Source organism: Bombina bombina, chromosome 2 (assembly GCF_027579735.1).
Source record: "Bombina bombina isolate aBomBom1 chromosome 2, aBomBom1.pri, whole genome shotgun sequence".
NCBI classification, from domain to species: Eukaryota; Metazoa; Chordata; class Amphibia; order Anura; family Bombinatoridae; genus Bombina; species Bombina bombina.
This window is the reverse complement of record NC_069500.1, coordinates 124,895,055-124,967,143: the sequence shown is the minus strand read 5'-3', so window position 1 is coordinate 124,967,143 and position 72,089 is coordinate 124,895,055. Positions and strand designations below refer to the sequence as shown.

Genomic DNA, 72,089 nt, shown 5'->3' with positions numbered 1-72,089 from the left:
GTTTTTTGACCACGCTCAGAGGAAGCTACACCACAGTTCATCTACCACATAATAGTGAGTACTGGTGCTGGATATACAGCCACTTGTGACTTTAAAAGTATGCCGCAATCTGTTTAAACCACAGCCACCCTGTCATTATAATCCCTGTCTTGCATCCATCAGTAAGAAGGTATTTGCTGGGATTTCTTACGGTGTGTATAGACTTTACATCAATGCTGGGATCACTACTTTGTACTACCATCCATATACAAGAGACCTAATTGATATGAATCCACATTTTTATGTTCTTATGCTTTTGGAAGTAAGCTTAAAGGACAATATTCTGAATATAGCCTATGAAGTTGAATGTTATAATTATATTTGGATGTACCAAAAACACCCCACACATCATATATATACAATATATATATATATATATATATATATATATATATATATATATATATATATATATATATATATATAAAAGGAAGGCAATAGGTCCAGCACTAGTCAATAATTCATAATGAGTAATAAAGTGCACGTCCGCCTGAGGGTCCTGCTCACCTCAAATATATAAATCCAAAAGGAAAAGAACAAATGGCGCCAGCATTGTTTCTTAAAAGTAGAAAAACCTTTATTGGGGTGTCATCATGAAGGAACAGCAACGTTTCGGGTAACAAAACCCTTAATCATGCTATGGATTACTATGCAGCACAGCTCTAAATAGGCTAAATACCTTAATTACAAACATATTAACTCCATGGGTGCTAAACATTATTACACAAATCACAAAAGTTTCTACTGCCATCTACAGGCTAAATTTATACATGACTCATAGGAGTCATTTAGGCAGTATTAGATATCTAACATAAAATGTATTAAGCACATAGGTAAAGTTAAACACATGAGCAATGGTGCATATTAAGATCTTGAGATCCAAAAATTAAAAAATAATTACATAGACATGTATATATACAAGGAATGTGAAAAAAATAGAATTTATAAAAACAAATGGAGATCATAATCTCTTTTCAGGCCTATAGGATGCAGAGTTTTAAGATGCTGGATCCACCATACCTCTCTCTTTTTCAATTCTAGTTCCCTATTGCCTCCTCTCCTAAGTTTCGGAATATGATCAATTATTTGGAACCTAAGTTGGCTGACAGTGTGACACATTTCTAAAAAATGGGAAGAAACTGGAAGTGTTTTGTCTTGGCATCTAATGGAAGATTTGTGACCACTAATCCTATCCCTAATAGGGCGTGCTGTCTCCCCTATATAGCCCCTCCCACAAGGATATTTTAATAGATAAATTACAAAATCTGTGTCACAAGTGGAATAACCATTGATTTCTCGAATTTTTCTATCATTCACTTGTGCTATGTGTTTTCCTTTTATCATGGCGCTACATTGTGCACAATGAAGACAGGGGTATGAACCTTTTTTAGGGGTTGTTAAATAGGTAAATCTATTAGTGTTTGTGCCACCTATGTCAGCCTTAACTAAAGTGTCCCTGATGTTCTTAACCCTTCTATAGGAATGCATAGGGGGAATTTTAAATTCAGGTATATGAGGATTGTACTTACTTAAAAGATACCAGTGTTTTTTTATAATCTTAGCAATATGATCACTGTGTGTATTTAACTCAGAAGAAAAAATGACACGTTTAGTGTCTTTCTTTGTTTTTACCTTTGTGTCATGCAAAGCTTCATCTTTACACCTAGTAATCATAGATGGGGGATATCCTCTTAACCTGAACTTGTCAGCCATTTCCTCAAGTCTAGTGCCTTGTATATCCTTATCCTGAACATTTCTAATGGTTCTAATGAATTGGCTTTTTGGAATCGAAGAAAAAACTTTTTTGGGGTGATAGCTATTATACTGAAGTAACACGCTACTTCAGTAAAATAGCTATCACCCCAAAAAAGTTTTTAAACTAATTACACCTACTCTAATCCCCCTAACAAAATAAAAAAGCCCCCAAAATAAAAAAGCCCTACCCTACACTAAATTACAAATAGCCCTTAAATGGGCCTTTTGCGGGGCATTGCCCCAAAGTCATCAGCTCTTTTACCTGAAAAAAAAGTACAATACCCCCCCCAACATTAAAAACCACCACCCACACAACCAACCCTACTCTAAAACACACCCAATCCCCCCTTAAAAAAAAAACTAACACTAACCCCTTGAAGATCACCTTACCGGGAAACATCTTCACCCAACCGGGCAGAAGTGGTCCTCCAGACGGGCAGAAGTCTTCATCCAACCGGGCAGAAGTAGTCCTCCAGACGGGCAGAAGTCTTCATCCAGACGGCATCTTCTATCTTCATTCATCCGGCGCGGAGCGGGTCCATCTTCAAGACGACTGAATGAAGGTTCCTTTAAATGACGCCATCCAAGATGGCGTCCCTTCAATTCCGATTGGCTGATAGAATTCTATCAGTCAATCGGAATTAAGGTAGAAAAAATCCTATTGGCTGATGCAATCAGCCAATAGGATTAAAGTTCAATCCTATTGGCTGATCCAATCAGCCAATAGGATTGAGCTGGCATTCTATTGGCTGTTCCAATCAGCCAACAGAATGCCAGTTCAATCCTATTGGCTGATTGCATCAGCAAATAGGATTTTTTCTATCTTAATTCCGATTGGCTGATAGAATTCTATCAGCCAATCGGAATTGAAGGGACGCCATCTTGGATGACGTCATTTAAAGTAACCTTCATTCAGTCGTCGGCAGAACAAAGAAGAGGATGCTCCGCATCGGATGTCTTGAAGATGGACCCACTCCACGCCAGATGGATTTAGATAGAAGATGCTGTCTGGATGAAGACTTCTGCCCGTCTGGATGACCACTTCTGCCCGGTTGGATGAAGACTTCTGCCCGTCTGGAGGACCACTTCTGCCCGGTTGGGTGAAGACGTCTCCCGGTAAGGTGATCTTCAAGGGGTTCAGGGTCGGCTCCAGAACAAATGAAATGGGGGGGGGCATTTTTTTTCACGAGGGGGCACGCATTTAAAAAGCATGTATGAGAGTCAAAATAAGAGCAGACCTACTGTGGCAGTCCAGGGGTTACATTTATCAGATCTCTGGCTGTACAGGAGTTAGATTTGTTTTTATTTCTGGAAGTGAAGCGGTTACATGAGTCATATCTCAAGGAGTATAGGGGTTACATTTATAAGATGTCTGGCAGTGCCGCAGCAGTTACATTTACCAGATTTATGGCAGTGCAGGGGTTACATTTGTCATATCTCAGGAATGTCTCCCACATATGACACAGCCAGTGGACACTGTTTGCATGTGTAGCTGTACCAATGACCCTACTAATGATCAAATAAGCTTCTATGTGACAATAAATTTGAGTGCCAAGCAGTACATTACTTGTACAGATATTATTATTATTTACCAGCACACATTATATATATATATATATATATATAGACACACACACATACATATACACACACACATATATATATATATATACACACACATACATACAGTATATATGTATATACATAAATATATATATATATATATGTATATACACACACAAATAATATATAAATATACACACAGTGTGTGTATGTATGTGTATATGTATATGTGTATATAATATATATATATATATATATATATATATATATATATATATATATATATATATATATATATATATATATATATATATAAAATAAAACAACCTTGGGGACAAATAGATGTTTTGAAACATGTAAATAATAAACATAAGGCTATTTCACTCATTCTCCCACAGCTACATTTGAAGTGTGTGTATTTGAGCACCTATAATCTGACACACATTTTACACTGATCACTACAGATAAAGCACGCACAATGAACACTTTTTTTGTGTGACCTGCAGTGGGGAAACCAAGGAATTACCAATTTGCTTATTTATCTGTGGCTGCCAGGATACAAAGCACAATAGGGAAGGGATACTACTCTCACACACACACATTGGTTATACGGCTGTGTTTTCACAAAATTACTTCTGCCTTCCCTCTCACTGACTGTTAGCTTCTCCCAGCACTTCCTGCAGAGGTCTTATTATGTCATCATCTCACTTCAGCTCCTTGGGCTAACAGGAGGAGGGGCAGTCCAAGTCTTATGTTAACTGTGAGAGCACCAGCAGGGAAATGCAACTTTATTTGTTATCTGGTTGTAAATAGAGGAGAGTAAAGAGATTAGCTGGGCCCTCCTAAGTGGCGGATCTCCAGGGTCCAGTGGCTGCGAATGGTTTATGCGACATTTGGGACCCTGGACATTCCATCACTTTTAAAATGTTAAAAAAAAAAAAAATTATCACTTTTTTTGCCTTGGGGGGCACAGCATTCCATTTGGGTGGGCATTGCCCCCCATTGCCCCCCCTTAGAGCCGACCCTGAAGGGGTTAGTGTTAGTTTTTTTTTTAAGGGGGGATTGGGTGGGTTTTAGAGTAGGGTTGGTTGTGTGGGTGGTGGGTTTTAATGTTGCGGGGGTATTTGTACTTTTTTTTTCAGGTAAAAGAGCTGATTACTTTAGGGCAATGTCCCTTTTGTAATTTAGTGTAGGGTAGGGCTTTTTTATTTTTTTTTTATTTTTTTTTATTTTGTTAGGGGGATTAGATTAGGTGTAATTAGTTTAAAAATCTTGTAATTTGTTTATTATGTTCTGTAATTTAGTGGGGGGTTTTTTTGTACTTTTTATTTTTTTTTATTTAATTGTAATTATTTGTATTTAATTTAGGTAATTTATTTAATTGTAGTGTAGTGTAATTGTAACTTAGGTTAGGTTTTATTTTACAGGTACTTTTGTATTTATTTTAGCTAGGTAGTTATTAAATAGTTAATAACTATTTAATAACTATTGTACCTAGTTAAAATAAATACAAAGTTGCCTGTAAAATAAAAATAAACCCTAATCTAGAATTCTTGAAGCTCTAACACCCCGCGACTTACACACTCCTTGCATGCGCAGGTGTGAGCAAGTTGCAGCTTAGAGACCCAACAGCAATCGAGCTGACACCCAAGACTGGACAGGAAGGAGGTTCCAGCCGACAGAGCAAATTCTGGCCTTCAGGAGACTTCTATGGCATTACCTCAGTGTCTAAACTCCACCCTGCTAAACAGGCAGCTTCCCCAGGAGCAACGACAGGGCAAACGCTTTGTGGTTGCGATGGAACGCTGCGCCTCTCTAGGTGCACAATCCGGTGTGCACGTACGCCAACTCCACCCAAAAGGAAGTCTCAGTCGGAATATAACCTTAAATATAAAACTACTTTGAATTTGTCTCTTTTTAGAGGTATCCAATCTGAGAGAAAGATCCGGAAAAGATTTATTAAGGGAAAAATAAGATAATTTATGATAGCATCTGATAATGCTCTGTTCAAATACAAAACATACACCCTTAGGACTATATGTATATTAACTTAAACTCTGTTAATTTTCTGAACAAGAAACATGAAAAGGAAAAGAGAGCATGTCCCTGGGTCTCTACATTAAATATACATAGAATAACTTAAATAAAATGATCAATCCCATAAGTAACAGCTCACTGACTCTCGCCACCTATATGAAAGATATATATATATATATATATATATATACATGGCTCAAAAGTTCAAGTCCTAAGCTACTAGCCAGGACAAAATGTTACTCGCCACTTCTAATCCCACCCACTACTTCACCCCCTCTTATGTTTAGCCATTGTGAAACATTTTGTAATATTGTTTTAATTTTTTACCATAACAAATTAAATAATGCTACATACAGTAATACATTAACAAAAATAATTATAGCAGTAAGAAACATCAACTAGAGGTTCTGGAGAAGACAACTGCAGTGCTGGATAGAAAAAGAAAGGTGTTGAACATAAAGAGTGCTGACAGTTATGGAAGGTCATGGCAGACCTGGAGATAATTTTGTAATAATTATCAACTCTCCCTTCTCGCTCTTAACTATCTTTATCGAATCCCTCCTCTCTTCAATCTCTCTTTTTACCCTCTCCCTTCTCTCTCAGATCATATTGTCTCTTTCCACTCTTTCCGCTCTCTCATATCTCTTCACTCTTTTATTCTCCAACATTTTTCTCCAATTTCACTTTTTCTCTACAGTCTCTCTCTGCTCCGTTTACCCTCTCAGAAGTAACAGTCTAAGCAATAATGGTGCCCCAACAGCCCTAGAGGAATAACATATCCTTGCACTTTCAAAGATATATACTATCCCTTTAGATAATAGTTTTAGCACATAACCCAAATTGTATGTTTGCCATAGCTGCAATATGAATGTACATTCTGCAAATACAATGTGCCAACGTTGCTACTTACAACGTGCCACCAGACTTCAGACTTAACATTCACTAACTTTCACTCGCCACCGTTAAATTTCAACTCGCCAATGACTAGTGGGCTAGTGGAAATGTAGAGCCCTGTATATATATATATATATATATATATATATATATATATATATATATATGTGTGTGTGTGTGTGTGTGTGTGCGTGTGTTTGTAAAATTTCTATTCATATATTCTTATATTATATATTTGTATTGCTCTAAAAAATAATCAGAATTTTGTTTTCACCTCAGCACTTATTCCCCCAAAGGGCTTGCCCGTCTTGGATGGCAAATATTTTGTACAGCCTTTTAATGTAAATGACTACAGAGTGAGGGCCAAGTATTCATTCCATTTTAGACTATCTGATAGCTCTTTGAGTAAAGGAGGGAGGAATTTGTAAACCTCCTTGCTATAACCAACCTAGAACCACCTTTCAAGAAGGATAGTAGCCAGGTTACAAAATATAGGCAAACAAAAAGTGTATCTGTCATTGTGATTCCTTGAAGGAAAGGCAAGACAGCTAACCCCCTTCATGACAGTACACAGCTACTGTATGTCTAGAGAATTTACTATCTTCTAGATTTAGAGTTTTGTCGGTAAAGACCCGCGGTGCTAACAAGGCTTTTTTTTCCAGCGCACCCTTAAGACAACGCTGGTATTATGAGTTGTCTGAATGGCTGCGTTAGCCTCAGAAAAGGGAGCATTGAGCATAATTTAGCTCCACTTCAACCCTCAATACCAGCGTTGCCTAGGGTAGCGGTAAGCTGGAAAAACGTGCTCGTGCACGATATCCTCATAGGAAACAATGGGGCTGAGCTGGCTGAAAAAAAACCCTAACACCTGCAAAAAAGCAGCTTTTAGCTCCTAACACAGCCCCATTGTTTCCTATGGGGAAATAAAAGTTATGTCTGCACCTAACACCCTAACATGAACCCTGAGTCTAAACACCCCTAACCTTACATTTATTAACCCCTAATCTGCCGCCCCCGCTATCGCTGACACCTACATTATATTATTAACCCCTAATCTGCCGCTCCGGACACCGCCGCTACCTACATTATCCCTATGAACCCCTAATCTGCTGTCCCTAACATCGCCGACATCTACATTATATTTATTACCCCCTAATCTGCCCCCCCCCCCAACGTCGCCGCCACCTACCTACACTTATTAACCCCTAATCTGTCGACCGGACATCGCCGCCACTATAATAAATGTATTAACCCTAAACCGCCGCACTCCCGCCTTGCAAACACTATAATAAATTTTATTAACCCCTAATCTGCCCTCCCTAACATCGTCGCCACCTACCTACAATTATTGACCCCTAATCTGCCGCCCCCAACGTCGCCGCTACTATAATAAAGGCATTAACCCCTAAACCTAAGTCTAACCCTAAGCCTAACACCCCCTAACTTAAATATAATTTAAATTAAACTAACTAAATTTGCTATAATTAAATAAATTAATCCTATTTGAAACTAAATACTTACCTATAAAATAAAGCCTAATATAGCTACAATATAACTAATAGTTACATTGTAGCTATTTTAGGATTTATATTTATTGGGACCGCTCTATACGTCAAGGTATCCTAAACCAGGAAATTGTGAATGGGCGGAGAAACGGAAAGGAAGCTTAAGAAAAATAGAGATAAAATTACATAAATCAATAATGTTTTTTCAAAAATAAAGCTAGCGACTTGATTTAAGTTACTAAAAGGGTTGTAAATAGGATTGATGGGTACAAAAACTTTACCTTCACTTTAAATAAACTAAACTATAATACAAAAAAAACAAACACTAAATTACAGATAATAAAAAAAAATTACAATAAGTTTAAACTAATTACACCTAATCTAAGCCCCCTAATAAAATAAAAAAGCTCCCCCAAAATAATAAAATACCCTACCCTATCCTAAATTACAAAGTAATCAGCTCTTTTACCAGCCCTTAAAAGGGCTTTTTGCGGGGCATTGTCCCAAAGTAATCAGCTCTTTTACCTGTAAATAAAAATACAATACCCCCTCCAACATTACAACCCACCGCCCATATACCCCTACTCTAAAACCCACCCGATCCCCCCTTAAAAAAACCTAACACTACCCCCCCTGAAGATCACTCTACCGGGAGCCGTGTTCACCCAGCCGGGCACCGATGGGCCAGAAGTGGACATCCGGAGCGGCAGAAGTCTTCATCCGATCGGGGCAGAAGAGGTCCTCCAAGCGGCAGATGTCTTCATCCAAGCGGCATCTTCAATCTTCAATCAACTGGAGCGTAGCGGAGCCATCTTGAATCCATCCGATGCGGAGCCATCCTCTTCTTACGATGTCCTAAGGCCGAATGAAGGTTCCTTTAAATGACATCATCCAAGATGGTGTCCTTCGAATTCCGATTGGCTGATAGGATTCTATCAGCCAATCGGAATTAAGGTAGGAAAAATCTGATTGGCTGATTCAATCAGCCAATCAGATTGAAGTTCAATCCGATTGGCTGATCCAATCAGCCAATCGGATTGACCTTGCATTCTATTGGCTGTTCCGATCAGCCAATAGAATGTGAGGTCAATCCGATTGGCTGATTGGATCAACCAATCGGATTGAACTTCAATCTGATTGGCTGATTGCATCAGCCAATCAGATTTTTCCTACCTTAATTCCAATTGGCTGATAGAATCCTATCAACCAATCGGAATTCGAGGGACGCCATCTTGGATGACGTCATTTAAAGGAACCTTCATTCGGCCTTAGGACATCGTAAGAAGAGGATGGCTCTGCGTCGGATGGAATCAAGATGGCTCCGCTCCGGTCGATTGAAGATGCCGCTTGGATGAAGACATCTGCCGCTTGGAGGACCTCTTCTGCCCCGATCGGATGAAGACTTCTGCCGCTCCGGATGTCCACTTCTGGCCCATCGGTGCCCGGCTGGGTGAACACGGCTCCAGGTAGGATAATCTTCGGGGGGTAGTGTTAGGTTTTTTAAGGGGGGATCGGGTGGGTTTTAGAGTAGGGGTATGTGGGTGGTGGGTTGTAATGTTGGAGGGGGGGTATTGTATTTTTATTTACAGGTAAAAGAGCTGATTACTTTGGGGCAATGCCCCGCAAAAAGCCCTTTTAAGGGTTGGTAAAAGAGCTGACTACTTTGTAATTTAGGATAGGGTAGAGCATTTTATTATTTTGGGGGGCTTTTTTATTTTATTAGGGGGCTTAGATTAGGTGTAATTAGTTTAAACTTATTGTAATTTTTTTTATTTTCTGTAATTTAGTGTTTGTTTCTTTTTGTATTATAGTTTAGTTTATTTAATTGTATTTTAGTTTACATAATTGTAGGTAATTTATTTAATTAGTTTAATGATAGTGTAGTGTTAGGTGTATTTGTAACTTAGGTTAGGATTTATTTTACAGGTAATTTTGTAATTATTTTAACTAGGTAGCTATTAAATAGTTATTAACTATTTAATAGCTATTGTACCTAGTTAAAATAAATACAAAGTTGCCTGTAAAATAAATATAAATCCTAAAATAGCTACAATGTACCTATTAGTTATATTGTAGCTATATTAGGGTTTATTTTATAGGTAAGTAGTTTTAAATAGGATTAATTTATTTAATGATAGTAAATTTAGTTTGTTTAGTTTAAATTATATTTAAATTAGGGGGGTGTTAGGGTTAGACTTAGGTTTAGGGGTTAATAACTTTATTATAGTAGCGGCGACGTTGGGGGCGGCAGATTAGGGGTTAATAATTGTAGGTAGGTGGCGGCGATGTTAGGGAGGGCAGATTAGGGGTTAATAAAATTTATTATAGTGTTTGCAAGGCCGGAGTGCGGCGGTTTAGGGGTTAATACATTTATTATAGTGGTGGCGATGTCCGGTTTGCAGATTAGGGGTTAATAAGTGTAGGTAGGTGGCGGCGACGTGGGGGGGGGGCAGATTAGGGGTTCATAGCTATAATGTAGGTTGCGGCGGTGTCCGGAGCGGCTGATTAGGGGTTAAAAAAATATTATAGGGTTTGCAATGTGGGGGGGCCTCGGTTTAGGGGTTCATAGGTAGATTATGGGTGTTAGTGTACCTTATAGCACAGTAGTTAAGTGCTTTATGTTCCCGTGTTAGCCCATAAAACTCTTAACTACTGACTATTTTTTGCGGTTGGAGTCTTGTCGGTAGAGGCTCTACCGCTCACTTCTTCCAAGACTCGTAATACCGGCGTTAGGCAAATCCCATAGAAAAGATAGGATACGCAATTGACGTAAGGGGATCTGCGGTAGCCTCGAGTCGCGGAAAGAAAGTGAGAGGTAGACCCTTTCCTGCCTGACTCTAAATACCAGCTGGCGTTAAAAAGCAGCGTTAGGACCCCTTAACGCTGCTTTTTAACCCTAACGCAGAACTCTAAATCTAGGCGTAAGAGTTTTATTTGAATCTAGGCTATTGTCACTCAGACTACTGTCACTTGAAGGCACTGGATGAGTACCTGACCTGTATTGTCTCTAGTGTCTGTGTGTATGTGAGAGTTTTTGTGTGTCTTTGTATGAGAGAGAGTTTCTTTATGTGTTTGTGTATGCATGTGTAAGACTGAGAGTTTGTGTGTTTGTATGTGTGTGTGTGTCTTTGTGTGAGAGAGTTTCTTTGTGTGTTTGTGTATGCATGTGTAAGACTGAGAGTTTGTGTGTTTGTTCGTTTGTATGTATGTGTGTCTTTGTGTGAGAGAGTTTCTTTGTGTAAGACTGAGAGTTTGTGTGTGTGTCTTTGTGTAAGAGAGTTTCTTTGTGTTTGTGTATGCGTGTGTAAGACTGAGAGTGTGTGTGTTTGTATGTGTTTGTGTCTTTGTGTGAGAGAGTTTCTGTGTGTGTTTGTGTATGAGTGTGTAAGACAGAGTTTGTGTGTGTTTTATATGTGTTTCTGTGTGCATTCGAGAGTTTCTGTGCATTTCTGTGTTTGTACATGTTTGTGTGTTATATGTGTGTTTGTGTGAGAGTTTCTGTGTGTGTGTTTGTGTATGTGCATGTGTGAGAGTTTCTGTGTTTCTCTTTGTGTATGAGTTTGTGTTTGTGTGAGAGTTTCTGTGTCTGTTTATGTTAGTTTCTGTGTCTGTTTATGTTAGAGTTTCTGTGCGTTTCTGCGTGTGGGTACTTATGTGCTTCAGTGTATGTGTCAGTGTTTGTGTGTATGTGTATATATATATATATATATATTTATATTTATTATATGTGTGTGTGTGTTGTTCGGGTGTATCATATAGCCAGTGCCTAATCAGCCTCTGACCTCACAGCACGTCACTGCCAGAATGGACAACATTTTTAAAATGACAATTAAGTGTTCAATCGTTCATATAAAACCAGCAATTAATATATTTTGGATTTTTAAATGTATCAACAAATTAATACTGACACTAAGAGGAGGAAATACATGTTTATGTGCAACTCATCCCAAACAAAGCACATATTTTAGATGTAAAGTCAGGACAACAATAAAAGTCCTAATAGTTTTCGTTTCTCACTTATGCTACACAATTAAAGGGATAGTAAACACCAAAAATGTTATTCTTTAAAAAGAAAGATAATCCCTTTATTTACTATTCCCCAGTTTTGCATAACCAACACTGTTATAGAAATATACTTTTTACCTCTGTATCTCAGCTTCTACTGACTGCCTCCTTATCTCAGATCTTTTGACAGACTTGCATTTTAGCCAATCAGTGCTGACTCTTAAATACCTTCACATGCATGAGCACAGTGTTATCTATATGAAACACATGAACTAACGCCCCCTAGCTGTAAACAACTGTCAAATGCATTCAGCTGAGAGGCGGCCAAGGGCTTAGAAATTAGCATATGAGCCTACCAAAGTTTAGCTTTCAACTAAGAATAGCAAGAGAACAAAGCAAATTTGATGACAAAAGTAAATTATAAAGTTGTTTAAAATGACATGCCCTATCTCAATCATGAAAATTTAATTTGGACTTTACTATCAATTTAATTTAGACTTAGGTTTATTAGCATAGCAGACTGCTGGTAGCCTGTGGAAGAGAAACGCTTGAAAAAAAAAAACATGATCCAAATAACAAATCGACAGAACAATGTATACTATTATACAACTTAAATAAAAATTATACATTTACTAACTAGAAAAAGTTCTACTAAAAAACAGCAACAATTTAAATGGCATTGTTTAGACCATTTTAATTACTCATCAACGCACTTTCTATAATACAAATTTTCATTTATTTTCAAGTATTCAAGTTGCAACAAGAAACTCAAGATTCATCATCTCGTTGCCGAGCAACAACCTCACTGAGCTCACTCCTCCATTCGAGGGGGAAGCAGCTCTTGCATATACCTCGCCAGGAGTCGGACGCGTGTTTCTATTGGTCGGCTATTCCACGGCACTGCTTCTATTGGTTACCACTCTCTGGCCACCTAACGTCACTTTCTCACACCATTCCACTGCCTGCTACTAGCAGCCGCTAGGATTGGTTGCTGCAGGGTGCCTGTGGGCGAGACTAAAAACCCTTGCGTCTCTCGCTTCGCTTTTCTATTGGTCAGGAACTAAAGTCTGTCAGGCGGGTACCGGGTGGTGGCGCGGCTGGGCAGTACCGGGAATGATGCGGTTATAAGTCCTATACGGCATCTTGAGTGCATAGTGAAGCATTGGGGAGGTTAATAGTACTTCATATCCAGGACTATCATCATCACGCACAGGTAAGACCCGGGTGTCATGTGTACACCTGTATAATAATGGCACATGTGTGTGTAACTATGTAATGTATAGTGTAGGGGTAATGTATAGGTATTGTATAGTGTAGGGGTATTGTATAGTAGTGTAGGTGTAATGTATAGGTATTGTATAGGCTATTGTATAGTAGTGTAGGTGTAATGTAGGGGTATTGTATAGGCTATTGTATAGTAGTGTAGGTGTAATGTAGGGGTATTGTATAGTAGTGTAGGGGTATTGTATAGTGTAGGGTAATGTGTGTGTGTGTATATATATATATATATTGTATAATGTAGGGGTAATGTATAGGTATTGTATAGGGTATTGTATAGTAGTGTAGGTGTAATGTAGAGGTATTGTATAGTAGTGTAGGGGTAATGTATAGGTATTGTATAGTGTAGGGTAATGTGTATATATATTGTATAGTGTAGGGGTAATGTATAGGTATTGTATAGTGTAGGGTAATGTGTATATATATTGTATAGTGTAGGGGTAATGTATAGGTATTGTATAGTGTAGGGTAATGTGTGTGTGTGTGTGTGTGTGTGTGTATATATATATATATATATATATATATATATATATATATATATATATATATATATATATATATATATATTGTATAGTGTAGGGGTAATGTATAGGTATTGTATAGTGTAGGGTTAATGTATAGGTATTGTATAGTGTAGGGGTAATGTATAGTGTAGGGGTAATGTATAGGTATTGTATAGTGTAGGGTAATGTATAGGTATTGTATAGTGTAGGGTTAATGTATAGGTATTGTATAGTGTAGGGGTAATGTATAGTGTAGGGGTAATGTATAGGTATTGTATAGTGTAGGGGTAATGTATAGTGTAGGGGTAATGTATAGGTATTGTATAGTGTAGGGGTAATGTATAGTGTAGGGGTAATGTATAGGTATTGTATAGTGTAGGGGTAATGTATAGTGTAGGGGTAATGTATAGGTAATGTATAGTGTAGGGGTATTGTGTAGTGATAATGTATACTGTAGGGGTAATGGAAGCAGATTCTTTACCTGCAGCTGGTTTTACACTGAGGTGCATTACATTTGAATGTGATCTGGTCTTGCTGATTAGCGTCTAGCTTGTGACAAGGTTATACTTCACTCTTTTCATTTTAATATAACTGTATTACATTATTGGGATGAAATAAGCCTAGAAAATGAGTCAAATGTGTAAAAAATGCAAACTGTCAACAGATGGGGCATTTCTATCGATATAATGGTACATCGCATTACAGTTGTATAACAAATGGTATTAATAATAATATTATTCGTATTCTCTGATGGAGCTTTTTGCTGTTACTATTTCCTGCTATGTTTACAACCAGAATGGGATTTAGTCGCAGGTGCTGCTGTTGTATCCTCAGGATGCAGAGAGTTGGAGATTTGTCATATTGTGTGGTTCTCCTTTAGATGGACACATTGTCATATTAACCTGTACTTGTATTTGTGCAATTAGGAGGATCATTTGTTAGTGTTAGCGTTGATGTTCATAGTAAAATATTGGGCGGGATGCATTATGTTGATTCACATGCTGTGAGGTTACCTCAAATATAGAGACTATTTTTCTTCTCATAATAAATTATAATGTGAGTTTAAGATATAATTCCCAGGACCCAATATTATTTAATCAATTTACCAAGTTTATCTTGCTTGCCAACATCCAGTCGCCACTCAGCACCCCCCCCCCCGTCCCCTCCCCCTGTTAGCTGGGCCTATGGGTATAAGCATCCTACCTACATCAGGGGTTTGCACCATAATTGCCCAGCGTGGCTGAAAGGGTATGGACCAGACCTGAGTGGGAGTATGCAATATTTACAATTAAGAATAAACGTGTCTTTAATGATCATTTGTATTATAGGACTTTGATGAATCATATAAAAAGTGGAAATGGGTTAAAAGCTCACAGTATGAGATTGCCATCATATACCATTGACTCTATGGCTGCAAGACATATGTAGACATAAGCTGAAACTGCTTTGTGAAATGTGCAACAAGATCAGGGTTTGACAAATGTGTATGAAACATGGTTACCACCCAGACTACTGAGGAGCCAACTGTACATTATTTAGGCGCTAGAACATGGCTTCCTTACTTGTCAAGACCTGCACCAGATATCAATTCCAGATGACAAATGTTTAAAACTAAAACTAGGTTCATTTATAGATTGTTCCTATGTCCCCTGGGTAGTATTTATTGGTATCAGTTTTAGTTTGGCACCATAATGTAAGAATACAGATATGATTTAGTTCATGCTTTAATGTGTGTGTGAAAAAATTAAAAAGTAGAAGATTTGTATCAGTTCAAATAAACCTTGAAGTGCCAGATGTCATCTGTGCTGTTTCTGTTTTATGGAAATAAGAGCATCTGAATGAAGCATTACCATATGGGAGTACAGTATAATCTTTCTTGATACATTGTAAGGCTCCATATGTTACTGAATCAAAACCATTAGGATATTACTGCAATTACCTTCACTGTAAAATAAATAATAAAAAAAAGCTTGTTCCTGAGGTGGTGCTTGGTAGTTTTTTTATATTATATCCGTATTATTCAGGTTTGGAGTCACTCTTTAATGCTGATGATGCACAATGTGTGCCACAGGTCTACATCAGACATCTTTCTTACTGCACATGATGTTTGTCGCTATTATTTTTGCCACCATTGCCTCAGAAAAACGATGGACACCCATGAATAAATTAATCAATTGCATCAGTTTTCCGCTTCTGTAAGAGCGCGTCAGCGGAGCAGTACTATGTTTATTTTTCCGCTTAGTTGGCACTCATGCTTTCACTTTTGTTCCTTCGCTACATACTCGCCAGTAAGTCAGCGTAACTCTGACAGTATTCGTGCCTGTGTTGCTAGGCTACCCATTTATGGTTGGAAGCGCACGCGTAGTATGAATGTAGTCTGACTTTAAAATAGAGCGAGGGCTTATAAACTGTATAAATAATTGCCACTCACAATATGGCGGCGTAGTGGTACTTATGTTTTTATTTTATTTTTTAAGTGCGTATTTCAAATTTATAAGCACAAATATATAAACTGTTTTGGCCCGAGCTTTCTGGTCCCATTTTGTACCCATATCAAATATGGGTGCCGTGCAGCTAGTGCCGCATTGTGCACAGTGCGCATGCGTGATCGCGTTTCTGCTTGTAGAGTGCATCACTGTCAGGCGGAGGTATAGTCATCACACAGGGAGCAGGCTAAGGCATGTGTCCGTGACCTCTTAGCAAAGTGACTGCTAGGGACAGGAGACCTGGCTGTGTATCATCTACGGTAAGCCGATATTCTGGAAACTCCAAGCAATACAGTGTCTAATTTTGCTGGGGTTTTTTTGTTTTTTTTACATTTGGAAGATTATTTTTCTTCTGTTCATACGAAATGGATCTTGAAAGGTTGAATCAGATTGTCAGACATAAAGATTTTTGCAGCATGTGATTTTAGCCAACTATGCAAGCATCTCTGAAGGGCACGTTACAGTAAAGATTTGTAATGCGCACATATCAGAGTACAATTTTTTTGCTTAGTTTCTGCTTTTAGGGTGCAGTTCACACGGAGCTTAAATTATTTTAGGTGTTATATATCCTAAGCCTCAGTTCGATTTTAAAACAGAAAATTAAACCATGCAGAATAACATTTTTATTTTATGTAAAATCTTTATTGGCAGTCTGTAGAGCATGTAGCCTTTTTATTTGTAAGTGATCATCCAGGACAGCTGACAACCCCAGAATATTTATACATTTAGTTTCACTTTATAAATTCTTATCAACTGTTCATAATGCCTCCTCTCCAATACAGATATATAAGAAATTAATATTAAAAATAAACTTTCGTGGGGGGCGTGTCCGAGCAGCGTACCTGACAGGACGCATCTACTGAGAGCTCTGAAAGATACCTCAACAATCCGCCGATTAAAGAGCACCTAACAGCTTGATCAAGTTTATAATTAAGCGCATAACAGCCGCAGAGAATACAATAGCTATATTACAAAGCTTGATTCCTGTTTTAATGACATCAGGGCTACAGTTCGGCAAATCAAGACCTAAGGCGGCGGCCTATTCATAGGTAACGACCCCCCCCCCCGGTTATACCGGGTTTACAGTGCTGGCAGCTGTTTTCTGCCTTACTGACTTTCACAACATACCACAAGGCTTCTACACCCATAAAGGGAAAGATTTACAGTCACAATTCTAGTGCCTACGCATCCAGTTGACATCTAAAATGGCGGACATGGCGGGAGAATATTTCATGCAACACCCTGACCCATGCCTAGAAAGGTTTGAACACCTTATGCAAAAGCTGATGGCCAAAGCCCCTTATGATTATCTGATACTAAGGGTGCTTCCTACCTCGACTGAACAAACAGATGCAGTGTGTTCCGACAGCATAACGCCCCCGCTCCACTCAATGGCTGGTCAGACACAGAGAGGTCCGCAAGCAGTAAGGAGAGCCGACATGACACCTCGCATAAAAAAAGAGAAGGGATCTCTGTGTAAAAAATATTCCAAAGAGACCGCCTTACAGAGAGGACCTTCATCAGGAGAACTGGCCCCATGGCTAATGGAAGGAAGGATGTTGCAGCTCACGGCAAGGAGGAGACCGGACTTAGTTAAGAAGGAGCCGTACTCACTGGGTCTGGAAAACTTCATGACTCGCGGCGCATCGGCGACACCATGGAGGATGGTGGAGCGATCCCCTACGTTTAATCCGCCATACAAGCCTCATTATCGCATATGCTCAATCACGACAGATGGGACCTATTTTTATGTGCCCTACGATGGTTGCATCTTTAGATCTGGGGTAGGGTAGTCTGCAGATGCCCTCCCTAGAAGGAACGCTTCCTTCAATTAGAAACTATTTACAACCATGGGGCAAATGTATTATAGCTAACTCAAAGTTAGATTCCCACGCAACTTGTGGCATGAACCGTTTACCAGTTATTCCTAAAGCTATATTCTCAAGGTACCTTAATACTAAGAGCATTGTTTTTGACTGATTTACAAGTTTTATTGTTTGGCTGCATTTCAAAATGTTTATGAGAAAGTCTATTCTATATTGTCATTATGTTAGTCTTTCGCTAGATAATTTTTCTTTTATAGTATAGCATATTCTGTTCCATTTGTCTGTATGAACACGTTTAACAGCCTAAAGTCGTACTACAATATTAGTCATCATGCAGTGTTACTCTCCATTTATTTATATCATGGTATTGAATGTAGAGTCTGCCTTTTACTGCTATATTTCTGACACCACCTGTGGTGGAGACACTAAGGTTATTATTACTATGAATATGTGTGCATACTAGTACACAGTAAGATAAGGTTTTATCATCCCTTTTTCAAAGTAAGACCTATTGCCAACTTCTCCCCAGTGGTTAACGGCCGAGGCCATGGGGGCGATGCTAATAAGAACCACTTTGCTCACAGTAAGAAGAAGTAGGTCTAGGATAATGTTTAAAATACTATTATGAGAAAATATATTAATATAGCAGAAACTATCTTCATACACAATCTTATCCTGTGGAATAGCCAGTCACACTAACACTATTTGGGCTTGGTCATCTGTAACAAACGGCTCCAGGATTTATTTTACTATAACCTCCTCAGCATAGTATATGTCATGTATTCCTTCATCCAACACTAATATATAGAGTCTCAACCCTGTAAAGTACTGGATGACTTAGCTAAGGCTTCCAATTATTAAAAATCCCTTTATCCTTATATTATAACATTTCTTGGGATCCGGTGTGACCCACAATTTCAAAGCCTGGGACAAAGATGAGGAATATTAGTAAGATATACAATTATGTTTTATGTTATAAACTCGTATGATTGCTGTTAAATGTATATTCTTATGATGATTTCATTTTTGTACAGCGCAACTCCTCAATTAATCTTTTATTTATGTCATTTACTGAATATTAACCCCTTTGGTTTTAAACAAGCACCAAAACAGGTCCAAGAGAGATCTGTATTACTGTTTATGGGGACTGAAAATGGAGGACTTTCAATATTAGAGTACAATTAGTCAGCTACGATATGTTTATTTGCTGTATTGCGTTTATGATATAAAATGTCTGTATCACTTCTCAATAAAAATCCAAAAAAAAAAAACTTTCGTAATTCAGATAGAGCATACAGTTTTAATCAACTTTCCAATTTACATCTGCTTTCTAATTTGCTTCGCTTTATTGGTAGCCTTTGTTGAAAAGCAAATCTAGGTAGGTGCAGTAGCTGCAGTGCACTACTGGGAGCTTGCTGCTGATTCATGACTGCACATATGTCTCTTGTCATTGGCCTACTTAATTATTCAGCTAGCATCCAGTAGTGTATATCTGCTTCTTAATGGATACTAAGAGAATGCAGCAAATTTGAAGACATAAGTCAATTGGGAAGTTGTTTAAGATTGTATGCTTTAACTGAATCATGTGTCTCAAAATTATTCAGACTGCATGCCATTTAAAACATTTTTTTTATCAAGTTCTCTTGGTATCCTTTGTTCAAAAGTAAACCTATATGAGCTAGGAATGTTTCCATGCTTTTATCACTCTGTGGCAGCAGTGTTTCTAACAATGTTTGTAGCAGTGTTGTACATTGTTGCAAATGTTTCTGTCATAGAGTACTAAAGATGCATGTGAGCCTATCTAGTTACCTAGTTTTACTTTTCAATAAAGTATACCAAGATAACAAAGCAAGTTTGATACTATAAGAAGATTTTAAAAAGTTCATTAAATTGCATGTTTGGTTTGAATTATTACAGTTACATTTTGACTTTGCTCTCCCTATTAGCCCAGATAAGATAATTACATCTAAAGCATGGTTGTAAACTCTTACCATAAATCCTTTAAAGTGAAGGTCAATTTGGATGAATTAGTGCCCAGTTTTTAATAAACCTATTAAAAACAAGGGCACTTTAATTCATCAAAATTTACATTTCACTCCTTTTCTTAAAAAACTTACCTTTTAATCCTGAATGCCGCTGCAGCGCTTCCTCCGCTCGTCACAAGCCCTTTTTGTGGGTCCAAAATGACAAATCCGGCTTCCTCCAATCACGGTGTTGCATGAGGCCATGATTCCCCCCTGGGGGGGGGAGCCGTGATTGGAGGAAGCTGTATTTGTCATTTCTGCCGTAAGAAAAGGATTCCAGAGGAATCGCTGGAGTGGCATTCAGGATTGAAAGGTAAGTTTTTTTTTTAAGAAAAGGAGTGAAATGTCAATTTTGATGAATTAAAGTGCCCTTGTTTTTTATAGGTTTATTAAAAACCGGGCACTAATTTATCCAAATTGACCTTCACTTTAAACGGACATTAAACACCAAATAAATGCTAAATAGAATGATGCATTCAAAGAAAAGATTAGTTTGAGAATAACGTAGATGTATTTTTTAAAGTTTCATTAGTTGTTTAAATATTGACAAAATACATGTAAATGTTTAGTGTCTATAAAGCAATGGGTTTGCTACCATGTTGTAACTTAAAGGGCCACTAAACCCAAAATCTTTCTTTCATGATTCAGATAGAGAATATAAATTTAAACAACATTACAATTTACATCTATTATTTATTTTGCTTCCTTTTTTATATATCCTTAGTTGAAGAAAAAGCAAAGTACATGGTGAGCCAATCACACGAGGCTTCTATGTGCAGCAACCAATCAGCAGCTACTGAGCATATCTAGATATGCTTTTCAGCAAAGAATATCAAGAGAATAAAACAAATTAGATAATATAAGTAAATTAGAAAGATGTTTAAAATTGCATTCTCTTTCTAAATCATGAAAGAAAAAATGTGGGTGTCATGTCCCTTTAAGTTACCTTCTCTGCTGTGGCCAGTTAGAGACAGTTATAAATAGTTCACTAGACTGAGTGTGCAGCCAATGACTGTGTGGAATATAACAGTGTTCTGCACTTACATTTGTAACAGGAACATAAAATCTCACAATTTCAGAATGGAATTACAGGAAAAGGGAACAAAATAAATAATGAAAGTATACTGCAGAATTTTTTAATGCGTTTAATGTCCCTTTTAAATGTAACTTCTGGGGATCCTTTTTTCCAGTGATACAATTCTGTTTTCAATTGAAGGGTTAAATCAATTTAAATAGTCTTACTGTTGTCTCAGTCCATTCTGCATTTTTTTTTCTTTGTCATCAATATTCTGCTTTAAAATTAGCAAAAACCATGCTATCAGGGCTTATTAGATCTGTCTACTCTATTAGAATGTTTTAAACCCATTGTATAATAATATGCAGTTTATTTTACACAAAGGGTGTTGATTTTTGCTTATTTTTTTTCATTACCTAAACCTAATCATTTTTTGTTTGTTTTAAAATGGTTTAAATATAAAATAATGTGTGCAAATAACTATTTACTGTAGGTATGACTTGCACGAGGTCACAATGGATACTGTGTTGTAGATGACAAGCTGATTTAATGAGTCTAGCTAGGGGCTGTATTTGTAAAATAGAAGTAAGATATAGATCATCACAGCCTTTGTAGATAAGGCTGCAATTTTTTTAATTAATCGTAATCTTTTATGTTTCTATTGATTCCAAAGCTATATTATGTTTTTGTTTAGTCACAAAGTTTTATATCAAACAGATCACATTAACCCTTTCATTACAGGCCTAATTTGTCTACATCAGAACAATGTTCAGATGTAAACAAATTGAAATCACGTTCTATGCTGTCCTAACGGTGCTAAAGCCCAGGGCAGTTAGGATGGCATGGAACATCCTAACGCCAGTAAGGGGTTAAAATAACTAAAAAAAAAACTTGTTTACAGTCAGGTAAAATGTAGATTCAGTATTGAAATGCCCACCATTTTAATACATTTAAAAAGCATAATAGTAATTCTAACAACTTTTTGTTTAGTTATTCCTTGTCACATATTATTTGTTGTATGTTTGCTAATTGTATTCCTCCTGATATCAGATTATATCTGGTGTTTATTCACATTACATTGACATCTTACATGACTTAAGTTGTAAAACAGGAATGCAGAAGTCTTTCATCACTAACTGTTAACATCAAGGACTATATAGCTTCTTATTACTTTTCTGGTACCCAATGCATTTAAACAGTCAACTGAAAGAAGTAATCCAAGAAGTATCATTAGTTTTAAGTTATTATTTCAGCTAAGCATGTGATATCTCTCATTATTATTTTTTTTTTTTAGGTTGGCCAACATGCCTGGATCTCTTCCAGCCACCGCTCAAGCCACTTGGCCTAATGATGTGGGGATAATTGCCCTTGAGATCTACTTCCCATCCCAATATGTTGACCAGACTGAGCTGGAAAAATTTGATGGGGTTAGTGCTGGGAAATATACCATAGGTCTTGGCCAGTCCAAGATGGGCTTCTGTTCAGATAGAGAAGATATCAACTCTCTATGTCTGACAGTTGTGCAGAGACTGATGGAGAGGAATAATCTCTCCTACGATTGCATTGGAAGACTAGAGGTGGGAACAGAAACAATCATTGACAAATCCAAATCTGTAAAGACTGTTTTGATGCAGCTTTTTGAAGATTCTGGAAATACAGATGTGGAAGGTATCGACACTACAAATGCATGTTATGGTGGAACTGCAGCCCTCTTCAATGCAGTTAACTGGGTGGAATCAAGCTCATGGGATGGTAAGTTTAATATGGGATGTTTAATTTTATCATCTGCATGGGATAATCTCAGACATATTTTGGGAAACCGTACACCTGTCCGCACAACCTTGTGGTTTTAATTACCTTTAGGTGTGCCAGTTATAACTTTTAACTGGATATGAAATTCTCTGGTTTTCTTTCAGGACGCTACGCCTTGGTGGTCGCTGGAGACATAGCTGTGTATGCCACAGGAAGTGCCAGACCAACTGGTGGAGCAGGAGCTGTTGCCATGCTTGTGGGACCTAATGCCACTTTGATTCTGGAAAGAGGTCAGTCACCCATATAATGGGAAAAATAGGAAAATCAGGCTAAAGATTACAGACTTGTATTTATAATGTGTCTATTTGAAGAAAAGCAAGTATAAAGAAAAAACATTTAGAACATGAATATCTAATGATGCCACTAGTCCAGTATAAGCTCTAGGGGAGACATGTTGTGTCTGTAGCTACATATAGCTTTAGAAATAGACTGATAGATGCAGAATGATCCAAAATGTTACATGGCTAGAAGGGTAGCAGTTCAACATTTGAAGGCTAAATAATTACCTGTCTTTTATTTTATATAATCTAATTTGTAAATTAATAAAAATTGTACACAGCTAATCAACTAAAGGATAAAGGTCTAGAGGTTTATGCACAAATAACCCAATATGCTGCTACAATTAAAAGTAAAGTTGACATACTACGTTCAATAACAAGATTTTAAAGCTATGTACTCAGAAGACATCCCTGAAGAAAACTAAAACATCTAGATTTTCAGTTTCAGGAAATAACTTGAAAATTAACTTTGACTTTTTAATAGATGGTAACTTACACCAATGTGGTTATAAGTTCAATATCTTCATGCAAATTGACTTGAAGAGGTCCTTGGTTACAAGGAAATATAAAACACTTATTGCGTCCTTTCCAAAATTAAGTAAATATTGGTATGATGCATCCTATTTGATTTTTAAAATTACAGGGTGTCACATACTATCTATAGATCCTGTTGGCAGCAGATAGGGATCATAAAGCTGTTGAGTTTGCCCACATTTAAGACAACCTTATACACATCCCAAGCAATTCCCTTGCAGTATTTGTCCTTGTACTGCACATTCATTTTGGTTCCACGTCATTATATACCTGAACACTTTTAAGAAAACAATTATTCAGAATTATTTAAACCTAGTGAGAAATTATCTAAATTAAATCATTTAATTGTTTTTTTTATTTAACCCCCTTTTTTGTCATCAGATAGGGACACAGTGGTGGAAAGAGCCCTAAAAAGTTGTGAATTTCTAATGAAATTGTTGAATTTATTGACCTTGTATAGTTTGCAATGGGCCCTTCAGGTTTTATATTTTTTGGTCTGTTTCTTAGGTTTACGGGGAACCCATATGCAACATGCATATGACTTCTACAAACCTGATATGGTGTCTGAATATCCAGTTGTTGATGGAAGACTGTCCATAGAATGCTACCTAAGTGCACTGGATCGCTGTTACTCTACCTTCCGAAATAAAATTCATGCTCAGTGGCAGAAGGGTAAGGCTTATTTTCCCCTTCTCTTAACCTACATTCCATATGGCTTTTCCCTGTTAGATCAAAATTCATACGTGTCCTATTTAATGCACCCACAAAACTTCAGTTCATTGCAAATAATTGAGATTCAGCTGAAGTTTTTTACCTTTACGATTTTTAATATTTAAACAACATAATTCCAATAGGTACACAAATGCATTGTATCTTTGCATTTCATTTCTATTTGTGCAGTTTGGCCAAAGTATTATTTGCAAATCCTAGGATAAACCACAGTTAAACTAATCCAGAATCTAATCTGTTATATGTGCTAACAAACATATGCTGTATGTCTGTTAATATGAGTAAAGGTCATCTGATTTTGAGTTTTCTTTTTTTTTTTTTTTTTTTTTTTTTTCTTGTCTATTAACTTTTTGTGTTGTTAATATTTCACCACACCACCATGTTTTGCTAACTTTGATCTTATTTATGTTAATCTTTTTCATATAACAATGAAACTGTTTTTTTATAATGTTGTTTTTTGGTATTATACATAACTCGATTTAGAATTTAAGAAGTTACATTGCTGAAACCACTGGGCATTAAGTTTTGTTTTTTTCTGTGTATTAACGAAATGGAAGAAAAAGAGTTATATGCATACTTATTTTAAATAAATACATTAATGAAAACGGATATTAAAACATATTTTTCTTATTGGTGAGGTAATTAGTGTATCCTTTTTTTGTTTTCAGAGGGGAATGATGAACCTTTTAATCTGAATGACTTTGGCTACATGATCTTCCACTCTCCATATTGCAAACTTGTCCAGAAATCTCTTGCACGTTTGTTACTAAATGATTTTATAAATGATCCCAACCCAAACACAGAGAGCGGCGTCTATGAGGGCCTGGACTCTTTCCGGTTAGTTTATGTAAATTGTTCTTTATGCAAAAATACCAATGTACAGCAGTGTAATTTGCTGCATAATTATTACATATTTATTTCTGTAGTAAGTTGCTTATTTATTCTACTTAATGTGGAATTAAGCTATCATGCATGTTAAAAATATTTGTGTGCATGATAAAAGGTTAAAGTGATTTTATTTTTAAACTAACATCTTATATATATTGAAGCTTTTTGGTTTTTGAAAAACAAAATGTTCATGTGCTGGGGGGAAAAAAATTAATAGCGCATACTCAAGTAAGTTGTATTTTTTAATTTTTTTTTTTTTTAATGCCCTCTTGTCAAAACAAATCAAAATTCCTTAATAAGGAAAACAAATCCACCTTACAATTGTTACTTCTTCAGAAACTTATTTGTAAGATATTTTGGTTTTATTTTCTTTGTTTCAGGGATGTAAAATTAGAAAACACATACTTTGACAGAGATGTGGAAAAGGCATTTCTGAATGCGAGCTCTGAGCTATTCAATGAGAAGACAAAAGCATCTTTGTTGGTGTCCCGGGAAAATGGCAATATGTACACACCTTCTGTATACGGGTGTCTTGCCTCTGTGCTTGCACAGTAAGTTTTTCCATATAAACTGGAATGGGATTTATTAATTGGCAGAATAGTAATAGGTGAGAAAATAGTTTAATTCATTTATAATTATTATGAGCTAGTTATAGTTTTACCTTTAATCACAAATTAAAGAGACAGTTAGATCAAAATTCATGTGTCCTCTTATCTCAGTGCATTTTGACAGTTTTTCACAGCTATACAGCAATAGTTCATGTGTGCCATATAAATAACATTGTGTTCACTCTGTGGAGTTATTTATGAGTCAGTACTGATTGGCTCAATGCAAGTCTGTTAAAAGGGAAATAAGGCGGCAGTAGTCAGTGGCTTAGATACAAGGTAATTGCAGAGGTAAAAAGTATATTAATATAACTGTGTTGGTTATGCAAAACTGTGGAATGGGTAATAGAGGGATGATATATCTTTTTAATCCCTTGACTCAATATGACGCATATATATATACTTCATATAGTACAAAGCTCCACGTATTACTTAACGTATATATAGGTCGGAGCTGCAGGAAGCTCCAGCAGTCTCGGCTGTAAAGTTACAGCCAAGAGCTGGAGTTCCTGAGCTTCAGACATCTGTCTGCATATCGAACCGGAGCTTGATCGGTGTTCCAGTTACACATGGAGGCAGATGCCAGATCGCTACAGACAGTGACACTCTATGTGTCACCGTCTGTAACGATCATCTGCTGGCGCTAGTGGTAATGGGATGGGCCCTAGAGTGCAGGAAAAAAATAGAGGGGGGCCCCTAACTAACGATCGCCAGAGAGACCACTACACTACTGAAAAATAAAATACAAAATATGTATATATTAGGTTCTGGCAGAAAGCTAACAATAGTGGGAGGGTGAGGGTCAGAAAGCTATTTGGGGGGGGGGGGATCGGATCCGTGAGGTGGGAGTGTTGAGGAGGACCACTACACTGCAGAGAGAAAAAAAAATAATATATAAAAAAAAATAAATGATAATAATAAAAATTTTAAAAATGTAATTTACAAGCCACCTGATTAACCCCATTCACTGCCGGTAATAATATAAGTGTGGTGGGCAGCTGCAATTGGTGGCATTCTAATTACAAAAAAACAATGACAAAGCCAATGTCTGCTATTTCTTGAAAAAGAGGATCCCAGAGAAGTTTTTTTCAATCATTTGTGTTATGATTGCACAAGCGGGATTGCATTTGGAGGGGAAATGGTGGCATGAAATATACCAAAATGGGCCTAGATCAATACCTTGGGTTGTCTACTTAAAAATATATATAGTTTTGATGGGTAAATAGAAATAGAGCCTTGTTTTTTTTTTTTTAATGGAGTGATAGAAAAAAATGCTAAAAATTCTTTGTTATTTTGGGCAAGTTCTTCTCTGAAATTCCTGGTAGCGAAGGGGTTAAACAAAAAAAACTTCTGAAATAGACTGTCCATTTAAGAGGTGGCAGCTTGTCTTTTAGAAAGTATGGACTTATTGGCACTTGCATTATCTCTGTCTTCTGGCCACCTTATAACATCAGTGTGTTTGTTCTCCAGGTACTCTCCACAGCAGCTGGCAGGACAGAGAATTGGCGTGTTCTCCTACGGATCTGGATTTGCTGCTACTTTGTATTCTATAAAAGTTACACAAGATGCTACACCTGGTGAGTTTTGATACATATGAGGTATTTTATATTGACAGCACCTTACTGGCAATGTGCTTTTTCCATACTTTTTTAAAACTCCCAAGTTTTATATCTTTCAAAAAGCTGGCATTTTCACGGATAGAAGCATTATTGTACAGCATAACATTAAAGGGACAGTCAACACCAAAATTGTTATTGTTTAACCCCTTAATAACCACAGCACTTTTCCATTTTCTGTCCGTTTGGGACCAAGGCTATTTTTACATTTTTGCGGTGTTTGTGTTTAGCTGTAATTTTCCTCTTACTCTTTTACTGTACCCACACATATTATATACCGTTTTTTCTCACCATTAAAGATACCATTATTTCTTTTACAAGATATGACGAGTCCACGGATTTCATCCTTACTTATGAGATTACGCCTCCTGGTCAGCAGGAGGAGGCAAAGAGCACCACAGCAGAGCTGTATATATATAGCTCCTCCCTTCCCTCCCACTCCAGTCATTCTCTTTGCCTGTGTTAGTGATAGGAAGAGGTAAAGTGAGGTGTTAGTTTAGATTTTTCAATCAAGAGTTTATTATTTTTTTCTGTAGTGCCTAAGTGTGCTACTTTGTTAGGGTGTAGCCTAGACCAGACCAGTCTCTTCAGTTAACAAAATAGAAGCATCTGGTGGCTTCAAAGCATTGGGAACTGGAGGGATCTATTCTCACTGTGCCTCCCATGATGTGTGCTGCCCTTCAGATAATGGTCTTAGCATGTGTTAACTAAGGCCCTGTATGTCTCCACAGCTCTACAGGAGGGAACTGCAGGACCTCTTGGTTGTGGGACTAATTAAGCTGTCGCCCAGCTTCCAGGTACGTGCAGCTGTTTTGTCTCTGGGGAAGGATTCTTTTTCTCAGAGGGTGGGCTGTAATTGGTACTCCTATTTATCAAACTGAACTCTGGAGTAACTGGGAGTTTGCAGTTTGTTGGTACAAGGTTGCATAGTGGGGCTACGAAACTGGTACAGGCTCCTGTTAATGTGATCTTTGGTGGCTGTTTTATAATGACGCTGGGGGTTACATGGTATTACTAGACTGTGTTTTGCAAATACATATCTTTATTGCTGGGTGTGTGTTTCGGTTACTTGCGCACTATCGATCAAACGATCGTTGTTAGGGAATTTTTGGATGCGCGGCCATTCTATTATGTGCGGCGGGCTTTTCCTCTGCCGCCTACAAGGGGCGGGGCTTCCTTTGCGCGCTTCAGACCGGATGTGTCTGGAAGCCGCGCACTTGTCTGTCACGGAGTCGACTGAGGACGTTGGCTCTAGGCACTTGTCTGGACCGTATGGTTGTAACTTGAAGCAGGCGGTTGGCAGTGTCAGGGAGTTTGTTCCATATCTGTGTCAGTAGCGTGGGGGCAGGTAGGCACCGCAGTAGCGCTGTTATAGGGTGCACTGTTGGCTAATGTTTTTTTTTTTTTCATTCATCAAATTTGTCACAGGGTACTGTGTGTTTACTGTGCAATATACAATAGGACCAATACATTGTTTAATTCTATAAGGGTTATATATATTGAGATTAAGGGTGAGCAAGCTGCACTTTGTTTAGAAAAGTATACTATACTTATAGTACCATAATCGTCCAGGGATAAATAAGATTATGGATATTGAAAGTGTCACATGTTCATTATGTTTAAATGCAAATGTGGAGCCTCCTGTTACTTTTTGTCCTTCTTGTACAGAAAGGACTTTACAGTTCAGGGATCACATTTTCTTTAATAAAAGTTTGTCTATAGCGGATGCTGCTCAGGATTCTGCTGAAGAGGTTCAGAATATGCCGCAGCTGTCCCCCCAAGCGTCACAGCCATTACCACTCACTCGGGCAACGCCTTGTTCTTCAACGGCGTCTGCTTCTTCACTCTACAGGATGTGGCTGCAGTCATGTCATCCACTCTTACAGAAGTTTTATCTAAGTTGCCAGTGTTTCAAGGCAAACGCAGCAGGACTCATGTAGTTCTTGCGACTTCTGATGCTTTGATGGCTATCTCCGATGTACCTTCCCAGGGCTCTGATTTGGGGGGTAGGGAGACCCTGTCTGAGGGGGAACTGTCTGATCCAGGTAGTGCATTGCCCCCGACAGAATCGGACGTCATGTCTTTTAGATTTAAGATTGAACACCTCCGCCTTTTACTGCGAGAGGTTTTATTGACTCTGGACGACTGTGACTCTATTGTGGTCCCACCAGAGAAATGAAGTAAAATGGACAGTTACCTTCTTATTCAGATGTTTTTCCGGTTCCTAAGAGAGTTTCAGAAATTGTTACTCGGGAATGGGAAAGACCGAGTATCCCATTCTCCCCTTCCCCTATTTTTAAGAAGATGTACCCTATAGCTGACACCGTTCGGGACTCTTGGCAGACAATCCCTAAGGTGGAGGGAGCTATCTCTACCCTGGCTAAGCATACGACTATACCTATAGAGGACAGTTGCGCTTTCAAAGACCCTATGGATAAAAAATTGGAGGGTCTTCTAAAAAACTATATGTTCATCAAGGATTTCTATTACAACCAACGGCCTGCATTGTAACAGTCACAACTGCAGCTGCCTTTTGGTTTTACGCCCTAGAAGAGTCTCTGAAGACTGAGACTCCTTTAGAGGAAATAATGGATAGAATTAAGGCCCTTAAGCTGGCAAATTCTTTTATTACGGATGCCGCCTTTCAGATCGCCAAATTGGCGGCTAAGAATTCAGGATTTTCCATTTTAGCGCGCAGAGTCTTATGGTTAAAATCTTGGTCTGCGGATGTGTCCTCTAAATCGAAACTTTTGACTATTCCCTTTAAGGGAAAGACCCTATTCGGGCCTGATTTGAAAAAAATCATTTCTGATATTACGGGAGGTAAGGGTCATCTCCTCCCTCAAGACAAAGCATCTAAGCAAAAGAGGACGACAGAGTAATTTTTGTTCCTTTCGTAATTTCAAAGGAGTCCCTCCTTCCTCTGCTGCTAAGCAGGAAGGGAACTTCTCTCAATCCAAAGCTGTCTGGAGACCCAACCAGGCTTGGAACAAGGGTAAACAGCCCAAGAAGCCCGTTGCTGCTCCCAAGACAGCATGAAGGGGCGGCCCCCGATCCGGGACTGGATCTAGTAGGGGGCAGGCTTTCTCTCTTCGTCCAGGCTTGGATAAGAGATGTTCAGGATCCCTTGACACTGGAAATAGTGTCTCAGGGTTATCAGAGTTAAACAATTCCTCCACAAGGGGAAGGTTCCTTCTTTCACTATTGTCTGTAGACCAGACAAAAAGAGAGGCGTTCTTACGTTGTGTAAAAGAACTCTCCACTATGGGAGTAATTTGTTCAGTTCCAATACAGGAACAGGGGCAGGGGTTTTACTCAAATCTTTTTGTGGTTCCCAAAAAAGAGGGAACTTTCCGACCCATTTTAGATCTCAAGAGTCTAAACAAGTTTCTCAGAGTCCCATCCTTCAAGATGGAGACTATTCGGACAATTCTTCCATTGATCCAGGAGGGTCAATGTATGACTACCGTGGATTTAAAGGATGCATATCTTCATATTCCTATCCACAGAGATCATCACCAGTTCCTGAGGTTTGCCTTTCTGGACAAACCTTTTCAGTTCGTGGCCCTTCCTTTCGGGTTGGCCACGGCACCCAGGATCTTCACGAAGGTTCTAGGGTCTCTGCTGGCGGTTCTCAGACCGCGGGGCATTGCAGTGGCGCCTTATCTAGATGATATTCTGATCCAGGCATCGTCTTATCAGCTGACAAAGTCACATACTGACATTGTCCTCTCGGACTCACGGGTGGAAGGTGAATCTAGGAAAGAGTTAATTAAGTCCACAGACAAGAGTTCCTTTCCTAATAGACTCTGTATCCATGAAAAACTTTTTGACAGAGGTCAGAAAGTGAAAGATTCTGAATACATGCCGAACCCTTCAGTCCAATCCTCGGCCATCAGTGGCTCAGTGCATGGAGGTAATTGGATTGATGGTGGCGGCCATGGACATCATTCCGTTTGCTCGTTTTCATCTCAGACCTCTACAACTGAGCATGCTCAGGCAGTGGAATGGAGATTATGCAAAATTGTCTCCTCAGATAGATCTGGATCAGGAGACAAGAGACTCTCTTCTTTGGTGGTTGTCGCCGGATCATCTGTCCCAAGGGACGTGTTTCCGCAGACCCTCATGGGTGATAGTGACAACAGACGCCAGTCTACTAGGTTGGGGTGCAGTCTGGAATTCCCTGAAGGCTCAGGGTGTGTGGACTCGGTCAGAGTCTCTACTCTCAATCAATATTCTGGAATTGAGAGCAATATTCAATGCGCTTCAGGCTTGGCCTCAGTTGGCTTCGGCCAAATTCATCCGGTTTCAGTCGGATAACATCACGACTGTGGCTTACATCAATCATCAGGGAGGAACAAGGAGTTCCTTAGCGATGACATAAGTATCCAAAATAATTCGGTGGGCGGAGACTCACTCTTGTTATCTGTCAGCAATCTACATCCCAGGAGTGGACAACTGGGAAGCGGATTTTTTGAGCAGACGTTTCATCCGGGAGAATAGGAACTCCATCCGGAGGTCTTTGCCACCCTAATTCTCAGATGGGGCAGACCGGAGATGGACCTTATGGCATCTCGTCAGAATGCCAAGCTCCCGAGATACGGATCCAGGTCCAGGGATCCTCAGGCCAAACTGATAGATGCCCTGGTAGTGCCTTGGTCGTTCAACCTAGCTTATGTGTTTCCACCGTTTGCTCTCCTTCCCCGGGTGATTGCTCGGATCAAACAGGAGAGGACTTCAGAGAATCCGTTTGCTCTCCTTCCCCGGGTGATTGCTCGGATCAAACAGGAGAAGGCTTCAGTGATTCTCATCGCTCCTGCGTGGCCTCGCAGGACTTGGTATGCCGATCTGGTGGACATGTCCTCTCTGCCACCGTGGAAGCTTCCATTGAGGCAGGACCTTCTCATTCAGGGACCCTTCCATCATCCGAATTTAGTTTCTCTGCAGCTGACTGCTTGGAGATTGAACGCTTGATTTTATCTAAGCGAGGGTTCTCTGATTCGGTCATTGATACCTTGATTCAGGCACGTAAGCCTGTTACTAGAAATATTGACCATAAGATATGGCGTAAATATCTTTATTGGTGCAAATCCAAGGGCTACTCATGGAGTAGGGTTAGGATTCCCAGGATTTTTATATTTTCTCCAAGAAGGATTGGAGAAAGGGTTGTCAGCAAGTTCCTTAAAGGGACAGATTTCTGCTCTATTTTGCTACACAAACGTCTGTCAGATGTTCAATCTTTTTGTCAGGCTCTGACTAGAATCAGGCCTGTGTTTAGACCAATTGCTCCTCCTTGGAGTTTGAATTTAGTTCTTAATGTTCTTCAAGGGGTTCCGTTTGAACCTATGCATTACATAGATAATAAGTTGTTATCTTGCAAAGTTTTATTTTTGGTTGCTATTTCTTCTGCTCGCAGAGTTTCTGAGCTTTCAGCTTTACAATGTGATTCGCCTTATCTTATTTTTCATTCTGATAAGGTGGTGTTACGTACCAAACCTGGTTTCCTTCCTAAGTTTGTTTCTAATAAGAATATTAATCAGGAAATTGTTGTTCCTTCCTTGTGTCCTAATCCTTCTTCTAAGAAGGAGCGTCTGTTACATAACTTGGACGTGGTCCGTGCCCTGAATTTTTACTTGCAGGCGACTAAAGATTTTCGTCAGTCATCTTCATTATTTGTTGTTTTTTCTGGAAAACGTAGGGGCCAGAAAGCTACGGCTACCTCTCTTTCTTTTTGGCTGAAGAGTATCACCCGTTTTGAATATGAGACTGCTGGACAGCAGCCTCCTGAAAGAATTACGGCTCATTCTACTAGGGCTGTGGCTTCCTCATGGGCATTTAAAAATTATGCTTCTGTTGAACAGATTTGCAAGGCTGCAACTTGGTCATCTCTTCACACTTTTTCCAAATTTTCCAAATTTCATACTTTTGCCTCGTCCGAGGCTGTTTTTGGGAGAAAGGTTCTTCAAGCAGTGGTGCCTTCCGTTTAGGTTCCTGTCTTGTCCCTCCCTTTCATCCTTGTCCCATAGCTTTGGTATTGTATCCCATAAGTAAGGATGAAATCCGTGGACTCGTCATATCTTGTAAAAGAAAGGGAAATTTATGCTTACCTGTTAAATGTATTTCTTTTACGATATGACGAGTCCACGGCCCACCCTGTCATTTTCTTAGACAGGTTTTTGTTTTTGTTAAACTTCAGTCACCTCTGCACCTTGGCTTTCCCTTCCTAACTTCGGTCGAATGACTGGAGTGGGAGGGAAGGGAGGAGCTATATATACAGCTCTGCTGTGGTGCTGACCAGGAGGCTTAATCCCATAAGTAAGGATGAAATCCGTGGGCTCGTCATATCGTAAAAGAAATAAATTTATCGGGTAAGCATAAATTTCCCTTTTCATCATATCTTATAATTTACTATAAAAAAAAAGATGATGAAAAAATAGAGAAAAAAAACACTTTTTCTAACTTTGACCCCCAAAATCTGTTACACATCTGCAACCACCAAAATACACCCATGCTAAATAGTTTCTAAATTTTGTCCTGAGTTTAGAAATACCCAATGTTTACATGTTCTTTGCTGTTTTTGCAAGTTATAGGGCAATAAATACAAGTAGCACTTTGCTATTTCCAAACCATTTTTTTTCAAAATTAGCGCCAGTTACATTGGGACATTGATATCTTTCAGGAATCCCTGAATATCCCTTGACATGTATATATATTTTGTTCTTAGAAGACATCCCAAAGTATTGATCTAGGCCAATTTTGGTATATTTCATGCCACCATTTCACCGCCAAATGCGATCAAATAAAAAAAATTGTTCACTTTTTCACAAATTTTTCATTAGCTTTAGGTTCCTCACTGAAATTATTTACAAACAACGTGTGCAATTATGGCATAAATGGTTGTAAATGCTTCTCTGGGATCCCCTTTGTTCAGAAATAGCAGATATATATATGGCTTTGGCGTTGCTTTTTGGTAATTAGAAGGGGTTAATTAGGGAGCATGTAGGGAGCTTCTGGGGTTAATTTTAGCTTTAGTATAGTGTAGTAAACAATCCCAAGTATTGATCTAGGCCCATCTTGGTATATTTCATGCCACCATTTCACCGCCAAATGCGATCAAATTAAAAAAAAAAAAAGTTCACTTTTTCACTAACTTTAGGTTTCTCACTGAAATAATTTACAGCTTGTGCAATTATGGCACAAATGGTTGTAAATGCTTCTCTGGGATCCCCTTTGTTCAGAAATAGCAGACATATATGGCTTTGGCGTTGCTTTTTGCTAATTAGAAGGCCGCTAAATGCCGCTGCGCATCACACGTGTATTATGTCTAACAGTGAAGGGGTTAATTAGGGAGCTTGTAGAGCGCTTGCAGGGTTAATTTTAGCTTTAGTGTAGAGATCAGCCTCCCACCTGACACATCACACACCCTGATCCCTCCCAAACAGCTCTCTTCCCTCCCCCACCCCACAAATGTCCCTGGCATCTTAAGTACTGGCAGAAAGTCTGCCAGTACTAAAATAAAAGATAGCATATTTACATATGCTGCTGTATATGACCCCCCCCAAAACAGCTCTCTAACCCTCTACCTTATTGGGAGCCATTTTGGGTACTGGCAGCTGTCTGCCAGTACCCAGTTTACAAAAAATAGATTTGTTTTTAATTTGTTTATTTTTTTTTCTGTAGTGTAGCTTTCCCCCCCCCCCAAAGACCAACCCCCTCCCAGATCCCTTAGATCTTTTATTTAGCCATTTCCTCCCTTCTTTCTCCCACTTATTACAATAACATTTTTCTGTAGTGTAGTGGTTCCCGCCCCGTGCATGCGCCCGCGTCTGTGCTCGCCCCTGGCGACCCCGCCCATGGTCCCGCCCCCTCTTACCACAGGCACCCATCGATGGCCGCCCACCCGCCTCCCACCCACCAACGATTGCTGCCACAGAGTGGCTCTCTCTGCATCGAATGGCTAAGAAGAGTTATTGCAGGATGCCTCAATATCGAGGCATCGCTGCAATAACCAGAAAGCGTCTGGAAGTGATCATGATCGTTTCCACCTCTTTCCCAGACCGACGATGTACAGGGTACGTCCTCGGTCGTTAACTGTATTTTTTTTAGAGGACGTACCTCATACATCGTCAGTCGTTAAGGGGTTAAAAAGATAGATAACTACCCATTCCCCAGTTTTGCTTAACCAACATTGTTTTTTATATTTATAAACGTTATGACATTTAAAACTTCTAAATTTCTGCCTGTTTCTAAGCCACGACAGACAGCCTCTTATCACATGTTTTTTTATTTGCTCTTCACAACAGGGGACTGCTAGTTCATGTGAGCCATATAGATAACATTGTGCTCTCTCCCGGGAGTTGTGGCTGACACTGCACTAATTAGCTAAAATGCAAGTCAATAGATAAGGCTTAGATACAAGGTAATCACAGAGGTTAAAAGTATATTAATATAACCATGTTGGGTGTGAAAAACTGATGAATGGGTAATAAAGGATTATCTATCTTTTTAAAAAATAAAAATGTTGGAGTTGACTGTCCCTTTAAGTCTTCACATTTAGATATAAAGTCTTAATGTTCTTAATTCTAGGATTATCATAAAGTGATTTTTTTTTTTTTTTTCCTGAACATTTCCTCTGAGGGTAAAAAAAAAGTAAAGTTAAAATAATTTCCCAACTCCAGTTCTTAGAGTACCAAGGCAGAATTACGTTAATTGGTTTATCTTTGCCAAGAAGGGAAAGGCATCAAATGTGGAAGTTTATTTGAATTTAACTTTTTTTCAGGTTCTTCTCTGGATAAACTTACCTCCAGCCTCTCCGATCTCAAAGTGAGACTTGACTCCAGGAAAAATGTTTCACCCAGCATCTTTGCAGAAAATATGAAGCTGAGGGAAGAAACACACCATTTAGGTATTCTTAAAATAATATATTTAATGTGTGCGTTAATTTAACAATTTATCAATGAATATTTAAGCTCTATTTAACTCTAGACATGTTTATTAAGTCAAGTCCTAAGCAGGTAGTATCTGCCTCCTTATAGTTTATAGGGACATGAAACACAATTTTATTCTTTCATGATTCAGATAGAGCATACACTTTTAAACAAATTACCAGTTTACTTCTAGTATCAATTTTGCTTCATTCTCTTGGTATCCTTCATTGAAGGAGCAGCAGTGCACTGCTGTGAGCTAGCTGGCCACATTGGCAAGCCAACGACAACATACAGCTACCAATCAGCTGATAGATCCCACCTCCTGAGCCTACTTAAGTATGCTTTCTTCTGTTATGTGTGATCAGTCCACGGGTCATCATTACTTCTGGGATATTATCTGCTCCCCTACAGGAAGTGCAAGAGGATTCACCCAGCAGAGTTGCTATATAGCTCCTCCCCTCTACGTCACCTCCAGTCATTCTCTTGCACCCAAAGACTAGATAGGAGGTGTGAGAGGACTATGGTGATTATACTTAGTTTTTAGAACTTCAATCAAAAGTTTGTTATTTTACAATAGCACCGGAGCGTGTTATTACCTCTCTGGCAGAGTTTGAAGAAGAATCTACCAGAGTTTTTCTTATGATTTTAACCGGAGTAGTTAAGATCATATTGCTGTTTCTCGGCCATCTGAGGGAGGTAAAAACTTCAGATCAGGGGACAGCGGGCAGTTGAATCTGCATTGAGGTATGTAGCAGTTTTTATTTTCTGAATGGAATTGATGAAAAAATCCTGCCATACCGTTATAATGAACATGTATGTATGCTTTACACTTTAGTATTCTGGGGATGGTATTACACCGGAATTACTCTGTAAAAGTACATTAAACCTTTTATTAGGTATTTTTCATGTTAAACGTTTTTGCTGGAATGTAGAATCGTTTGCATTAATGAGGTACTGAGTGAATAGATATTTGGGCATTATTTCTTCTGTTATGTGTGATCAGTCCACGGGTCATCATTACTTCTGGGATATAACTCCTCCCCAACAGGAAATGCAAGAGGATTCACCCAGCAGAGCTGATATAGCTCCTCCCCTCTACGTCAGTCCCAGTCATTCTCTTGCACCCAACGACTAGATAGGATGTGTGAGAGGACTATGGTGATTATACTTAGTTTTTATGACTTCAATCAAAAGTTTGTTATTTTACAATAGCACCGGAGCGTGTTATTACTTCTCTGGCAGAGTTTGAAGAAGAATCTACCAGAGTTTTTTACTATGATTTTAACCGGAGTAGTTAAGATCATATTGCTGTTCTCGGCCATCTGAGGGAGGTAAAAGCTTCAGATCAGGGGACAGCGGGCAGATGAATCTGCATTGAGGTATGTAGCAGTTTTTATTTTCTGAATGGAATTGATGAGAAAATCCTGCTATACCGTTATAATGACATGTATGTATACACTTCAGTATTCTGGGAATGGTATTTCACCGGAACTACTCTGTTAAAGGTCACTAATCCTTTTAATAAATATTATCATGTTAAACGTTTTTGCTGGAATGTAGAATCGTTTACATTGCTGAGGTACTGAGTGAATAAATGTTTGGGCATTATTTTCCACTTGGCAGTTGTCTGCTTTAAATTGTGACAGTTTCGTTTCTCCTCACTGCTGTGTGTGAAAGGGAGGGGCCGTTTTTGGCGCTCTTTGCTACGCATCAAAAATTTCCAGTCAGCTACTATTATATTTCCTGCATGATCCGGTTCACTGACAGATCTCAGGGGTCTTCAAACTTCTTTGAAGGGAGGTACATTCTCTCAGCAGAGCTGTGAGAATTTTATATTGACTGTGAATAAAAACGTTACTCTATAATTTTTTATGTCAAATTTAGTTATTGTTATTTACTAATGGGAACAAACCTTTGCTAAAAGTTGTGTTATTTTAAAGTTGATGCTATAACTGTTTTTTTCAGTTCATTATCTCAACTGTCATTTAATCGTTTAAGTACCTCTTTGAGGCACAGTACGTTTTTGCTAAAAAAGATTATAACCAGGTTGCAAGTTATTGCTAGTGTGTTAAACATGTCTGACTCAGAGGAAGATATCTGTGTCATTTGTTCCAATGCCAAGGTGGAGCCCAATAGAAATTTATGTACTAACTGTATTGATGCTACTTTAAATAAAAGTCAATCTGTACAATGTGAACAAATTTCACCAAACTGCGAGGGGAGAGTTATGCCGACTAACTCGCCTCACGCGGCAGTACCTGCATCTCCCGCCCGGGAGGTGCGTGATATTATGGCGCCTAATACATCTGGGCGGCCATTACAGATAACATTACATGATATGGCTACTGTTATGACTGAAGTTTTGTCTAAATTACCAGAACTAAGAGGCAAGCGTGATCACTCTGGGGTGAGAACAGAGTGCGCTGACAATACTAGGGCCATGTCTGATACTGCGTCACAGCTTGCAGAGCATGAGGACGGAGAGCTTCATTCTGTGGGTGACGGTTCTGATCCAAACAGATTGGATTCAGATATTTCAAATTTTAAATTTAAATTGGAGAACCTCCGTGTATTACTAGGGGAGGTCTTAGCAGCTCTCAATGATTGTAACACCGTTGCAATACCAGAGAAACTGTGTAGGTTGGATAAATACTTTGTGGTACCGGCGAGTACTGACGTTTTTCCTATACCTAAGAGATTAACTGAAATTGTTACTAAGGAGTGGGATAGACCCGGTGTGCCGTTCTCACCCCCTCCAATATTTAGAAAGATGTTTCCAATAGACGCCACCACTCGGGACTTATGGCAAACGGTCCCTAAGGTGGAGGGAGCAGTTTCTACTTTAGCTAAACGTACCACTATCCCGGTGGAGGATAGCTGTGCTTTTTCAGATCCAATGGATAAAAAATTAGAGGGTTACCTTAAGAAAATGTTTGTTCAACAAGGTTTTATATTGCAACCCCTTGCATGTATCGCGCCGATTACGGCTGCGGCAGCATTTTGGATTGAGTCTCTGGAAGAGAACCTTAGTTCATCTACGCTAGACGACATTATGGACAGGCTTAGAGTCCTTAAACTAGCTAATTCATTCATTTCGGAGGCCGTAGTACATTTAACCAAACTTACGGCTAAGAACTCAGGATTCGCCATACAGGCACGTAGAGCACTGTGGCTAAAATCCTGGTCAGCTGATGTTACTTCTAAGTCCAAATTACTTAATATACCTTTCAAGGGGCAGTCTTTGTTTGGGCCCGGTTTGAAAGAAATTATCGCTGACATTACAGGAGGTAAGGGCCACGCCCTACCTCAAGACAAAGCCAAAGCTAAGGCTAGACAGTCTAATTTTCGTCCCTTTTCGGAATTTCAAAACAGGAGCAGCGTCAACCTCCACTGCACCAAAACAGGAAGGAGCTGTTGCTCGTTACAGGCAAGGCTGGAAACCTAACCAGTCCTGGAATAAGGGCAAACAGGCCAGGAAACCTGCTGCTGCCCCAAAGACAGCATGAACCGAGAGCCCCCGATCCGGGACCGGATCTAGTGGGGGGCAGACTTTCTCTCTTCGCCCAGGCCTGGGCAAGAGATGTTCAGGATCCCTGGGCGCTAGAGATCATATCTCAGGGATACCTTCTAGACTTCAAATTATCTCCCCCAAGAGGGAGATTTCATCTGTCAAGGTTGTCAACAAACCAGATAAAGAAAGAAGCGTTTCTACGCTGTGTACAAGATCTGTTATTAATGGGAGTGATCCATCCGGTTCCGCGGTCGGAACAAGGACAAGGGTTCTACTCAAACCTGTTTGTGGTTCCCAAAAAAGAGGGAACTTTCAGGCCAATCTTAGATTTAAAGATTCTAAACAAATTCCTAAGAGTTCCATCGTTCAAAATGGAAACTATTCGGACAATCTTACCTATGATCCAAAGGGGTCAGTACATGACCACAGTGGATTTAAAGGATGCTTACCTTCACATACCGATTCACAAAGATCATCAACGGTATCTACGGTTTGCCTTCCTAGACAGGCACTACCAGTTTGTAGCTCTTCCATTCGGATTGGCTACGGCCCCAAGAATCTTCACAAAGGTTCTGGGTGCCCTTCTGGCGGTACTAAGACCGCGAGGGATTTCGGTAGCCCCGTACCTAGACGACATTCTAATACAAGCTTCAAGCTTTCAAACTGCCAAGTCTCATACAGAGTTAGTTCTGGCATTTCTAAGGTCGCATGGTTGGAAAGTGAACGAAAAGAAGAGTTCTCTTTTTCCTCTCACAAGAGTTCCATTCTTGGGGACTCTTATAGATTCTGTAGAAATGAAGATTTACCTGACAGAAGACAGGTTAACAAAGCTTCAAGATGCATGCCGTGTCCTTCATTCCATTCAACACCCGTCAGTAGCTCAATGCATGGAGGTGATCGGCTTAATGGTAGCGGCAATGGACATAGTACCTTTTGCACGCCTACACCTCAGACCGCTGCAATTGTGCATGCTAAGTCAGTGGAATGGGGATTACTCAGATTTGTCCCCTACTCTGAATCTAAATCAAGAGACCAGAAATTCTCTTCTATGGTGGCTTTATCGGCCACACCTGTCCAGGGGGATGCCATTCAGCAGGCCAGACTGGACAATCGTAACAACAGACGCCAGCCTGCTAGGTTGGGGCGCTGTCTGGAATTCTCTGAAGGCTCAGGGATTATGGAATCAGGAGGAGAGTCTCCTTCCAATAAACATTCTGGAATTGAGGGCAGTTCTCAATGCCCTTCTGGCTTGGCCCCATTTAACAACTCAGGGGTTCATCAGGTTTCAGTCGGACAATATCACGACTGTAGCTTACATCAACCATCAGGGAGGGACAAGAAGCTCCCTAGCAATGATGGAAGTATCAAAGATAATTCGCTGGGCAGAGTCTCACTCTTGCCACCTGTCAGCAATCCACATCCCGGGAGTGGAGAACTGGGAGGCGGATTTCTTGAGTCGCCAGACTTTTCATCCGGGAGAGTGGGAACTTCATCCGGAGATCTTTGCCCAAATACTTCGACGTTGGGGCAAACCAGAGATAGATCTCATGGCGTCTCGCCAGAACGCCAAACTTCCTCACTACGGGTCCAGATCCAGGGATCCGGGAGCGGTTCTGATAGATGCTTTGACAGCACCTTGGAACTTCGGGATGGCTTATGTGTTTCCACCCTTCCCGCTGCTTCCTCGATTGATTGCGAAAATCAAACAGGAGAGAGCATCAGTGATTCTAATAGCGCCTGCATGGCCACGCAGGACTTGGTATGCAGATCTAGTGGACATGTCATCCTGTCCACCTTGGTCTCTACCTCTAAGACAGGACCTTCTGATACAGGGTCCATTCAAACATCAAAATCTAACTTCTCTGAAACTGACTGCTTGGAAATTGAACGCTTGATTTTATCAAAGCGTGGTTTTTCTGAGTCGGTTATTGATACCCTGATTCAGGCTAGGAAGCCTGTTACCAGAAAGATTTACCATAAAATATGGCGCAAATACCTATACTGGTGCGAATCCAAACGTTACTCCTGGAGTAAGGTTAGGATCCCTAGGATATTGTCTTTTCTACAAGAAGGTTTAGAAAAGGGTTTATCAGCTAGTTCATTAAAGGGACAGATTTCAGCTCTGTCCATCTTGTTACACAGGCGTCTGTCAGAAAATCCAGACGTCCAGGCCTTTTTGTCAGGCTTTAGCTAGGATCAAGCCTGTGTTTAAAGCCGTTGCTCCGCCATGGAGTTTAAACTTAGTTCTTAACGTTTTACAGGGTGTTCCGTTTGAACCCCTTCATTCCATTGATATAAAATTGTTATCTTGGAAAGTTCTATTTTTAATGGCTATTTCCTCGGCTCGAAGAGTCTCTGAGTTATCAGCATTACATTGTGATTCTCCTTATCTGATTTTTCACTCAGACAAGGTAGTTCTGCGTACTAAACCTGGGTTCTTACCTAAGGTAGTCACTAACAGGAATATCAATCAAGAGATTGTCGTTCCATCCTTGTGTCCAAATCCTTCTTCAAAGAAGGAACGTCTTCTACACAATCTGGATGTAGTTCGTGCCCTCAAGTTCTACTTGCAGGCAACTAAAGATTTTCGCCAAACTTCTTCCCTGTTTGTCGTTTATTCTGGACAGAGGAGAGGTCAAAAAGCTTCTGCTACCTCTCTCTCGTTTTGGCTTCGTAACATAATACGTTTAGCCTATGAGACTGCTGGACAGCAGCCTCCTGAAAGAATTACAGCTCACTCCACTAGAGCTGTGGCTTCCACTTGGGCCTTTAAGAATGAGGCCTCTGTTGAACAGATTTGCAAGGCTGCAACTTGGTCTTCGCTTCATACTTTTTCCAAATTTTACAAATTTGACACTTTTGCTTCTTCGGAGGCTATTTTTGGGAGAAAGGTTCTTCAGGCAGTGGTTCCTTCTGTATAATGAGCCTGCCTATCCCTCCCGTCATCCGTGTACTTTTGCTTTGGTATTGGTATCCCAGAAGTAATGATGACCCGTGGACTGATCACACATAACAGAAGAAAACATAATTTATGCTTACCTGATAAATTCCTTTCTTCTGTTGTGTGATCAGTCCACGGCCCCGCCCTGTCTTTAAGGCAGGTAAATATCTTTTAAATTATACTCCAGTCACCACTTCACCCTTGGTTACTCCTTTCTCGTTGATTCTTGGTCGAATGACTGGGACTGACGTAGAGGGGAGGAGCTATATCAGCTCTGCTGGGTGAATCCTCTTGCATTTCCTGTTGGGGAGGAGTTATATCCCAGAAGTAATGATGACCCGTGGACTGATCACACAACAGAAGAAAGGAATTTATCAGGTAAGCATAAATTATGTTTTTTCCACTTGGCAGTTTGCTTGTGTTAATTATGACAGTTTCGTTTCTCTCTCACTGCTGTGTGTGAGAGGGAGGGGCCGTTTTTGGCGCTCTTTGCTACGCATCAAAAATTTCCAGTCAGTTTTTCTGCATGATCCGGTTCATCTCTAAACAGAACTCAGGGGTCTTCAAACTTCTTTGAAGGGAGGTAGATTCTCTCAGCAGAGCTGTGAGACTTATATAGTGACTGTGATTTAAAACGTTGCTCTGTAATTTTTATGTTTAAAATTTAATTAGTGTTATTTTACTAATGGGAACAAACCTTTGCTAAAAAGTTGTGTTGTTTGTTAAGAGTGATGCTATAACTGTTTTTCAGTTAATTATTTCAACTGTCATTTAATCGTTTAGTGCTTCTTGAGGCACAGTACGTTTTTATTAAATAAAATTGTAACCGAGTTGCATGTTTATTGCTAGTGTGTTAACATGTCTGATTCAGAGGAAGATACCTGTGTCATTTGTTCCAATGCCAAGGTGGAGCCCAATAGAAATTTATGTACTAACTGTATTGATGCTACTTTAAATAAAAGCCAATCTGTACAAATTGAACAAATTTCACCAAACAGCGAGGGGAGAGTTATGCCGACTAACTCGCCTCACGTGTCAGTACCTGCATCTCCCGCCCGGGAGGTGCGTGATATTATGGCGCCTAGTACATCTGGGCAGCCATTACAGATAACATTACAAGATATGGCTACTGTTATGACTGAAGTTTTGGCTAAATTACCAGAACTAAGAGGCAAGCGTGATCACTCTGGGGTGAGAACAGAGTGCGCTGATAATTCTAGGGCCATGTCTGATACTGCGTCACAGCTTGCAGAGCATGAGGACGGAGAGCTTCATTCTGTAGGTGACGGTTCTGATCCAAACAGATTGGATTCAGATATTTAAAATTTTAAATTTAAATTGGAAAACCTCCGTGTATTACTAGGGGAGGTCTTAGCAGCTCTCAACGATTGTAACACTGTTGCAATACCAGAGAAAATGTGTAGGTTGGATAAATACTTTGCGGTACCGGCGAGTACTGACGTTTTTCCTATACCTAAGAGATTAACTGAAATTGTTACTAAGGAGTGGGATAGACCCGGTGTGCCGTTCTCACCCCCTCCAATATTTAGAAAGATGTTTCCAATAGACGCCACCACACGGGACTTATGGCAAACGGTGGAGGGAGCAGTTTCTACTTTAGCTAAGCGTACCACTATCCCGGTGGAGGATAGCTGTGCTTTTTCAGATCCTATGGATAAAAAATTAGAGGGTTACCTTAAGAAAATGTTTGTTCAACAAGGTTTTATATTACAACCCCTTGCATGCATCGCGCCGATCACGGCTGCGGCAGCATTTTGGATTGAGTCTCTGGAAGAGAACCTTAGTTCAGCTACGCTGGACGACATTACGGACAGGCTTAGAGTCCTTAAACTAGCTAATTCATTCATTTCGGAGGCCGTAGTACATTTAACCAAACTTACGGCTAAGAATTCAGGATTCGCCATTCAGGCACGCAGGGCGCTGTGGCTAAAATCCTGGTCGGCTGATGTAACTTCTAAGTCCAAATTACTTAATATACCTTTCAAGGGGCAAACTTTATTTGGGCCCGGTTTGAAAGAAATTATTGCTGACATTACAGGAGGTAAGGGCCACGCTCTACCTCAAGACAAAGCCAAAGCTAAGGCTAGACAGTCTAATTTTCGTCCCTTTCGGAATTTCAAAGCAGGAGCAGCGCCAACTTCCACTGCACCAAAACAGGGAGGAGCTGTTGCTCGTTACAGACAAGGCTGGAAGCCTAACCAATCCTGGAACAAGGGCAAGCAGGCCAGTAAACCTGCTGCTGCCCCAAAGACAGCATGAACCGAGGGCCCCCGATCCGGGACCGGATCTAGTGGGGGGCAGACTCTCTCTCTTCGCCCAGGCTTGGGCAAGAGATGTCCAGGATCCCTGGGCGCTAGAGATCATATCTCAGGGATACCTTCTAGACTTCAAATTCTCTCCCCCAAGAGGGAGATTTCATCTGTCAAGGTTGTCAACAAACCAAATAAAGAAGGACGCGTTTCTACGCTGTGTACAAGATCTATTATTAATGGGAGTGATCCATCCGGTTCCGCGGTCGGAACAAGGACAAGGGTTTTACTCAAACCTGTTTGTGGTTCCCAAAAAAGAGGGAACTTTCAGGCCAATCTTGGATTTAAAGATCCTAAACAAATTCCTAAGAGTTCCATCGTTCAAAATGGAAACTATTCGGACAATCTTACCCATGATCCAAGAGGGTCAGTACATGACCACAGTGGATTTAAAGGATGCTTACCTTCACATACCGATTCACAAAGATCATTACCGGTATCTAAGGTTTGCCTTCTTAAACAGGCATTACCAGTTTGTAGCCCTTCCATTCGGATTGGCTACGGCTCCAAGAATCTTTACAAAGGTTCTGGGTGCCCTTCTGGCGGTACTAAGACCGCGAGGAATTTCGGTAGCTCCGTACCTAGACGACATTCTGATACAAGCTTCAAGCTTTCAAACTGCCAAGTCTCATACAGAGTTAGTTCTGGCATTTCTAAGGTCGCATGGATGGAAAGTGAACGAAAAGAAGAGTTCTCTCTTTCCTCTCACAAGAGTTCCATTCTTGGGGACTCTTATAGATTCTGTAGAAATGAAGATTTATCTGACAGAAGACAGATTAACAAAGCTTCTAAATGCATGCCGTGTCCTTCATTCCATTCAACTCCCGTCAGTAGCTCAATGCATGGAGGTGATCGGCTTAATGGTAGCAGCAATGGACATAGTTCCCTTTGCACGCCTACATCTCAGACCGCTGCAATTGTGCATGCTGAGTCAGTGGAATGGGGATTACTCAGATTTGTCCCCCACTCTGAATCTGGATCAAGAGACCAGAAACTCTCTTCTATGGTGGCTTTCTCGGCCACATCTGTCCAGGGGGATGCCGTTCAGCAGGCCGGACTGGACAATTGTAACAACAGACGCCAGCCTTCTAGGTTGGGGCGCTGTCTGGAATTCTCTGAAGGCTCAGGGACAATGGAGTCAGGAGGAAAGTCTCCTGCCAATAAACATTCTGGAATTGAGAGCAGTTCTCAATGCCCTTCTAGCTTGGCCCCAGTTAAAGACTCGGGGGTTCATCAGGTTTCAGTCGGACAACATCACGACTGTAGCTTACATCAACCATCAAGGAGGGACAAGAAGCTCCCTAGCAATGATAGAAGTATCAAAGATAATTCGCTGGGCAGAGTCTCACTCTTGCCACCTGTCAGCAATCCACATCCCGGGAGTGGAGAACTGGGAGGCGGATTTCTTGAGTCGCCAGACTCTTCATCCGGGGGAGTGGGAACTTCATCCGGAGGTCTTTGCCCAAATACTTCAACGTTGGGGCAAACCAGAGATAGATCTCATGGCGTCTCGCCAGAACGCCAAACTTCCTCGCTACGGATCCAGATCCAGGGATCCGGGAGCGGTTCTGATAGATGCTTTGACAGCACCTTGGAACTTCAGGATGGCTTATGTGTTTCCACCCTTCCCACTGCTTCCTCGATTGATTGCCAAAATCAAACAGGAGAGAGCATCAGTGATTCTAATAGCGCCTGCATGGCCGCGCAGGACTTGGTATGCAGATCTAGTGGACATGTCATCCTGTCCGCCTTGGTCTCTACCTCTAAGACAGGACCTTCTGATTCAGGGTCCATTCAAACATCAAAGTCTAACTTCTCTGAAGCTGACTGCTTGGAAATTGAACGCTTGATTTTATCAAAACGTGGTTTTTCTGAGTCGGTTATTGATACCCTGATACAGGCTAGGAAGCCTGTTACCAGAAAGATTTACCATAAAATATGGTGTAAATACCTATACTGGTGTGAATCCAAAGATTACTCCTGGAGTAAGGTTAGGATTCCTAGGATATTGTCTTTTCTACAAGAAGGTTTAGAAAAGGGTTTATCGGCTAGCTCATTAAAGGGACAGATCTCAGCTCTGTCCATCTTGTTACACAGGCGTCTGTCAGAAAATTCAGACATCCAGGCCTTTTGTCAGGCTTTAGCTAGGATCAAGCCTGTGTTTAAAACTGTTGCTCCGCCATGGAGTTTAAACTTAGTTCTTAACGTTTTACAGGGTGTTCCGTTTGAACCCCTTCATTCCATTGATATAAAATTGTTATCTTGGAAAGTTCTATTTTTAATGGCTATTTCCTCGGCTCGAAGAGTCTCTGAGTTATCAGCCCTACATTGTGATTCTCCTTATCTGATCTTTCACTCAGACAAGGTAGTTCTGCGTACTAAACCTGGGTTCTTACCTAAGGTAGTCACTAACAGGAATATCAATCAAGAGATTGTTGTTCCATCCTTGTGTCCAAATCCTTCTTCAAAGAAGGAACGTCTTCTACACAATCTGGATGTAGTTCGTGCCCTCAAGTTCTACTTGCAGGCAACTAAAGATTTTCGCCAAACTTCTTCCCTGTTTGTCGTTTATTCTGGACAGAGGAGAGGTCAAAAAGCTTCTGCTACCTCTCTCTCTTTTTGGCTTCGTAGCATAATACGTTTAGCCTATGAGACTGCTGGACAGCAGCCTCCTGAAAGAATTACAGCTCATTCCACTAGAGCTGTGGCTTCCACTTGGGCCTTTAAGAATGAGGCCTCTGTTGAACAGATTTGCAAGGCTGCAACTTGGTCTTCGCTTCATACTTTTTCCAAATTTTACAAATTTGACACTTTTGCTTCTTCGGAGGCTATTTTTGGGAGAAAGGTTCTTCAGGCAGTGGTTCCTTCTGTATAATGAGCCTGCCTATCCCTCCCGTCATCCGTGTACTTTTGCTTTGGTATTGGTATCCCAGAAGTAATGATGACCCGTGGACTGATCACACATAACAGAAGAAAACATAATTTATGCTTACCTGATAAATTCCTTTCTTCTGTTGTGTGATCAGTCCACGGCCCGCCCTGTTTTTTAAGGCAGGTACATATTTTTTAAATTATAATTCAGTCACCACTACACCCTTGGTTTCTCCTTTCTCGTTGGTCTTTGGTCGAATGACTGGAGGTGACGTAGAGGGGAGGAGCTATATAGCAACTCTGCTGGGTGAATCCTCTTGCACTTCCTGTAGGGGAGCAGATAATATCCCAGAAGTAATGATGACCCGTGGACTGATCACACAACAGAAGAAAGGAATTTATCAGGTAAGCATAAATTATGTTTTTCACCTAAGGATACAAAAAGAGAAAAGCAAATTAGATAATAGATGTAAAATGGAAAGTTGTTTAAAATTGTTTGCTCTGTCTAAATCATGAAAGTAAAATGTTGTGTTTCATGTCCCTTTTAATAGACTCTTTCAGTTAAGAGAGCACATCCAAAATTCACTCGCTCTTAGATGGTAATAAAACAAAGGTAGGGATAAGCGTTGGGCTGGCACAGGCTCAGGCAACATTATTTGCTGATACACTGAGAATGGATTTCATTGGCATAACCAATTTCATGCAAACAAAATGTACTGTGGATTAATCTTGCTGCAATAGAGGTTAATGTTGGGCAATCTTGCACCAATTCATTCTCATTTCTTTTTTACTATGTTCAGAGGCTGCATGGGCACTGGTTATAGGTGCTCCTTTCTGTAAACTGCTGGCAAAGTTTACTTAGGACTTTAGGATCATAACATTTAATAGGTTTTTAAAATGCTTTAATTTGGGAGTGTTTTCATTCCTATTAAATTGGAGGGATTCCTGAAATTAGAATATACTCTATTTCCGGTTAATCAGTTTTGCATCACATTTAAAATTAGCATAATAAACAAACAAATTGGTTATTTATACGCTTTTCTTTAGAATTGGAATACTGATTTTTTTTTCCTTTTTAAAAAGTTATTTTGTGTTTTTTTATCCTGATTTCTTCAAATATAGTAACCATAACCATCTCTGCAGTTTGTGTGTAACAGGAATCTTGCTAAATGTATGAGGCACGGTCTGCTGTGCCTCATATGCACAGTACTATTTTATCCATTCCTGTGCTGTGAGATGTTCTCTAGTATTCAGATATTTTCTTGTAGTAGATGGGCTTAATATCTTGTGATCTCTTGCCTTTTTGCAGCTAGCTATATTCCCCAAGGAACAGTAGATGACCTTTTTGCTGGCACATGGTACTTGGTCCGTGTAGATGAGAAGCACAGAAGATACTATGCCCGCAGCTCCCTGATGGACGATTTGCCTCGGGAAGCAGCACTGGAGTCTGTCCGCTTAAGCACAGCTAATGAGGTATGCAAGCACCCTGCAACATAATAACCTACACTATAGCCAATTTAAAGGAACAAAGTCAAAATGGAACTTTCATGATTCAGATAGGGCATGCAATTTTAACCAACTTTCCAATTTACTTTTATCATCAAATTTGCTTTGTTCCCTTGGTATTCTTTGTTGAAGGCTAAACCTAGGTAGGCTGATTTCTAAGCTCATGCAGGCTGCCTTTTATCTCAGGGCACTTTATTAGCTTTTTACAGTGAGATGGTGCTATTTCATGTGTGCCATATAGATAACAACATCCTCACTTCTGTCGAGTTATGCATGAAACAGCAGTAATTGACTGAAATGCTAATTTTTAAATAGCATTGAGGTAAGGGGGAAGTCTGCAGAGGCTTAGATACAAAGTAATCATAGAGGTAAAAAGTATATTAATGCAACAGTGTTGGTTATGCAAAACTGGGGAATAGATAATCAATGGATTATCTATCTTTCTTTTTAAACAATAAAACATTTCAAGTGGACTTTCCCTTTTTAATAAAGATTTTAAAAAGAGCACTATAATCGGGGATGAGAGAAAAATGCCTTTTTTATGTATTTATAACCTTAAAGGGACATTCAAAACGAAATACATGCTAGATATAATGCTATAATCTAAGCAAAGATTTGCTCTGAGCTATTCAATGAGAAGACAAAGGCATCTTTGTTTGTGTCCCGGGAAAATGGCAATATGTACACACTGTCTTGCACAGTAAGTTTTTCCATATGAACTGGAACACTTTTTACAATTAATGTGATTTATTAATTGGCAGAATAGTAATAGGGGAGAATATAATATAATAAATGTCTAATTATTATGAGCTAGTTATAGTTTTACCTTTTTTTACAAATTAAGGGACTGTTAGATCAAAATTCATATGTGTCCTCTTATCTCAGTGCATTTTGACAGTTTTTCACAGCTAGACAGCGATAGTTCATGTGTGCCATATAGATTACATTGTGCTCACTCTGTGGAGTTATTTATGAGTTGGTACTGATTGGCTCAATGCAAGTCTGTTAAAAGGGAAATAAGGGGGCTGTAGTCAGAGGCTTAGATACAAGGTAATTGCAGAGGTAAAAAGTATATTAATATAACAGTGTTGGTTATGCAAAACTGGGGAATGGGTAATCAAGGAATTCTATCTTTTTAAACAATAAAGCGTTTCCTTTTTAATACAGATTTTTAAAAGAGCACTATGATCAGGGATGAGAGAAAAATGCTTTTTCTTTTAATACATATATTTATAACCTTAAAGGGACATTAAAAACGAAATACATGCTAGATATAATACTACATTCAAAGCAAAGATTAGCCTGAGAATAATTATATTTGTTTAAATACTGAAGAAAATAAATGTAAAATAATAATAATAATAATAATGTAATAGTCACAAGGTTTCCATAGGCCTTAATGCCTAATCTCCCCTGCTGAGGCTATAAGGGACAGCTATTACTGATTCTACAAAGCTCTCTGGGCTTGTGAAATTCTATAAGAAAAACTCACCAGTTCTATGAAGCCCCTGTAGTAATTCTTTAAAGGCAGCTTTTGTGCCTCGGAAAGGAGTGTTCCCTAAATTTAAGTATGTGAAGGCAGATAAATACTTTTGCAAAAAAATATAATTACATTTTTTTATAAAATGAATAAATGAAATACAAATGCACAGTAAAAATTGTATTATTTAATTTCATTAAAAATGTTGTGAAATTTGTATTCATAATAGGACATTTAAAGTGTATTATTTCTCCAACATAGGTGTGTCCGGTCCACGGCGTCATCCTTACTTGTGGGATATTCTCTTCCCCAACAGGAAATGGCAAAGAGCCCAGCAAAGCTGGTCACATGATCCCTCCTAGGCTCCGCCTACCCCAGTCATTCTCTTTGCCGTTGTACAGGCAACATCTCCACGGAGATGGCTTTTTTTTTTTATTATTCAATCAAGAGTTTGTTATTTTGAAATAGTGCTGGTATGTACTATTTACTCAGAAACAGAAAAGAGATGAAGATTTCTGTTTGTATGAGGAAAATGATTTTAGCAACCGTCACTAAAATCCATGGCTGTTCCACACAGGACTGTTGAGAGCAATTAACTTCAGTTGGGGGAACAGTGAGCAGTCTCTTGCTGCTTGAGGTATGACACATTCTAACAAGACGATGTAATGCTGGAAGCTGTCATTTTCCCTATGGGATCCGGTAAGCCATGTTTATTACGATCGTAAATAAGGGCTTCACAAGGGCTTATTAAGACTGTAGACTTTTTTTGGGCTAAATCGATTCATTATTAACACATATTTAGCCTTGAGGAATCATTTTATTTGGGTATTTTGATATAATAATATCGGCAGGCACTGTTTTAGACACCTTATTCTTTAGGGACTTTCCCAAAGCATAGGCAGAGCCTCATTTTCGCGCCGGTGTTGCGCACTTGTTTTTGAGAGGCATGGCATGCAGTCGCATGTGAGAGGAGCTCTGATACTTAGAAAGACTTTCTGAAGGCGTCATTTGGTATCGTATTATTTTAAGGGTTAAAGCTTCCAAATTTGGTGTGCAATACTTTTAAGGCTTTAAGACACTGTGGTGAAAATTTGGTGAATTTTGAACAATTCCTTCATGTTTTTTCGCAATTGCAGTAATAAAGTGTGTTCAGTTTAAAATTTAAAGTGACAGTAACGGTTTTATTTTAAAACGTTTTTTTGTACTTTGTTATCAAGTTTATGCCTGTTTAACATGTCTGAACTACCAGATAGACTGTGTTCTGAATGTGGGGAAGCCAGAATTCCTATTCATTTAAATAAATGTGATTTATGTGACAATGACAATGATGCCCAAGATGATTCCTCAAGTGAGGGGAGTAAGCATGGTACTGCATCATTCCCTCCTTCGTCTACACGAGTCTTGCCCACTCAGGAGGCCCCTAGTACATCTAGCGCGCCAATACTCCTTACTATGCAACAATTAACGGCTGTAATGGATAATTCTGTCAAAAACATTTTAGCCAAAATGAACACTTATCAGCGTAAGCGCGACTGCTCTGTTTTAGATACTGAAGAGCATGACGACGCTGATAATAATGTTTCTGAAGGGCCCCTAACCCAGTCTGATGGGGCCAGGGAGGTTTTGTCTGAGGGAGAAATTACTGATTCAGGGAACATTTCTCAACAAGCTGAACCTGATGTGATTACATTTAAATTTAAGTTGGAACATCTCCGCATTCTGCTTAAGGAGGTATTATCCACTCTGGATGATTGTGACAAGTTGGTCATCCCAGAGAAACTATGTAAAATGGACAAGTTCCTAGAGGTGCCGGGGCTCCCAGAAGCTTTTCCTATACCCAAGCGGGTGGCGGACATTGTTAATAAAGAATGGGAAAGGCCCGGTATTCCTTTCGTCCCTCCCCCCATATTTAAAAAATTGTTTCCTATGGTCGACCCCAGAAAGGACTTATGGCAGACAGTCCCCAAGGTCGAGGGAGCGGTTTCCACTTTAAACAAACGCACCACTATACCCATAGAGGATAGTTGTGCTTTCAAAGATCCTATGGATAAAAAATTAGAAGGTTTGCTTAAAAAGATGTTTGTTCAGCAGGGTTACCTTCTACAACCAATTTCATGCGTTGTCCCTGTCGCTACAGCCGCATGTTTCTGGTTCGATGAGCTGATAAAGGCGGTCGATAGTGATTCTCCTCCTTATGAGGAGATTATGGACAGAATCAATGCTCTCAAATTGGCTAATTCTTTTACCCTAGACGCCACTTTGCAATTGGCTAAGTTAGCGGCTAAGAATTCTGGGTTTGCTATTGTGGCGCGCAGAGCGCTTTGGTTGAAATCTTGGTCGGCTGATGCGTCTTCCAAGAACAAGCTACTTAACATTCCTTTCAAGGGGAAAACGCTGTTTGGCCCTGACTTGAAAGAGATTATCGAGATTTGAAAGGAAACCAATGGCACTACTAGCGTATATGACCTTATTCCTACATTTATTTAATAATTTGTCAGGATGTGGGTGCTGTGTATAAAACCGTATTTAGCAAAGAAAGAGAAAGTATACACTTATAGCACTCCTAGGTCTGTAAATGAATTAAATCTAACTGGATGATACAAATTATTCCCTAAGGAATAAGTGGAAGGGGAGAAAACAGATTACAATTAAAATATAACTTTTATTGGGTTTACGTTAAAAGTAGGAATATACTTAAAATCACTCTTAAGCACCGATTTTCCTGATGTCAGCAAATTAGTATAAGTCAAGGTTATTGCTCCTAGTACTTAGGTGTTGATAGTGGGCTGGAATAGGTGCTGCTATATACTTGTATCAGGAGACCTGATATACCAATTTATTGAAGTCCAAAGTTACTAATTCTTATGTGAGAATTAAGTATATGATATATTCTTTATATCTCAATAGTGATATATCTTAGCGTAGCCTGATTTAGATTAAATACTGGATATATAATTTTTAATATTTCTGCTTGTTGCCAAGGTGGAATTATATATACCCAATTGATTATTTGGATTCTGAATAGAATCTCTTGACTCCGCTTTAGAGTATTAGCAGTTGCCTACCTCCGGATTGAAGAGTAGGTTGTTCCCTCCATTATAACAAAAGCTAACCTTCATATATGTTTTTAAATTGTATCTGAATAATTGAGCTACAATTTTATCTTTATTGAGACAATGTATATTGTTGTTGTACTTAATAGACTTATGTGTATTGGTTTCTCTGCGATTGTGAATAACATTCGTTGCTGTTTGGTGTGCTTAAACAATAATTTCAAAGATTATATTCTTTAATCTTTGCACTTAAACTGTATGTGCTTCCGACTTGTGAATCATACACAGTTTGTATTTTATGAATGAACTTCGGTAAGATTTATCTGCTCACAGTTTCTTTAATATTAGTTTAAATAGCTCTCTGTGATGCGGTAGTAGATAACCTTATATGTCGCAACTTTGGAGCTTATCTGATTCTATCATCACAGAATGATTAGATACCCATCTGGATAACTCATAATATACTAGTGATTAAATAATGTAGTTTCTTAGTATAATGGAACGTATCTGTTCTCAGTGACAACAAAGTTTAAACAGATAGATGTACAAGCATTCCGCTTATTTTGTGAGTCTCCAAAATTATAACCTAATGTTCATATCAATTTCACACTTGCAGTAAATTATACTTAATCTGTGTACATTTCACTTTGCATACAGACAGGATTGCCCCGGAAATAGGTTTGTGCACTGTTTTGTTGTATAAGCTGTATTAACGGCAAAAATTATGCATACGTGATCAAGCTGCACATACTCATCTAGTCCAAAGCTTGATGAATCCTTTTATTTATTATTTGTCATCTTATGTTTGGAATCACGATGCAACACGTTAGTTCACAATATAATCATCCCCATATACTATATATTGGGTTTCACATAGATCACAATCATAGGTATAGTTAGGTATAGTAACAAAATAATAACACTTCAGGATAAAAAAATATGTATATCATAATGATACTAACTTTTGCACAGAGTAACTGTGGTTATTACAATATCAGCCACCTCTGTCAACATATTTGGAAAATAAAACTTTTCAAAAAGACTAATTGCTTTTTCTATACCATATTCGCATCAGTATTTAATTTCAGGCTTGGGAAGAACTCAAGAATAAGCTCATAATTTGAATTAAGTGAACTGCTCTAACAGTAGTATTCAGATGCGTCTTCACACGTCAATCATTAGTTCATCTCACATCATTGGTCTGAATTACATTACACGCCTATTGGGGGCGTGTTTCTAACGGCCTTAAATAGCCGCGAATATTGCGGCACGTTCACCTTTGAAAAAGCAACGTTTAGTTGCGAAACATGTTAGGGACGATAGGGCAATGGTGAGGAGTCCTAGGAGCTCCTGTGTTTTTAGACAGCCTTAAGCTACCGCAAATTACTGTAGTCAGCCACGGTTTCACTTGAAAATGAACGCTCAGATCTAATCAGGTGTTGAATATATGGTGCTGGTACTGAATATTATTGCAAGTACTATCTCTCCTATATGAGCTAACTTAAATTTGCAAAATATATAAAGACTTAATAATAGAACTTGGTTTGGCGTTACTGCCTAATAATTTAACTCATTTCGAGCTGTATTTGGTATACATCCACATCCATGATACCGCTTGTTGTAAGATAACTGTGTTTTACATAACTAAGGTGCACAAAATATATTTAGAGTACTATCATATTAGCTTTGGACTAGATGAGTATGTGCAGCTTGATCACGTATGCATAATTTTTGCCGTTAATACAGCTTATACAACAAAACAGTGCACAAACCTATTTCCGGGGCAATCCTGTCTGTATGCAAAGTGAAATGTACACAGATTAAGTATAATTTACTGCAAGTGTGAAATTGATATGAACATTAGGTTATAATTTTGGAGACTCACAAAATAAGCGGAATGCTTGTACATCTATCTGTTTAAACTTTGTTGTCACTGAGAACAGATACGTTCCATTATACTAAGAAACTACATTATTTAATCACTAGTATATTATGAGTTATCCAGATGGGTATCTAATCATTCTGTGATGATAGAATCAGATAAGCTCCAAAGTTGCGACATATAAGGTTATCTACTACCGCATCACAGAGAGCTATTTAAACTAATATTAAAGAAACTGTGAGCAGATAAATCTTACCGAAGTTCATTCATAAAATACAAACTGTGTATGATTCACAAGTCGGAAGCACATACAGTTTAAGTGCAAAGATTAAAGAATATAATCTTTGAAATTATTGTTTAAGCACACCAAACAGCAACGAATGTTATTCACAATCGCAGAGAAACCAATACACATAAGTCTATTAAGTACAACAACAATATACATTGTCTCAATAAAGATAAAATTGTAGCTCAATTATTCAGATACAATTTAAAAACATATATGAAGGTTAGCTTTTGTTATAATGGAGGGAACAACCTACTCTTCAATCCGGAGGTAGGCAACTGCTAATACTCTAAAGCGGAGTCAAGAGATTCTATTCAGAATCCAAATAATCAATTGGGTATATATAATTCCACCTTGGCAACAAGCAGAAATATTAAAAATTATATATCCAGTATTTAATCTAAATCAGGCTACGCTAAGATATATCACTATTGAGATATAAAGAATATATCATATACTTAATTCTCACATAAGAATTAGTAACTTTGGACTTCAATAAATTGGTATATCAGGTCTCCTGATACAAGTATATAGCAGCACCTATTCCAGCCCACTATCAACACCTAAGTACTAGGAGCAATAACCTTGACTTATACTAATTTGCTGACATCAGGAAAATCGGTGCTTAAGAGTGATTTTAAGTATATTCCTACTTTTAACGTAAACCCAATAAAAGTTATATTTTAATTGTAATCTGTTTTCTCCCCTTCCACTTATTCCTTAGGGAATAATTTGTATCATCCAGTTAGATTTAATTCATTTACAGACCTAGGAGTGCTATAAGTGTATACTTTCTATTTCTTTGCTAAATTGAAAGAGATTATCTCTGATATCACTGGGGGTAAGGGCCACGCCCTTCCTCAGGATCGGCCTTTCAAGGCAAAAAATAAACCTAATTTTCGTCCCTTTCGTAGAAACGGACCAGCCCAAAGTGCTACGTCCTCTAAGCAAGAGGGTAATACTTCTCAAGCCAAGCCAGCTTGGAGACCAATGCAAGGCTGGAACAAGGGAAAGCAGGCCAAGAAACCTGCCACTGCTACCAAGACAGCATGAAAAGTTGGCCCCCGATCCGGGACCGGATCTGGTGGGGGGCAGATTCTCTCTCTTCGCTCAGGCTTGGGCAAGAGATGTTCTGGATCCTTGGGCGCTAGAAATAGTCTCCCAAGGTTATCTTCTGGAATTCAAGGGGCTTCCCCCAAGGGGGAGGTTCCACAGGTCTCAGTTGTCTTCAGACCACATAAAAAGACAGGCATTCTTACATTGTGTAGAAGACCTGTTAAAAATGGGAGTGATTCATCCTGTTCCATTAAGAGAACAAGGGATGGGGTTCTACTCCAATCTGTTCATAGTTCCCAAAAAAGAGGGAACGTTCAGACCAATCTTAGATCTCAAGATCTTAAACAAGTTTCTCAAGGTTCCATCGTTCAAGATGGAAACCATTCGAACTATTCTTCCTTCCATCCAGGAAGGTCAATTCATGACCACGGTGGATTTAAAGGATGCGTATCTACATATTCCTATCCACAAGGAACATCATCGGTTCCTAAGGTTCGCATTCCTGGACAAGCATTTCCAGTTCGTGGCGCTTCCTTTCGGATTAGCCACTGCTCCAAGGATTTTCACAAAGGTACTAGGGTCCCTTCTAGCTGTGCTAAGACCAAGGGGCATTGCTGTAGTACCTTACTTGGACGACATTCTGATTCAAGCGTCGTCCCTTCCTTAAGCAAAGGCTCACACGGACATAGTCCTGGCCTTTCTCAGATCTCACGGATGGAAAGTGAACGTGGAAAAGAGTTCTCTATCTCCGTCAACAAGGGTTCCCTTCTTGGGAACAATAATAGACTCCTTAGAAATGAGGATATTTCTGACAGAGGCCAGAAAAACAAAACTTCTAGACTCTTGTCGGATACTTCATTCCGTTCCTCTTCCTTCCATAGCTCAGTGCATGGAAGTGATCGGGTTGATGGTAGCGGCAATGGACATAGTTCCTTTTGCGCGCATTCATCTAAGACCATTGCAACTGTGCATGCTCAGTCAGTGGAATGGGGATTATACAGACTTGTCTCCGAAGATACAAGTAAATCAGAGGACCAGAGACTCACTCCGTTGGTGGCTGTCCCTGGACAACCTGTCACGAGGGATGACATTCCGCAGACCAGAGTGGGTCATTGTCACGACCGACGCCAGTCTGATGGGCTGGGGCGCGGTCTGGGGATCCCTGAAAGCTCAGGGTCTTTGGTCTCGGGAAGAATCTCTTCTACCGATAAATATTCTGGAACTGAGAGCGATATTCAATGCTCTCAAGGCTTGGCCTCAGCTAGCGAGGGCCAAGTTCATACGGTTTCAATCAGACAACATGACAACTGTTGCGTACATCAACCATCAGGGGGGAACAAGGAGTTCCCTAGCGATGGAAGAAGTGACCAAAATCATTCTATGGGCGGAGTCTCACTCCTGCCACCTGTCCGCTATCCACATCCCAGGAGTGGAAAATTGGGAAGCGGATTTTCTGAGTCGTCAGACATTGCATCCGGGGGAGTGGGAACTCCATCCGGAAATCTTTGCCCAAGTCACTCAGCTGTGGGGCATTCCAGACATGGATCTGATGGCCTCTCGTCAGAACTTCAAAGTTCCTTGCTACGGGTCCAGATCCAGGGATCCCAAGGCGGCTCTAGTGGATGCACTAGTAGCACCTTGGACCTTCAAACTAGCTTATGTGTTCCCGCCGTTTCCTCTCATCCCCAGGCTGGTAGCCAGGATCTATCAGGAGAGGGCGTCGGTGATCTTGATAGCTCCTGCGTGGCCACGCAGGACTTGGTATGCAGATCTGGTGAATATGTCATCGGCTCCACCTTGGAAGCTACCTTTGAGACGAGACCTTCTTGTTCAGGGTCCGTTCGAACATCCGAACCTGGTTTCACTCCAGCTGACTGCTTGGATATTGAACGCTTGATCTTATCGAAGCGAGGGTTCTCAGATTCTGTTATCGATACTCTTGTTCAGGCCAGAAAGCCTGTAACTAGAAAGATTTACCACAAAATTTGGAAAAAATATATCTGTTGGTGTGAATCTAAAGGATTCCCTTGGGACAAGGTTAAGATTCCTAAGATTCTATCCTTCCTTCAAGAAGGATTGGAAAAAGGATTATCTGCAAGTTCCCTGAAGGGACAGATTTCTGCCTTGTCTGTGTTGCTTCACAAAAAGCTGGCAGCTGCGCCAGATGTTCAAGCCTTTGTTCAGGCTCTGGTTAGAATTAAGCCTGTTTACAAACCTTTGACTCCTCCTTGGAGTCTCAATTTAGTTCTTTCAGTTCTTCAGGGGGTTCCGTTTGAACCCTTACATTCCGTTGATATTAAGTTATTATCTTGGAAAGTTTTGTTTTTAGTTGCAATCTCTTCTGCTAGAAGAGTTTCAGAATTATCTGCTCTGCAGTGTTCTCCTCCTTATCTGGTGTTCCATGCAGATAAGGTGGTTTTACGTACTAAACCTGGTTTTCTTCCAAAAGTTGTTTCTAACAAAAACATTAACCAGGAGATTATCGTTCCTTCTCTGTGTCCGAAACCAGTTTCAAAGAAGGAACGTTTGTTGCACAATTTGGATGTTGTTCGCGCTCTAAAATTCTATTTAGATGCTACAAAGGATTTTAGACAAACATCTTCCTTGTTTGTTGTTTATTCCGGTAAAAGGAGAGGTCAAAAAGCAACTTCTACCTCTCTCTCTTTTTGGATTAAAAGCATCATCAGATTGGCTTACGAGACTGCCGGACGGCAGCCTCCCGAAAGAATCACAGCTCATTCCACTAGGGCTGTGGCTTCCACATGGGCCTTCAAGAACGAGGCTTCTGTTGATCAGATATGTAGGGCAGCGACTTTGTCTTCACTGCACACTTTTACCAAATTTTACAAGTTTGATACTTTTGCTTCTTCTGAGGCTATTTTTGGGAGAAAGGTTTTGCAAACCGTGGTGCCTTCCATTTAGGTGACCTGATTTGCTCCCTCCCTTCATCCGTGTCCTAAAGCTTTGGTATTGGTTCCCACAAGTAAGGATGACGCCGTGGACCGGACACACCTATGTTGGAGAAAACAGAATTTATGTTTACCTGATAAATTACTTTCTCCAACGGTGTGTCCGGTCCACGGCCCGCCCTGGTTTTTTTAATCAGGTCTGATGAATTATTTTCTTTAACTACAGTCACCACGGTACCATATGGTTTCTCCTATGCAAATATTCCTCCTTAACGTCGGTCGAATGACTGGGGTAGGCGGAGCCTAGGAGGGATCATGTGACCAGCTTTGCTGGGCTCTTTGCCATTTCCTGTTGGGGAAGAGAATATCCCACAAGTAAGGATGACGCCGTGGACCGGACACACCGTTGGAGAAAGTAATTTATCAGGTAAACATAAATTTTTTTTTTATTGTAAAATGAGTTTCTCTGTATATGGGCTAAACAGGCAATTCTACCGGATTAGCTGACATTTTTCTACCAGCTCTGGTGTATTCTCTAAATATTTTGCTGCTTTTTCTTGAAGCTAAAAAAGTGTCAAGGCTTATGACCATCATAGTAAAATGGGATTGTAAGGTACTGTACACTGAAAGCAGAGCAATCTGATTTGTATTGACTGCAGGATTTCATTTTTGAAGTGTGGTTTTTCACGTTGTGAAGTCTGAGTCTGCTCTTCCAATTTTCACAGTTAAAGTGACAGCCTACTTTAAAATGTTTGTTTAAAAAGACAGATAATCCCTTTTATTAACCATGCCCCCAGTTCTGCATAGCCAGCACTGTTATATTAATATACTTTCTACCTCTGCGATTACCTTGAATCTAAGCCTCTGCAGACTGCCCCCTTATCTCAGTTCTTTTGACAGACTTGCATTTTAGCCAATCAGTGCTGAGTTATATATAATTCCTCAGGAGTAAACTGTCAAAATGTTCTGAGATAAGAGGTGGCCTCCAACGGATTAGAAATCAGTTTGAGCCTACCTAGGTTTAGCTTTCAAAAAAGAATTCCAAGAAAACAAAGCAAATTGATAAAAGTAAATTGGAAAGTTGTTAAAAAAATGCACGCCCTATCTGAATCATGAAATTTTGACTTGACTGTCCCTTTTAAAATAACACTAAACCGGGGCAAAATAAATAATGAAGGTACATTGCAAAGGTTTTTTTACTTTGCATAATTATTCTTATGTTTATTGCCCCCTTACTGTAAATTTTAAATTGGTAATTTTCCAGCTCTTATATCGCAAAGTATCTCTCAAATTCTGAGTGAAAAATATTACGTGTGTGTTGTGTACTTCATGCTAATGCTCACTGGCTGAAAAGGACTACTCCCATAGATCTATTGGTGGAGAGTGACACACCTCTGCATGTCTGGCATGCAGTAATATGCATTAAAGGGACAGTAAACCTTAAAAACATAATTTATGCTTACCTGATAAATTCCTTTCTTCTGTTGTGCGATCAGTCCACGGGTCATCATTACTTCTGGGATATAACTCCTCCCCAACAGGAAATGCAAGAGGATTCACCCAGCAGAGCTGATATAGCTCCTCCCCTCTACGTCAGTCCCAGTCATTCGACCAAGAATCAACGAGAAAGGAGTAACCAAGGGTGAAGTGGTGACTGGAGTATAATTTAAAAGATATTTACCTGCCTTAAAAAACAGGGCGGGCCGTGGACTGATCGCACAACAGAAGAAAGGAATTTATCAGGTAAGCATAAATTATGTTTTCTTCTGTTATGTGCGATCAGTCCACGGGTCATCATTACTTCTGGGATACCAATACCAAAGCAAAAGTACACGGATGACGGGAGGGAAAGGCAGGCTCATTATACAGAAGGAACCACTGCCTGAAGAACCTTTCTCCCAAAAATAGCCTCCGAAGAAGCAAAAGTGTCAAATTTGTAAAATTTGGAAAAAGTATGAAGCGAAGACCAAGTTGCAGCCTTGCAAATCTGTTCAACAGAGGCCTCATTCTTAAAGGCCCAAGTGGAAGCCACAGCTCTAGTGGAGTGAGCTGTAATTCTTTCAGGAGGCTGCTGTCCAGCAGTCTCATAGGCTAAACGTATTATGCTACGAAGCCAAAAAGAGAGAGAGGTAGCAGAAGCTTTTTGACCTCTCCTCTGTCCAGAATAAACGACAAACAGGGAAGAAGTTTGGCGAAAATTTTTAGTTGCCTGCAAGTAGAACTTGAGGGCACGAACTACATCCAGATTGTGTAGAAGACGTTCCTTCTTTGAAGAAGGATTTGGACACAAGGATGGAACAACAATCTCTTGATTGATATTCCTGTTAGTAACTACCTTAGGTAAGAACCCAGGTTTAGTACGCAGAACTACCTTATCTGAATGAAAAATCAGATAAGGAGAATCACAATGTAATGCTGATAACTCAGAGACTCTTCGAGCCGAGGAAATAGCCATTAAAAACAGAACTTTCCAAGATAACAATTTTATATCAATGGAATGAAGGGGTTCAAATGGAACACCTTGTAAAACGTTAAGAACTAAGTTTAAACTCCATGGCGGAGCAACGGCTTTAAACACAGGCTTGATCCTAGCTAAAGCTTGACAAAAAGCCTGGACGTCTGGATTTTCTGACAGACGCCTGTGTAACAAGATGGACAGAGCTGAAATCTGTCCCTTTAATGAACTAGCCGATAAACCCTTTTCTAAACCTTCTTGTAGAAAAGACAATATCCTAGGGATCCTAACCTTACTCCAGGAGTAACGTTTGGATTCGCACCAGTATAGGTATTTGCGCCATATTTTATGGTAAATCTTTCTGGTAACAGGCTTCCTAGCCTGGATCAGGGTATCAATAACCGACTCAGAAAAACCACGCTTTGATAAAATCAAGCGTTCAATTTCCAAGCAGTCAGTTTCAGAGAAGTTAGATTTTGATGTTTGAATGGACCCTGTATCAGAAGGTCCTGTCTCAGAGGTAGAGACCAAGGTGGACAGGATGACATGTCCACTAGATCTGCATACCAAGTCCTGCGTGGCCATGCAGGCGCTATTAGAATCACAGATGCTCTCTCTTGTTTGATTTTCGCAATCAATCGAGGAAGCAGCGGGAAGGGTGGAAACACATAAGCCATCCCGAAGTTCCAAGGTGCTGTCAAAGCATCTATCAGAACCGCTCCCGGATCCCTGGATCTGGACCCGTAGTGAGGAAGTTTGGCGTTCTGGCGAGACGCCATGAGATCTATCTCTGGTTTGCCCCAACGTCGAAGTATTTGGGCAAAAATCTCCGGATGAAGTTCCCACTCTCCCGGATGAAAAGTCTGGCGACTCAAGAAATCCGCCTCCCAGTTCTCCACTCCCGGGATGTGGATTGCTGACAGGTGGCAAGAGTGAGACTCTGCCCAGCGAATTATCTTTGATACTTCCATCATTGCTAGGGAGCTTCTTGTCCCTCCCTGATGGTTGATGTAAGCTACAGTCGTGATATTGTCCGACTGAAACCTGATGAACCCCTGAGTTGTTAATTGGGGCCAAGCTAGAAGGGCATTGAGAACTGCCCTCAATTCCAGAATGTTTATTGGAAGGAGACACTCCTCCTGATTCCATAATCCCTGAGTCTTCAGAGAATTCCAGACAGCGCCCCAACCTAGCAGGCTGGCGTCTGTTGTTACGATTGTCCAGTCTGGCCTGCTGAATGGCATCCCCCTGGACAGGTGTGGCCGATAAAGCCACCATAGAAGAGAATTTCTGGTCTCTTGATTCAGATTCAGGGTAGGGGACAAATCTGAGTAATCCCCATTCCACTGACTTAGCATGCACAATTGCAGCGGTCTGAGGTGTAGGCGTGCAAAAGGTACTATGTCCATTGCCGCTACCATTAAGCCGATCACCTCCATGCATTGAGCTACTGACGGGTGTTGAATGGAATGAAGGACACGGCATGCATCCTGAAGCCTTGTTAACCTGTCTTCTGTCAGGTAAATCTTCATTTCTACAGAATCTATAAGAGTCCCCAAGAATGGAACTCTTGTGAGAGGAAAAAGAGAACTTTTCTTTTCGTTCACTTTCCATCCATGCGACCTTAGAAATGCCAGAACTAACTCTGTATGAGACTTGGCAGTTTGAAAGCTTGAAGCTTGTATTAGAATGTCGTCTAGGTACGGAGCTACCGAAATCCCTCGCGGTCTTAGTACCGCCAGAAGGGCACCCAGAACCTTTGTGAAGATTCTTGGGGCCGTAGCCAATCCGAATGGAAGAGCTACAAACTGGTAGTGCCTGTCTAGGAAGGCAAACCGTAGATACCGTTGATGATCTTTGTGAATCGGTATGTGAAGGTAAGCATCTTTTAAATCCACTGTGGTCATGTACTGACCCTTTTGGATCATAGGTAAGATTGTCCGAATAGTTTCCATTTTGAACGATGGAACTCTTAGGAATTTGTTTAGAATCTTTAAATCTAAGATTGGCCTGAAAGTCCCCTCTTTTTTGGGAACCACAAACAGGTTTGAGTAGAACCCTTGTCCTTGTTCCGACCACGGAACTGGATGGATCACTCCCATTAATAACAGATCTTGTACACAGCGTAGAAACGCTTCTTTCTTTATCTGGTTTGTTGACAACCTTGACAGATGAAATCTCCCTTTTGGGGGCGATAATTTGAAGTCTAGAAGGTATCCCTGAGATATGATCTCCAGCGCCCAGGGATCCTGAACATCTCTTGCCCAGGCCTGAGCGAAGAGAGAAAGTCTGCCCCCCACTAGATCCGGTCCCGGATCGGGGGCTCTCGGTTCATGCTGTCTTTGGGGCAGCAGCAGGTTTCCTGGCCTGTTTGCCCTTATTCCAGGACTGGTTAGGTTTCCAGCCTTGCCTGTAACGAGCAACAGCTCCTTCCTGTTTTGGTGCAGTGGAGGTTGACGCTGCTCCAGGTTTGAAATTCCGAAAGGGACGAAAATTAGACTGTCTAGCCTTAGTTTTGGCTTTGTCTTGAGGTAGGGCGTGGCCCTTACCTCCTGTAATGTCAGCGATAATTTCTTTCAACCCGGGCCCAAATAAAGACTGCCCCTTGAAAGGTATATTAAGTAATTTAGACTTAGAAGTAACATCAGCTGACCAGGATTTTAGCCACAGTGCTCTACGTGCCTGTATGGCGAATCCAGAGTTCTTAGCCGTAAGTTTGGTTAAATGTACTACGGCCTCCGAAATGAATGAATTGGCTAGTTTAAGGACTCTAAGCCTGTCCATAATGTCGTCTAGCGTAGATGAACTAAGGTTCTCTTCCAGAGACTCAATCCAAAATGCTGCCGCAGCCGTAATCGGCGCGATACATGCAAGGGGTTGCAATATAAAACCTTGTTGAACAAATATTTTCTTAAGGTAACCTTCTAATTTTTTATCCATTGGATCTGAAAAAGCACAGCTATCCTCCACCGGGATAGTGGTACGCTTAGCTAAAGTAGAAACTGCTCCCTCCACCTTAGGGACCGTTTGCCATAGGTCCCGAGTAGTGGCGTCTATTGGAAACATCTTTCTAAATATTGGAGGGGGTGAGAACGGCACACCGGGTCTATCCCACTCCTTAGTAACAATTTCAGTTAATCTCTTAGGTATAGGAAAAACGTCAGTACTCGCCGGTACCGCAAAGTATTTATCCAACCTACACATTTTCTCTGGTATTGCAATAGTGTTACAATCATTGAGAGCTGCTAAGACCTCCCCTAGTAATGCACGGAGGTTCTCCAATTTAAATTTAAAATTTGAAATATCTGAATCCAATCTGTTTGGATCAGAACCGTCACCCACAGAATGAAGCTCTCCGTCCTCATGCTCTGCAAGTTGTGACGCAGTATCAGACATGGCCCTAGTATTGTCAGCGCACTCTGTTCTCACCCCAGAGTGATCACGCTTGCCTCTTAGTTCTGGTAATTTAGACAAAACTTCAGTCATAACAGTAGCCATATCATGTAATGTTATCTGTAATGGCCGCCCAGATGTATTAGGCGCCATAATATCACGCACCTCCCGGGCGGGAGATGCAGGTACTGCCGCGTGAGGCGAGTTAGTCGGCATAACTCTCCCCTCGCAGTTTGGTGAAATTTGTTCACATTGTACAGATTGACTTTTATTTAAAGTAGCATCAATACAGTTAGTACATAAATTTCTATTGGGCTCCACCTTGGCATTGGAACAAATGACACAGATATCATTCTCTGAGTCAGACATGTTTAACACACTAGCAATAACTTGCAACCTGGTTATAATCTTTTTTAACAAAAACGTACTGTGCCTCAAAGAGGTACTTAAACGATTAAATGACAGTTGAGATAATGAACTGAAAACAGTTATAGCATCAAGTTTAAATAACACAACTTTTAGCAAAGGTTTGTTCCCATTAGTAAATAACTAAATTTGACATAAAAAATTATAGAGTAACGTTTTTATTCACAGTCAATAAAAATTCTCACAGCTCTGCTGAGAGAATGTACCTCCCTTCAAAGAAGTTTGAAGACCCCTGAGATCTGTCAGTGAACCGGATCATGCAGGAAATATAATAGTAGCTGACTGGAATTTTTTGATGCGTAGCAAAAGAGCGCCAAAAACGGCCCCTCCCCTCACACACAGCAGTGAGGAGAAACGAAACTGTCACATTTTAAAGCAGACAACTGCCAAGTGGAAAATAATGCCCAAACATTTATTTACTCAGTACCTCATTAATGTAAACGATTCTACATTCCAGCAAAAACGTTTAACATGACAATATTTATTAAAAGGATTAGTGACCTTTAACAGAGTAGTTCCGGTGAAAAACCATTCCCAGAATACTGAAGTGTATACATACATGTCATTATAACGGTATAGCAGGATTTTTTCATCAATTCCATTCAGAAAATAAAAACTGCTACATACCTCAATGCAGATTCATCTGCCCGCTGTCCCCTGATCTGAAGCCTTTACCTCCCTCAGATGGCCGAGAACAGCAATATGATCTTAACTACTCCGGTTAAAATCATAGTAAAAAACTCTGGTAGATTCTTCTTCAAACTCTGCCAGAGAAGTAATAACACGCTCCGGTGCTATTGTAAAATAACAAACTTTTGATTGAAGTCATAAAAACTAAGTATAATCACCATAGTCCTCTCACACATCCTATCTAGTCGTTGGGTGCAAGAGAATGACTGGGACTGACGTAGAGGGGAGGAGCTATATCAGCTCTGCTGGGTGAATCCTCTTGCATTTCCTGTTGGGGAGGAGTTATATCCCAGAAGTAATGATGACCCGTGGACTGATCGCACATAACAGAAGAAAATAATGTTATATAATTCTGCACATAGTGCAGAATTATATAACATTATTTAGGTGCTATAGCCATAAACGCATTTTTTACCTTTTAATTTGCTAAAAATATGGCGCTTTTACAGACCCGCTCTCTGCTGAGCGGGTCTGTTATTTTTAGTCAGCGCATCGGGCCAGCTGTATAGTCACAGCCCGGCCTGACCGCGCCATAAGACTAAGTGCAGCTCGCTCCTGTCACAGGAGCGAGCTGCACTTAGTGCTATGGCGCAGTCGGGCCGGGCTGTGACTATACAGCTGGCCCGATGCGCTGACTAAAAATAACAGACCCGCTCAGCAGAGAGCGGGTCTGTAAAAGCGCCATATTTTTAGCAAATTAAAAGGTAAAAAATGCGTTTATGGCTATAGCACCTAAATAATGTTATATAATTCTGCACTATGTGCAGAATTATATAACATTATTTTTAAGGTTTACTGTCCCTTTAAAAAAATAAAAATTGTGAAATGTAAACAAAGAAAATTATTTAACATTTTGTGAAATAAAACTTTACAAGTCCTTGTTACTGAATGATAACTAATTGTTTTGTTTAACAGCACATCCCGAGTCCTGCTAAGAAGGTCCCCAGGCTTCCTGACACAGCAGAAGCCATTTCAGTTACCAACGGAGAGCACTGATCGTTCTATCTCTGAGGACAACGTGAAATTTCAGATACTATTTCAGTCGCTCACTGTAAAAATTCATACCGGCGCACACAGTGGTTTGCACCTTTTTTACATTTGCAGCACTAAGATACCAATAGCGGTTAGAGAGCATTTATATAACCTGTAAATATAAAAGGCTCTGTGCTCCTGGTTTTGTATGTCTGCAAAATATTACATAAAAAAATAATAATCTTAGAATGGGACAGTGAGATATAGTGATCTGGGGGGAAGTATAATCACTATTAAATATAATACATCTGATGGAAATTTATTGGCAAGTACCTCCAAATTCATAATTATTTCTTGGTGATTATTATGTGACACAGTTCTCTAATTAGCAAACTGTAATGCAGGGCGCATATCTAGTCCACGTCAAAGACGTGACGCAGAAACACGTCTGAATAATTGTAAAGCACTTTAGATTCAGAGTGTATATTGTGTGGTTAAATTTTTTTAATCATTTTTTTTTCTAAATAAATAATTTGTAAATTGTTTTGTTTCCCAGACCCCTGTTAGACACACTATGTACCTTGCGGTATTTATTTCTCGCTGTCTTATTGGTTTCCTAGAATTGTAAGTTGCGTTGTACAGTTGATGAATTAACACTACTTTTTAAGATCAAACTGGTGCTAAACCTTGGGCATAAGCCCAACTAGCTTGTAAAAAATGTAGAAAACTTATGTAAATTTTGTTTTTTAATTTTGTTATTCATGCAGTGTAATTTCTGAAATTAACAGGAAAATAATATGCAATTAAGTGTGATTGACACCTGTATGATTCACTCTGGTTTGCAAAGAATCAGTCCACAGTCCAGTGTTGCTTTTCATAGCAGCTGCCCAGTCATATCTTGGTACACCAATGTTTTATTTTCTCTGTACAATTTATTGTATTTTTGTTAAATAATTTTGCAGTTTTGTATAATATTTTTTTTTCATCTGTCAAAATTTCTTTCCAGTTTTTGTACATACATCATTTTCTGGATTCTCAAAACAAATGTACAGAACAGGAATGTAATATGTGCTGAGACAATTTATGATGAATTGTGAGATATTGTATTGTTATAAATATTGAAGAAATGGTTTCACTAATTCCTGTGACGGAATGAACGTATATATTAACAAATAGAAAAACTTTGTTTAAAATAAAGTTTTCAATATAATTTGGAAGTATTAGTGTGTTTTGTTTTTCTATTTTTCAGAAGTTTTGTATTTACGTTTAAATGAACTCATAAAAGATTGGATTGCATAATAATGCAATGACTTTAATTTTTTTTACCAGCTTTACCTGTAATTTTAAAGTTGTGGCTTTTGCACTCCCCCTCCAGAGGTTGGAGTGTATCCTCCATGATCCATTGCTTTGACCCTAAAACATTCTACAAATTGATTGCAAGATCAGTACATGTGCCTATTTATTTCTGTCCCTACATCAGGGCTCAACAAACCTTAGCATAGGGCCTGATACCCTGATTTAGAGTTCCCAAGACACCCATGGGTGCCCCCCCCCCCTGCTGGCACAACTGCACTTAAAATGTATTTTTATATATATATCCCTTTATCCAGAAAAGGTTTGGCTTTAGGAATAGTTTTTGGATATTGGAACATTTGCATCTGTAAAATCGGAAAGTTTGGAGAGGGGATGGAACCAAGTGTAAACAACTTATGTAATTTTGGCAATATTTACATGTCCTAATGCAGCTTATACATGCAACCTAAAGGTATTTTTATTTTATTTAAAATACTTTTGTATACATAGTATCCTCAGAAAGATAGTATAGCAATGTAATATTTTGTATTATTTGCAATTTCGAACACAAAAACGAACCAAAGATACAGGCAGAGAGGATTGTGATTATATATATATATATATATATATATATATCTCTCTTGTAAAGTGTATCCAGTCCACGGATCATCCATTACTTGTGGGATATTCTCCTTCCCAACAGGAAGTTGCAAGAGGATCACCCACAGCAGAGCTGCTATATAGCTCCTCCCCTCACTGCCATATCCAGTCATTCTCTTGCAACTCTCAACAAAGATGGACGTAGTAAGAGGAGAGTGGTGTATTATAGTTAGTTTAACTTCAATCAAAAGTTTACTATTTTTAAATGGTACCGGAGTGTACTTTCTTCTGTTATGTGTGATCAGTCCACGGGTCATCATTACTTCTGGGATATTATCTCCTCCCCTACAGGAAGTGCAAGAGGATTCACCCAGCAGAGCTGCATATAGCTCCTCCCCTCTACGTCACTCCCAGTCATTCTCTTGCACCCAGCAACTAGATAGGATGTGTGAGAGGACTATGGTGATTATACTTAGTTTTTATAACTTCAATCAAAAGTTTGTTATTTTACAATAGCACCGGAGCGTGTTATTGCCTCTCTGGCAGAGTTTGAAGAAGAATCTACCAGAGTTTTTACTATGATTTTAACCGGAGTAGTTAAGATCATATTGCTGTTTCTCGGCCATCTGAGGGAGGTAAAAGCTTCAGATCAGGGGACAGCGGGCAGATGAATCTGCATTGAGGTATGTAGCAGTTTTTATTTTCTGAATGGAATTGATGAGAAAATCCTGCCATACCGTTATAATGACATGTATGTATACTCTACACTTCAGTATTCTGGGGATGGTATTTCACCGGAATTACTCTGTTAAAAGTACATTAAACCTTTTAATAGGTATTTATTATGTTAAACGTTTTTGCTGGAATGTAGAATCGTTTGCATTTTCTGAGGTACTGAGTGAATAAATATTTGGGCATTATTTTTCCACTTGGCAGTTGCTTGTTTTAATTGTGACAGTTTCGTTTCTCTCTCACTGCTGTGTGTGAGGGGGAGGGGCCGTTTTTGGCGCTCTTTGCTACGCATCAAAAAATTCCAGTCAGTTACTCTTGTGTTTCCTGCATGATCCGGTTCATCTCTAACAGAACTCAGGGGTCTTCAAACTTCTTTGGAGGGAGGTAGATTCTCTCAGCAGAGCTGTGAGACTTATATATTGACTGTGATTAAAAACGTTGCTCTGTAATTTTTATGTTTCAAATTTAATTATTGTTACTTTACTAAAGGGAACTTCATCCGGAGATCTTTGCCCAAATACTTCGACGTTGGGGCAAACCAGAGATAGATCTCATGGCGTCTCGCCAGAACGCCAAACTTCCTCGCTACGGGTCCAGATCCAGGGATCCGGGAACGGTTCTGATAGATGCCTTGACAGCACCTTGGAACTTCGGGATGGCTTATGTGTTTCCACCCTTCCCGCTGCTTCCTCGATTGATTGCCAAAATCAAACAGGAGAGAGCATCAGTGATTCTAATAGCGCCTGCATGGCCACGCAGGACTTGGTATGCAGATCTAGTGGACATGTCATCCTGTCCGCCTTGGTCTCTACCTCTAAGACAGGACCTTCTGATACAGGGTCCATTCAAACATCAAAATCTAACTTCTCTGAAGCTGACTGCTTGGAAATTGAACGCTTGATTTTATCAAAACGTGGTTTTTCTGAGTCGGTTATTGATACCCTGATACAGGCTAGGAAGCCTGTTACCAGAAGGATTTACCATAAGATATGGCGTAAATACCTATACTGGTGCGAATCCAAAGGTTACTCCTGGAGTAAGGTTAGGATTCCTAGGATATTGTCCTTTCTACAAGAAGGTTTAGAAAAGGGTTTATCGGCTAGCTCATTAAAGGGACAGATCTCAGCTCTGTCCATCTTGTTACACAGGCGTCTGTCAGAAAATCCAGACGTCCAGGCCTTTTGTCAGGCTTTAGCTAGGATCAAGCCTGTGTTTAAAACTGTTGCTCCGCCATGGAGTTTAAACTTAGTTCTTAACGTTTTACAGGGTGTTCCGTTTGAACCCCTTCATTCCATTGATATAAAATTGTTATCTTGGAAAGTTCTGTTTTTAATGGCTATTTCCTCGGCTCGAAGAGTCTCTGAGTTATCAGCCTTACATTGTG

At 39.8% G+C, this 72,089-nt stretch overlaps 1 protein-coding gene across 2 annotated transcripts; it reads left to right on the top strand.

Annotated features, from left to right (window-relative positions):
- Nucleotides 1–12,878: 12,878 nt before the first annotated feature.
- Nucleotides 12,879–69,290, top strand: HMGCS1 (3-hydroxy-3-methylglutaryl-CoA synthase 1). Of its 2 annotated transcripts, none has more exons than XM_053701257.1 (10): nucleotides 12,879–13,011; nucleotides 22,225–22,682; nucleotides 22,847–22,972; nucleotides 24,062–24,226; nucleotides 24,952–25,120; nucleotides 25,552–25,722; nucleotides 27,247–27,353; nucleotides 36,172–36,297; nucleotides 49,282–49,445; nucleotides 68,024–69,290. In XM_053701257.1, exons 2-10 carry the CDS (start codon nucleotides 22,235–22,237, stop codon nucleotides 68,102–68,104), a joined length of 1,557 nt encoding a protein of 518 aa, XP_053557232.1. In that variant the 5' UTR covers nucleotides 12,879–13,011; nucleotides 22,225–22,234; the 3' UTR covers nucleotides 68,105–69,290. The 2 variants fall into 2 exon arrangements, with proteins under 2 accessions (XP_053557232.1, XP_053557230.1); XM_053701255.1 differs by lacking the exon at nucleotides 12,879–13,011 and adding an exon at nucleotides 16,196–16,325.
- The last annotated feature ends 2,799 nt before the right edge of the window (nucleotides 69,291–72,089 follow it).

Excerpts from the sequence above, each read along its gene's own strand:
- HMGCS1 (XM_053701257.1), top strand. The coding sequence starts at position 22,235 with ATGCCTGGATCTCTTCCAGCCACCGCTCAAGCCACTTGGCCTAATGAT. Across the intron at positions 25,121-25,551 it reads GAGGGCCTGGACTCTTTCCG|GGATGTAAAATTAGAAAACA; the intron begins GTTAGTTTATGT and ends TCTTTGTTTCAG. Across the intron at positions 36,298-49,281 it reads GGAAGAAACACACCATTTAG|CTAGCTATATTCCCCAAGGA; the intron begins GTATTCTTAAAA and ends GCCTTTTTGCAG.